General features: G+C 45.0%; 2 protein-coding genes across 3 annotated transcripts; both read right to left on the reverse strand.

Annotated features, from left to right (window-relative positions):
• Positions 1-12193: 12193 nt before the first annotated feature.
• Positions 12194-24249, reverse strand: LOC132385931 (E3 ubiquitin-protein ligase TRIM39-like). 2 transcript variants are annotated; one of them, XM_059958164.1, is made up of 6 exons: positions 23584-24249; positions 23056-23151; positions 22421-22654; positions 19707-19729; positions 19514-19632; positions 12194-12993 (listed from the first exon to the last, which is right to left on the reverse strand). In XM_059958164.1, exons 1-6 carry the CDS (start codon positions 23992-23994, stop codon positions 12440-12442), a joined length of 1437 nt encoding a protein of 478 aa, XP_059814147.1. In that variant the 5' UTR covers positions 23995-24249; the 3' UTR covers positions 12194-12439. The 2 variants fall into 2 exon arrangements, with proteins under 2 accessions (XP_059814147.1, XP_059814148.1); XM_059958165.1 differs by lacking the exon at positions 22421-22654.
• Positions 24250-35857: 11608 nt separating this feature from the next.
• Positions 35858-49193, reverse strand: LOC132385904 (zinc finger protein 420-like). Its single transcript, XM_059958143.1, has 2 exons — positions 49161-49193; positions 35858-41082 (listed from the first exon to the last, which is right to left on the reverse strand). Exon 2 carries the CDS (start codon positions 40611-40613, stop codon positions 38913-38915), a length of 1701 nt encoding a protein of 566 aa, XP_059814126.1. The 5' UTR covers positions 40614-41082; positions 49161-49193; the 3' UTR covers positions 35858-38912.
• Positions 49194-72089: the final 22896 nt, after the last annotated feature.

The following is a 72089-nucleotide window of genomic DNA, read 5'->3' on the forward strand; positions in this document are numbered from 1 at the left end:
AATCTCTGTGCACCCTCAAATGCCCAAAGCAGTGTGCATCCTCAAGTTCACCGACACTCCAAAATCCATATTCACCAATATACCCTGAAACCTTCGCTCATCCGCAAATCAATGTGCAGACCCATTTCCATGTGAACCCCCAAACCCGCTGACATCCCCACAAGCACACTAGATTATCCCAGAGAAAGAATCATTTCAAAATAGCTGCCTCCATCTTAAAACGCTCAAAATGCAAACTGCAGTCATTTTAAAATATCTCTGTATGCCTGAATCTCTGTGTGTTCATATGCATCCCTGTATATGTATGTGTCTGTCCGTCTCCTTGTGTGTCTGTGTGTGTTTGTTTCAGAGACCAGCTCGCAGACGGCGCTCGGTCTTTCTCGTGACGGCGTAGCTACTGAGAACGCACGGCTATCCCGTCTACTCCACATGCGTGTCAACCGTCATCACAGTGCGGGGTGGGGGATGTGGGGACGGGAGGGTGGCCGGGAAAGCGGGCGACAGACAAGGGGGAATTGGGGAGTAGGTGAGAGGCAGGCGAAGCGTTCGGCTGAACGGGAGGAAGAGACTATAAGGGAGAGATAAAAAGCATGGAGTGGGTCGGTTAGGGAGGAATGTGTGGAGGAAGGCGTGGGGCAGTGGGGATAAGAACTGATGAAGAGAGGAGGACAGAGAGAAAGAGATTGAGGCTATATATATTTCGCCCCTCTCTCTCTCTCTCTCTCTCCACATTCCCCTCCCCCGCCTATTCTGTAGCACATAAAAAGGGAACAAACTGGCCTCTCACGGAAAACACAAGCCTTCATTTCACGACAAAACATTGGCGATGCCCAAACAACGAAGAATTGTACAACATCAGACAATTCACTGTGCGAGTCAACCGTCAGCACAGTGCGTGTGGGGGATGTGGGGACCGGAGGGTGTCCGGGAAAACGAGCTGCAGTAAAGGAGGAATTGGGGTGAAGGAGAGAGGCAGGGGAAGTGTTGGGTAGAAAGGGAGAAAGAGACAATAAGGGAAAGAAGGGGAGGAGTGAGGGGGTAGGGTAGGGAGGAATGTGTGGAGGAAAGAGTGTGGCACTGGGTAAGGGAACGGATGAAGAGAGGAGAGGGAAAAAGAGAGTGTGGGAGAGAGGAAAATAGGTGAGGTGAGGAAGAGAAAAGATGAGGGAGTGGGAGGCAAGAGATGGAGAGAAAGAGACGCTGAGAGATCAGGGAAGAGGAGGTGCAGAGAGTGGGATGGGGAGAAAATGGGGGCAGGAGAGTGGGGAGAGTTTGAGGCAAAGAGGAGGAAAGAGCAATTTTTGGGAAGTGGGGTGAAGGGCAATGGGAATTTGAAGGGAGTGTGTGTGTGTGTGTGTGTGTTTCCTCCTCAACAACTTTACAATCCCTGACTCTGATCGCCACACTTTGACCATGGACGTCCAGTATCAATTCACTTCTGTCCCCAGCAGGAAAGCCTTAAAGCACATCGTTTGCTTCCCAACAACAAGCCCAACCAATTCCCCTTCATCGACAGTTTAATTGGAGTCAGAGGGCACTATAACAAGCAAACAAACCATTTTTTTCCCATTTAGTCCATACCGAAATGTTATTCTGCCGAGTCCCATAACCGCAGCTGGACCATGGCCCTCAATACCCCTCCCGTCCATGTACTGATCCAAACTTCTCTGCACTGAAATCCATAACTTCCACTGACAGCTCTTCCCACACCCTCACCACCCTCTGAGTGAAGGAAATCCCAGTCAGGTTCCTAATAAATATTTCACCTTTCACCCTTAAATTACAACCTCCAGTTCCCATCTCATCGAAACTCAGAGGAAAAAGCCTGCCTGCATTTACCCTGTCAAGCAACAACACTCATAATGTTGTATAAATCTGCAAAATCCCCTTCATTTTCCAACACTAAAGGCAATGAAATCCTTACCTTTTTGTAAAGCTCGCGTCCTCAAGTCCCAGCAAAGGTATTGTAAATTTTTTTCTGCAATTTTTCAATGTTGTTGATAATTTTCCTTCAGGCCGGTAAGGAAACTATACACAATACTCCAGATTAGGCCTCACCAACGTCTTATACAACTTCAAAGCAACATCGCATCTCCTGTACTCATTACTTTGATTTATGAAATCCAATGTGCCAAAAGTTCTTATTTCGACGCTATCTACCTGTGACGCCACTTGAAAACTGAAAGGGAATCTGAACAAATTACAATTTTACGTGGACAGATTTCCTCCACCCACTGTAAGCATGAAATAATGGCAAGTGATTCTGTTGTAAATGGATGGTAGATCGTTTCTTTATTGTTACCTATAATTCACGCATACCACAGCAACACCAACATTCCCAGTTAAATTATATTTTGGTCCTTCTGGAAAAATGGTTAAACTATCTCAATAGTTTCCAAAATATATCCTAAACCAACAAATTCTCGGGCATAACAGAATTATTAGACTTCATTAAATCCTATATCCTATAATCAAATAAAGGCATTGAAAGAAACAAGGTGGGGTTACTGAGAATGTGACTGCGGGACATTTGCACAACCCAACAAACACATATTTCAAGTGTGATAAGAACTCAGGCACCCAAAACTAAAAACACTCTTGTGAATTTCCCAACAGTTCTCCAATACACCTTTAACAGCATGAACATTTCTTCCCCCTTAAATTAATCCAGTATGTTAACATTAAATTCAAATTTCACAATTTCAACCAGTAAAGCTGAAACAGACATGACTGCACCACAACACAATCTCAAAGCCTGTGCTTGTATCACAACCAAACAAAATAAAGTTGAAGATGAAGCTGATCGATAAACCACAACCATAATCAAGACCAGATACAATTAAACAAATGAAATTGGTCAACAAATATTTTCATGTTATACCCTAGAATACCCACAGAGATAACTGGGAATATTTAATGTTCCTTCATATTTTATCAATTATTTTTGTCCGGTGCTTCCATGTCAGCTTATTATCCATCCACATGCCTGGAAATCTTACCACTGACACCTTTTAAGGAGTTTAACCGGATCATTTCAATTCAAGTCCAGGTCCATTAATCTTGTCTGTAAAACAGATAACTTGTCCCATCTGTTTGCCGACAGTTTGAACTCACTAATTGCTAATGCATCCTATATACAGTAAAATTGAAATTTCTACCTCTAATCCATAAACTTCTATCATCTGTATATAGTGATTTACACAATTCACCATCTACCGCAGAGAAAAATATTGCTAATTATAATATGAAATAATAAATACTGCCTTGTGGGATCCCAATCTCTATCACATAACAACCCGAATATAACTTGCCCACCCATACCTGTCATCAGACGTCCAATTAAAACAACTCAGAAAAAGTTATATAATCGCCTCTCCACTTGTATTTACACAATTTCATAAAGATTCTTTCCTTCCATAAATACCGTTTGCCTTTTGAATCATAAAAATACTGCTGTTACAACATTTATATTTAACTGTGCTTTCCTAATAGCATCTTACAAACATAAAAATAAATTATGTCTTACTTGCCCACCCATACCTTTACAAGACATCCAAATAAAAATAATCAGAAAAAAATTGTACAAGTCCCCTCAATTGCATTTCCAAAATTTAATCAGAAGTCCGTCCTGCAATAAATTTCATTTGCCTTTTCAATATCACAAAATATTGCTATTACAACATTTTTATTTAACTGTGCTTTCTTAATATGATCTGTCAAACCCAAAACTGATTCGAATGTTTTCTACCCTTCTGAATTCCCCTCTGATAAAACATGAAATCAGTTCTTTTATCAAAAATATAATTCAAACGCTCGATTACCATACATTCCACAAGTTTACATAAATGAGACGTTGATGGTATTGGCCTATAACAAGGAGGATCAGACGGGGAGCTCCAGGTTTTAGAATGGTTACTACTACAACCATTTTCCAGGAGAAAAGTGGATGGCTAAAGCTCCAAATACGATTCAAAAAGTTAATATTTTCACAAAAGAAAATTACATACTTATCTCTGGAATCAAGAATTTCTAGTGCAATTTCGTCATACATTTTATTCCCATTCACAACCTTATACCCTGCCCCTTTCCTTATAAAGCCAGCAACACCACCCCCCTACCAAATAACCTGTCAAGCCAAACGGCAATATAATCCTGCACAGGGAAAAAAAAACTTTAAATGTGCAGGCTTCCTGAACAGATATAACATCCGAAGAAACTGAAAATCAGAAATGAACTTCTTAAAGTCTTGACTATTATAAATCAGATTTCTCGCATATGATTGCAATATTTTAATCCTATTATGTATGTTCCCATGTGCACTGGGATACAGATATCCCACCCAACAAAACTTCATTTAAAGCTTCCCACAAATCACAAGTTACACCAAGATACCTTTTCTGCAGCTTTCACAATAATTTTAATTTCTTCAGTACGATGAGATGTCTGAGCAGTGCAATTCACCACTTTGTTTATAAACATCACAAACTTCATTTTATCCAGCAGTGAAGTATCTTTGGTGAGAGAATTGTGATGACGACATATATCCACTGACGTCACAGTCGGTTCTCTGAGTGGGATCACTTTATCCAGTTTACCTGCTCTGCTTGCTGTACTTGTCCTTGAACAGGCCCTTCTGCTCACTGTGTTGTTCTGAACCAATTGAACTGGTCAGTTCATGCCTTACAAAATAATCCCTTCTGCTTACACAAGGAACACATCCCTCCATTCGCCTCACATTCATGTGGGATCTAGTAGCCTTGATCACATCTACCTCCACCACAACCCGATAGTCACTCCAGACTCCCACCACTATGGGAATGAAAAACAAAACTGGAAACTCAAGTCTCCTTTAAACATCCCTAGTCAGGTTTTAACATCATTTTCTTTTTCTAATTGTTTTGTTTTTCAACAGCAGCTATGCAGAGAAAAGATATAAAATTACACTAAATTACAAAATATTCAAATACTGCAAAAAGGTCCAAAGAGGATGTGTTCCCCCTTTCTCCTGAAGTTCCTGGCATTGGACATTTCCTCCTTAGAGAAAAAATCCCGGCTGTCCACTCTGTCTGTGTCTCTCACATTCCTGTAAACGTCTGTCAGACCTCCCTCAGCTTCTGCCACTCCGGAGAAAATTCCCCGAGATTGTCCAGTCTCACTTTATCCAGGCAGCATCCTGTTAAGCCTCTTCCATTCACCATCCAAAACCTCCGCATTATTCCTGTCTTCGAATGCAATTCTCCAGTTGTGGTTAAACTAGAGAATTATACAACTGCAACATTACTGCCTGACAATGGAACCACTATCTGGGAGTTATGAACTCGGATTCCAGGAGTTCATAAACTAATCCCTCTGCCTGTCTTTGACACAGAACACAGAAATCTACAGCACATTCCAGTAGATCAACACAGTCCAATCTCGCCCCGTGAATATAACAGCAAAGAGATAATGCTGAGGCTTTATAAGACACTAGTCAGGCCACACTTGGAGTATTGTCAACAGTGTTGGGCCCCACTTCTCAGACAGGATGTGTTGTCATTGGAGAGAATCCAGAGGAGGTTCAGAAAGATGATTTCGGGAATGAACGGGTTAAAACATGAGGAGCACTTGGCAGCTTTGACCCTTTGCTCACTGGAACTCAGAAAAATGCGGGGGCATCTCATTGAAACCTACTGAATGCTGCAAGGACTGGATAAGGTGGATGTGGAGAAGGTGTTTCCTGTGGTGGGGCACAGCCACAAAGTTGAGGGGCCAACTTTTCAAACAGAGGTAAGCAGTTTATTTCTTTTTATTAGCCAAGGTGTATTGGATCTGTGGAATGCTCTGCCACAGACTGCGGTGGAGACCGAGTGTGTGGGTATATTCAAGGCGGAAGTTGATCGTTTCCTGATCGGTCAGGGCATCAAAGGATATGGCAGGAGGTTGGATATCTGGAATTAAGTGCGATCTGGGATCAGCCATGATGGAAAGGTGACTCTTCCAGGCACTCTTCCAGCACAAAACATCCTTTGTACGGAATGCTAAGCGGAACTGAATGCAACTTTTTCAAGAACGTTGTCAAGTCGGGCTGCATATATTGAGGGGAATAGAGTCGATGTTTGGGACAGAACCCCTCCCTTACGGCTCTAACACAGGCCCTTCGGCCCAACCTTTCCATGGTGTCCTCCTGTCCATTTAAATAATCCCTCTGCCTGTCTTTGACACAGAACACAGAAATCTACAGCACATTACAGGCTCTTCAGCCCACAATGTTGTACCGACCATGTAACCTACTCTAGAGACTGCCTAGGATTTCCTGATCGTATAACCCTCTTATGTTTCTAAGCTCCATGAACCTATCTAAGAGTCTCTTAAAATATCCTGTTGTATCCACCTCCACCATCGCTGCCGGCAGTGCATTCCACGCACCCACCACTCTGTGTGTAAGAAACTTACCCCTGACATTCCCTCAGTACCGACTTCCAAGCAGCTTAAAACTACGTTCCCTCGTGTTAGTACCTTCAAGCCTGGGAAAATGCCTCTGGCTATCCACACGGTCAAAGCCTCTCATCATCTTATACACCTCTGTCAGGTCAACTCTCATCCTCCGTCACTCCAAGAAGGAGAGGCCAAGTTCACTCAAACTATTCTCATAAGGCATGCTCTCCAATCCAAGAGCAACATCCTTGTAAATCTACTCCACACTCTCTATAGTATCCACATCCTTCCTGTAGTGAGGTAACCAGAACTGAACACAGGACCCCCAAGTGGGGTCCAACTAAGCCCACAGCCCTGCCGTGTTCGGGTACAATTACTTATGTACAGGTTAGGAGAAATATAGCTTCAACATCACCTCACAGCTCTTGAACTCAATCTCATGGTTGATGAAGGCCATCACACCAGACGCCTTCCTAACAACACTGCCAACCTCCACAGCAGCTTTGCATGTCGTATGGACATGGACCCCAAGATCTCTCTGACCTTCCACAATACCAAGAGTCTTAACATTAATATTATATTCTGTGTTCAAATTTGACCTGCAGAAATGAATCTCTTCATCTGTGTTGAACTCCATCTGCTACTTCCCAGTTCTGCATCCGAGGCGAGGAAATAGATTGCTGAGCCTCTGGCTAGGATCATTATGTCCTCATTGTCCACGGGAATGGTACCGGAGGATTGGAGGGAGGCGAATGTTGTCCCTTTGTTCAAAAAGCGAATTAGGGATAGTCCGGATATTGATAGACCATTGAGCCTTACATCTGTGGTGGGAAAGCTGTTGGAAAAGAGTCACGAAGATAGGATCTATTGGCATTTAAAGAATCATGGTCTGATCAGTGACAGTCAGCATGGCTTTCTGAAGGGCAGATCGTGTCTACCAAGCCTGATGGAGTTCTTTTAGGAGGTGACCAGGCATATAGATGAGGGTAGTGCAGTGGATGTGAACTACATGGATTTTAGTAATGCATTTGATAAGGTTACACACGGTAGGCTTATTCATAAATTCAGAAGGCATGGGAACCAGGGATGTTTGACCAGGTTGACTCAAAATTGGCTTGCCTGCAGAAAGCAGAGAGTTGTGGTACAGGGAGTACATTCAGATTTGAGGGTTGTGACTAGTGGTGTCCCACAAGGATCAATTCTGCGATCACTACTTTTTGTGATTTTTATTAATGACCTGGATGTGGGGGTAGAAGGATGGGTTGGCAAGTTTGCAGAACACACAAAGGTTGGTGGTGTTGTGGATAATGAAGAGGATTGTCAAAGATTGCAAAGATATATTGATAGGGTGCAGGAGTGGGCTGAGAAGTGGCAGATAGAGTTCAACCTGGAGAAGTGTGAGGTGGTACACTTTGGAAGGACAAACTCCAAGGCAGGGTACAATGTAAATGGAAGGATACTTGGAAGTGTGGAGGAGCAGAGGGATCTGGGGCTACAGATAGACAGAGTAGTTAAGAAAGCTTATGGGGTGTTAGCTTTCATAAGTCGAGGGATAGAGTTTAAGAGTCGCGATGTAATGATGCAGCTCTATAAAACTCTGGTTAGGCCACACGGAGTACTCTGTCCAGTTCTGGTCTCCTCGCTATAAGAAGGATGTGAAAGCATTGGAAAGGGTACAGAGATTTACCAGAATGCTGCCTGGTTTAGGGAGTATGGATTATGATCAGAGATTAAGGGAGCTAGGGCTTTACTCTCTGGAGAGAAGGAGGATGAGAGAAGAAATGATAGGGGTATAGTTGATATTAAGGGGAATAGGCAGAGCGGACAGCCAGCGCCTCTTCCCCAAGGCACCACTGCTCAATACAAGAGGCCATGGCTTTAAGGTAAGGGGAGGGAAGTTCAAGGGGGATATTAGAGGAAGATTTTATACTCAGAGAGTGGTTGGTGCGTGGAATGCGCTGCCCGAGTCAGTGGTGGAGGCAGATACACTAGTGAAGTTTAAGAGTCTACTAAACAGGTATATGGTGGAAATTAAGGTTAGGGAGGCAGAGTTTAAGGGTCGGCACTACATTGTGGGCCGAAGGGTCTGTACTGTGCTGTATTGTTCTATGTTCTATCTATTTCTCGCTGGAATCTCTCTTTTAGTTTAATTGTTTATTGAAGGCACGACACAGTACAGAAAACGTAATGCATTACATTTTCCTCCATTTTGCTTTTATCCCTTACCCCGAAACAACCGCACAACGTCATCAGTGGGGCCTTCTGGGAGTTGTAGTCATTGTCCTTGCTCGCTCCCTGTCGAAACATGTTTCGTCAGCCACCACAGACGTCACCGAAACAGACCCACCGAGGCGCGAAGGGGAATCACACCCGTCCTTGTGGGCGCCGAGGCCGGCGACACCGACAGAAGCGACTCGCTGAGCTCCGCCATGGCGACGGAGCGGAAGAGGAGGAGCTGGTCATGGGCCGATTTCCTCCAGCCTATCGTAGCTCAGACTGAACAGAGAACCTTGCTGTGATTGGCTATAGTGCCTGTCGCTCAAGTGGGAACTCGGAGGGTGATTAGTTGATGTTAACGTCAGTCAGCCTTCCTGTCTTCATGAGTTTGGATTCGGATTTATAACGGGACAGGAAGAAAATTTGGAGAAATGTGAGTTTTTATGTGATGGTGCATCAGTCTCCGAGTTACATTATTAACAATAAAAGGGCAAAGGCCGTGGTGAGGAAGTAGGTGATTTACTGGAGGTTATATGGAGATAATATTGGAAGGGATATCAAACTTGGAATTGTTTGGGATATGATTTAGAAAATGGGTGGATTTGTGGGGTCATAATATTCCAGTGTTGATTAATGAGGGCAAAATGATTGTTACTGAAACAGGGAAGGTTGTGTTATTGGCTGTGTCATTTGCTGAGATTCATAATCATGATAATTTAAGAAGTTAAGCTATGTAGGGATATGTTTTTCAGTGGATACCCTGATGTGCTGGAAGTCAGCTGCAGCAATGATAGTATCACTGATGGAGAGATTTCTTTGTATGAATTTAAGAAGTCTATTGATAATGCAGGTCAGGTGTCCCCAGGAAAGAGTGATATTTGAAATTGTAATTGTATATAATTCACTTTTGTGAAAATATTAAATGTTTGAATTGTGCATCTACTTTCCTCATGGAAAATGGAAATAGTAGTGCCTGTTCTAAAACCTGGCAGATCCCCATTTGATCCTTCTAGTTAAGGGCCTATATCGTGAATGTCTCATTTATGTGAACTTATGGAATGTATGGTAATCAAGCACTTGAGTTATATTTTGGAAAGAGTGGTGATAAAGTGTTTTATCAGAGTGGATTTTGGAAGGGTGAAATGACATTAGATTCAGTTTTAGGTTTGGAAGATGATATTCGGAAAGCACAATTAAATAACGATGTTGTAATAGCAGTATTTCTTGATACTGAAAGGGGAAATGAAATGGAAGAAAGGACTTTTGATTAAGTTAGGAGTGAGGGGGACATTGTATAATTTTTTTTAGTTTTTTTTGGATGGACTGTCCAAATACAGGGCATGTTATGTTTGTGTTTTTATGAGATAGCGAATGGGATCCCACAAGGCAGTATTTGTAGCCTTCATTATTTAATATTATGATTACTGATATTTTCTCTGAGATGGGAAAATGAGATACCCTGGGTAAATCACAATATACAGATTACGTAGCTTTATAGATTAGAGGTATTAATTGTAATTTACAATTAATAGATCAAACAGTGGACAGATTGATGAGGATTTTAAGCTTTTAGTCGTTAAAAAACACATTACGTGGTTTACAAACAGCATTAATAGACTTGCACTTGATTTAAAATTATATGATTAATGTCTTGAGGAAGTGTCAGTGGTAAGATTTCTCAGTATGTGGATGGATAATAAGCTGACGTGGAAGCACCTATCAGTAAAATAATTGATATATGTAAAGGAGCTTTAAATCTCCTCAGACATCTATGTGGGTATTCTTGGGTGCAACATGAAAATCTTTGTTGACCAATTATATTTGTTTAATTTCATCTGTTCTTGATTATATCAGTGTGGCTTATAGATCAGCATCATCTTCAAATTAAAAATGTTTGTATATGATACAATTACAGACTTTAAGATTGTGTTCTCGTGCAGTAATGTTGCCTGCTGTTTTGCCTTTACTGATTGCAAGGAAATGATCATCCTGTTAAAGGTGTGCTAGAGGACGGTTGGGGACATCACAAGAAGAGTGTTTTTTGTTTTGGGTGGCTGGGTTCTTATCACGCTGGGAATACGGGTGTATTTGATGATACCATATGTCCCACTGTCGCTTTCTCCGTAACCCCACCTTGTTTTTTCCAATGACTTCAGTTGATTTCAGGTTACACGATCGAATTCGGTTCTGCCTGAGAGTCTGTTGGTTCATCCGTATATTAATGAAAGTTATTATTATACAGTAGCCATTTTTGCAGATGCATCAAAAGATAAGTTAACTGGGGGTGTTGGTGTCGCTGTTTTTGTGTGCCTGAACTGCAGGTAATGATAAAGAAATGACTTATAGCCATTTATCAGCATAGGAAGCAGAATTCTTTCCCAAGTGGAGGAAATTTGTCCTTATAATTTGCTCAGAATACATTTCGGTTTTGATGAGTCTTAAACAGGTCATTCTGGCAGTAGGTCAGATTGACTGTTGGAAACTTGTCAAACGCTATTTCATATATAAAGTTTGATTTATATGTCTGCACATTATGGGTCCTGCATATCACACTGTTGAGGGAAATGATGATGTTGACTGTTTAGCTCCAAAAGCTGTTAAATGTTAAGCTGTGGATATAGACCTTCCACTTAGCAAATTAGAAGCTAAAGGGTTGGTAGTGTTAAGATAGGGGCTTATGGCAAGACGTAGGATAATGGACTTAAAGACAGACACCTTTCCAGAATACATAAACCTGTTGGGTTTATTGAAGAAGGGCTTAAAACAAGGGAAGGAATGATACTGACTCGACTGAGAAATGCCCATTCTATGCTTAATTATGCCTTGTAACTAATTGGAAAACTTCATTCTGTGCCGTGTACATTTTGTCATTATGAAACTGTCGAAACACCTACTATTTCAATGTGAAGCGTACAAGGCTGAAGAAAAATCAAATGCAGTCTTCAGTACAATCTTAGCGAAGGTACATAGTTTTCAGATATAAACTATCAAATTATGAGACTGACTTTAAATCAATTCACAGTTTGAGCTGGAAATGACATATAATAATTGTGTTAAACCTAAGGAAATTACATACAGGGTAGCAAAGGTGAGTGGGATGTTGGATTATTGGGATGCTCTTAAAATCCAACGAAAAAAGCCATAAGAATGGTCAAGACGAAATATGAGGGCAAACCGGCCAATAATATAAATCAGGATACTAAAAGTTTAGTTTTCAGTTACATGAAGAGTGAAATGGAGATTGACCTGCACCCAGTCCGTAACCCTCCAGACCTCTCCCATCCATGTACCTATCCAATTTATTCTTAAAACTTAAGAGTGAGCCTGCATTTACCACGTCAGACCACACTCCCACCACTCTCTGAGTGAAGAAGTTCCTTGGTCATGTTCTTCCTCAAAATCTTTTTGGAAATCTTTGTTTTCTACAATAAGTTCTGAAAATTAATTTACAACCTAATGTAAAACCTTTGATTTCTGTCTATACATGCAGTCCTCGCATGACCATTATCCTCCTCCACCTCACTATCTGCTCTAACACTCTGGTAACCCTCCCTCTACAAATCTCCCCCCCCCCCCCCAGCAGCACTGGCAAATCTACACGCAAGAATGTTATTCCCCCTCCAGTTCAGGGGCAAACCGACCCGTCGGAACAGGCCCCACCTTCCCGGGAACAAAGCCCAATTGTCCAGAAACATGAAGCCCTCCCTCCTGCACCATCTCCTTAGCCACGTATTTTGCTGCACTCTCCACATATTATTTATATTTACAGGGACTTTACTCCTGACGCCGATCCCGTGACCTGCCCCATTTACAGACCCGGAGCGGAACCGGAGCAGATTCTCAGCCACTGGTTTACATCCCCAGTCCGGAAGAATGGATAAAGTTTCCCCGTGAATTTATTCCCAGTGAAGGTGTGGAGATGGGACTTGGTCTCCGCGTTGTAAAATGAAACTGTCCCGGATTCGTAACTGAGATAAACTCCCACCATCCTGGGAATGGGACCGGTCGGGAGACGGGTCTCGGGGGAGGGGGGGACACAGAACACGTCACAATCCCGATGTAACACGTCATCAACCCGCCCGATGACCCAGAATCCGGTCTCCGGCCTCAGACTGACCGGTCCCTTCCTCTCCACAGACTCTGCGGCGACTCCCAGACACCAGCCCCGATTCCCCGTCACCTCCACCTCCCAGTAATGTCTCCCCGATGTGAATCCCTCCGATCCCAGCACACAAAACCAGTTTGTGAATCTCTTCCCGGTGTCAGGGAGATTCCTCCGGGTCCCGGTCAGTCTCACACTCTTCCGATCCTCAGACACCTCGAGATACGGACTCGCCGTTTCCACATCCAGGGTGACAGAGACTGGGGGGAGAAGCAGAGAATTAGAGAGGCCCGGGGATCGGGGGGAGAATCGGACAGCGCGGCCCTGGGGATGGGGGGGGGAGACTCGGGTAGCGTGGCCCCAGGGATCGGGGGGGGGGGGGGGACTCGTACAGCGCGGCCCCGGGACCGAGGGATAGGCCGCTCTGCCTCCGGCGCGGTCGGGTGGCCGACACAAACCTTTGACTCGACAAAAGCCCATTTTTCCTTCCAACCTTTCTTATTCCACCGCCCTGGCAAGATGTATTTTAAAACATTCTCCCTGTACCCATCTCGACAGTTGATCAACGGCCACACGTAAACAGAGATAATCCTCTTCCCTGTCCACTATACCATTAATTTTAGTGTCTCTCACAAACCTACTAACTATGTCACTTACAGTCTCATTCAAATCACTGATATTAATGACAAACAACCCGGCCCCAGTACCGACCTCTGCGGGTCACAGGCCTCCAGTCCTCTGTGTTTAGGAGACAGTCAGACAGACACTTCAACAGGCAAGACACAGAGGGAGACTGACCTAATGCCAGCCAATGAGATTAATGTGTATGGGAAATAGGTCAGCACAGAGGTGAAGGGTCGAAGGGCACATTTCTATGCCATTTCTATGTACGGCGATGGCTCAGTGAACTGAATGGCTAAGAACCCCAAACCCCCTCACCCCCCACGGGTGCTGAGAATTCCAAACACAGTGACCCCTGACCCTGAACTCCTCAGACAGGGGAAACATCCTCCCTGGCTCCAGCCTGTTGACCCCTGAAAGAATTTCATGTTTCCCTCAGATCTCCTCTCATTCTTCTAAACAGGGAACAGAGAACACAGAACAGTACAGCACAGGAACAGTCCCTTCATTCAATGTTCACAATCATTTGTCGGAGGCTGTGCTTCCCGTTCTCGACCCACCCACATCCTCCCAACATCAATTCTCTTCAGACAGGTGTCAAGAGAGATCTGGCGAGACCCTTCATCAGCACCTGTGTAGCTTGGATTACCAACATCTGCAGATTTTCTCCTGTTTGATTTTTAACTTTTTCATTGCCGGAATCATTCTTGTGAACCTCCTGGACCCTCTCCGATGCCAGCACATCTTTTCCAATATACGCAACCAGAAACTGCTCACAATACTGCAAGTGTTGTCTGACCAATGCCTTATAAAACCTCAGAATTACATCCTTCCACTTGTATTCTAATCTCCTCGAAATGAAAGCAAACATTGAGTTTGCCGATCTTACCACTGACACAAATTGCAAGTTAACCTTGCGGGAATCCTGCACAAGGACACTCGTCCCTTTGCACTTCAGATTTTTGAATGTTCTCCTGTTTACAGAATTGTCTATGCCGTTATTCTTTCTATCAAAGTGCATGCACGATTTCCCTACCCGATAATCCATCTATCATTTATTTGCCCATTTCCTGATCTGTCTCTGTCCTTCCCCAGATTCCGAGCTTCTGCAGCACTACTTGCCCTTCACCTATCTTCATATCATCTGCAAGCTTGGCCACAAAGGCAACAATTCTGTCATCCAAATCATTCTTTGTCTCTCTTGGCTTTGTGTTCCTCGAAGAATTCCAACGGATTTGTCAGGCAAGATTTCCCCCTCAGGGAAGGCATGCTGTCTTTGCCCTATTTTATCATGAGCCTCCATGTACCCAAAAGTTCGTCCTTAATACTGGACTCCAACATATTCCCAACCACACCACATCCAGATAACCCACCTATAAGTTTCTTCCCCCAACTGCTCTCCCTGCTGAAAGAGTGAAGTGACCGTTGCAATTTCCAGTCATCTTGAATGACCAAATATCTAGTGATTCTTGAAAGATCATCACTAATGTCCCCATATTCTCTTCAGCTAACTCTTTCCAAACACTGGGGTGTAGTCCATCTGATCCAGGACCTTCAGATCTTCAATCGTCCCACTTACTTTCTCCTCAGTAAGAGCAACAATACTCATTTCTGTCCCCTGACACTCTGCCATGGCTTTATCTCACATTTCTCCTCTCCGGTGTCATTTTCTAGGGGTCCAATATCCACTCTCACCTAGCTTTTACTCTTTACATTTTGTGTCCTCTTGAGTATTGTTGGCGAGCCTTCCCTCATATCTCATTTTCACTCCTTACTGCTTTGTAATTCCTTGAACAGAATCTTCTTGATACTCCAACATCCAGCTGATTTTTGCTCTGTTGTATGCCCTCTCTTCTGCTTTTATGCTGTCTTTGACTTCCCTTGTCAAACACGATTAGCTCATCCTCCCTGTATAATACTTCTTCATCTTTGGGTTTTATCTATCCAAATTGCCCCTGGAGTTCCAGTCCTTGTTGTTCTGCAATCGTCCCTGCTCGTGTCCCCTTCCAATCTACTTTGGTCAGCTCCTCCCTCGTGCCTCCAGAACTAACTTTACTCCACTCTGATACTGATATATCTGACGTTATCTCCCTCTCAAACTATGGGGTGAATTCTATCATTTTATCATCACTGGTTCCTAAAGGTTCTTTTACCATAATCTCCCAAATCATATCTGGTTCATTTTACAAATCCCACTCTGGAATTGCCTTTCTCCCATTGGGCTCAACCACAAGCAGTTCGAAAAAGCCATCATGGAGGCATTGTACAAATTATTTCTCTTGGAATGCAGCATCTTCATGAATTTCCCAATTTAACTCCTTGTCCTTTTCTCTATCTCCTGGTGTCATTTGTATCCCATTTCTATTCATGGCTACTGTTTGGAGGCCTGGACATCACTCTCATCAGGGTCTTTTTACCCTTGCAGTTTTTGAACTTTACCCATAATAATTCGACATCTTTCAATACTATCTCACCTCTCTCTAAAAACTTCATTTCATTCTTTACCAACAGAGCCTCCCCGGCCTCTCTGCCTACCTGCCTGTCCTTTCAATACAAGGTTTATCCTTGAGTGTTGAGCTTCAAGCCAGGATCTCCTTTCCACCACAACTCAGTGATGCCAACAACATTGTCCCTGCCAATCTCCACCTGTGCTACAACATCATCTACCTTATTCCATATACTGCTGCATTCAAACACAACACCTTCAGTCCTGTATTCATCACCCTATTCCACACTGTCCACATGAACTGAAGTAAGGTCTTTGATGTCGTTGATAGACCACACTTGGAGCATTGTCTGCATTTCCGGTTCCCGACTATGGGGGGATGTCATTACACTGGACAGGAGGCTTCAGGAGGATGTTACTAGGACTGGGGGCCTGGGTTAAAAGCAGAGCGTGTATAAGCTTGGGTTATTTAGCTGGAGTGTAGGTTGTTGAGCGATGACCCCTGAACACATTCATAAAGGACTTAGATAAAGTGAGTCTTTTTCCGAGAAATGGGAGTACAGAACCAGAGAGCTCAGATTCAAAGTGAGACAGAACATTTTTATGAAGGATCTATGGGATAACATTCCCAGAGAGAGAGGGTGGTATACGGATATACATCATAAAATGATGACCCCTGTAGAATACCATTAGTCACTGGCAGCCAACCTGAAATGGTTACCATTACTCTCATTTGCTGTTTCCTACCAGTCAGCCAATGCTCTAACTAAGCCAATAACATTCTGTAATACCATGAGCTCTTAACTTGGTAAGCAGCTTCATGTGTGGCACCTTGTCAGCGGCCTTCTGTGATTCCGAATATACAACATCCACTGCATCCCCTTTATCTATCCTACTTATAATCTCCTCAAAGAATTCCAACAGGTTTGTCAGGCAAGATATTCCCTTAAGAAATCCAGGCTGACTTGTCCTATCTTATCCAGTGTCAGCAAGTATTCCATAACCTCATACTTAACAATTGACACTAACTTCTTCCCAACCACAGAGGTGAGGCTAACTGGTCTATAACTTCCTTTCTGCTGCCTTCCTCCTTACTAAAGAGCAGAGTGACATTTGCAATTTTCCAGTCCTCTGGCACCAATGATTTATGAAAGATCATTTCATATGTTTCCACAATGTGGACCGCTACTTCTTTCAGAACACTAGGGTGCAGTTCATCTGGTCTGGGTGACTTATGTATCTTTAGGTCTTTCAGCTTTTTGAGCACCTTCTCCCTTGTAACAGTCACTCTCTTCCCTCGCACTCTTCAACACCAGGCATAGTGCTAGTGTCTTCCATGGTGAAGACAGGTGCAAAGTACTCATTTAGTTCATCTGCCATCTCTTTGTCCCCCGTTAGTATATATGCAGCCTCATTTCCAAGTGATCCTAGATCCAATCTCATCTCTATTTTTTACAATATGAAACACAATTTGATATTGTTTGCTAGCTTGTTTTACAAAGACAGGTGTGTGAAAAGGGCTTGAAGGATCATTGGAGACTCAAGTCACCCCAACCACAAACTGTACCAGTTGCTACCATCCGGGATACGGTACCGCAGCATAAAAGCCAGGAGCAACAGGCTCCGCGACAGCTTCTTCAACCAGGCCATCAGACTAATTAACTCGTGTGGACACAACTGTATTTCTATGTTATATTAACTAGCATGTTATACAGATTATTTATCATAAATTACTATAAAATGCACATTGCTCATTAAGACGGAGATGGAACAAAATGAAGGATGTAAGTAATAATGTTAATTCAATTCAATTCAATTTCATATTTCACTTTTCTGTTCCTCTCTGTAGATATTTCAAAGCTTCCCCATCCTCTGTCTTCCTACTAATTTTTGCTTTGTTGAATACCCTCTTTTTTGCTTTTACATCAGCTTGTCTTCCCTTGTCAGCCATGGTTGCACTATATTGCCATTTGAGTATTTATTTATTTTTGGAGTACATCTATCCTTCACCTTCCTCATTTTCCCAGAAACTGACACAATTTCTGCTCTGCTCTCATCCCTGTCAGCATCTCCTTCCAATTTCCTTTGGCCAACTCCTCTCTCAGACCAATGTAATTTCCTTTACTCCAGTGAAATACTACAACGTCAGACTTTACCTTCTCCTTATCAAATTTCAAGTTGAACTCAGTCATGTGAGCACTGCCTCCTAATGGCTATTTGACCCTGAGTTTCCTAATCACCTCTGGTTCAACACATAACACCCAATCCAGTAGAGCTGATTTCCCAGTCGGCTCAACGACAAACTGCTCTAAAAAGCCATCACATAGCATTCAACAAACTCACTCTTGAGATCCATTACCAATCTGATTTTCCCAATTCACCTGCATGTTCAAATCTCCCATGACTAACATAACATTTGTCCTGTTGACATGCCTTTCCTATTTCCAGTTGTAATCTGTGCTCCACATCCCAGCTACTGGTGGGGTGACTGTATATAACTGCCATCAAGGTCCTTTGACATTTGTAGTTTCATAATTCAACACACAAGGATTCAACATCTTCGTATCTTATGTCACAACTTTCGACTGATTTACCAGCAGAGCCATGTCACCCCCTCTGCCTACTTTTCTATACCACTGATACATTGTGTAACCTTGGTCATTCAGCTCCCAACTGCAACCATCCTTCAGTCACGATTCAGCGATGGCTACAACATCACACCCGGCAATCTATAACCTTATTTTGATACTCCATGCATTCAGATCTAACACTTTGAGTAATGTATTTGCTACCCTTTTTGATTCTGTGTCCCTAAAGCACTGATAGTCACCCTGCTGGCTACAATTCTGTACTTGCATCTGTCTGCCCTATCTGACAGTCTAACTGCACGCTATCTTTGTATTTTTAACATCAGTTTTATCCAGAGTCCCTTCATTCTAGTTCCAACCCCAGTGCCAAATTAGTTGAAACCCTCCCTAACAGCTCTATCGAACCTCTCTGAGAGAATATTGTTCCCGCTCGGGTTCAGGTGCAACCCGTCACTTTTGAACAGGTCCCTGTTCCTGTTCCTACCCACACCGGCACGTGGCACAGACAACATTCCAGAAATTACAACCCAGGAGGTACTGCTTCTCAGCTTTCTACTGAGCTCTCTAAATTCTATCTTCACGACCAATTTGCTTTTACATCCTGTGTTATTGGTACCAACATGTACCAAGATATCTGGCTGTTTTCTCTTCCTCTCTGAAATGCTACGGACACGGTCCGAGTCGTCCCTAACCCTGGCACCTGGGAGGCAACATACCATTCGGGTGTCCCGTTCACGTCCACAGATTATACTGTCTGCTCCCCTGACGATTGAGTCCCCTGTCACTCCAGCTCTCCACTTCTCCATCTAACATCAGTGAGAGGTGCGGGTTCAGGAGGGGATGGGGTGAGGAACTGTGTCAGTCAGAGTCTGCACTCACAGCGCACGAAGGACGTGTTTTTTCCTGACAATCCCAGTCACCACACTGATTCCCGCTTTTATTCCCTACAATAACATCAAGTCAGTATTAAATTCCCAGCTCCTGTGGTAGGATTAGTGTTAGTGCCAGTCGGTGGGGTTGATGTGAAATAAACTTCAGTTCCCCTTCAGTCCATTATCACAGCCAATCCTTGCTTCAACCTGGAACTTAATTGAACAAGGAGAAATGAATCTTTGTAAGTTTTACCTCGATTAATGGCATCAAGTGTTTCTCTCAGCAATGTGTTCAACAAATAGAGGTGATCAAATTTTTCAACCGGTAGGGCCTCATCTGTCACTGACAATTCCTGGACATCGTCATTAATCCTGTAAATATAAAACTGCTGGTTATAAACTGCAATTTTTAGCTATACAGGTTTTCAATAAAGAGTATGTCCTACCTCTTGTTACGATGAGCTTCCTCCTGAAATAAATCAAAGATAAATCTGATTAGACTTGGACTTGCTGTCCACATCCTGAAATTCATCCAAATCATTACAGGTTGTTGAAAATTCCCACTCCTGCAGTCACACTCGCACTCACGGACAATCCAGAACCATGGGGTAAATTACAGGGAATGTTTCTGAATGTCAGACCATTGCTGAGAGTATGAAACTTACAAGGAAGACAGGACAAGTTGTGCATTTTCATCTGGATATGACATCAGGGTGATAAGATAGAGGAATTTAAGATCAGTGATGGATTTAATTGTGTGAGGTGGGGGTGGTGTACCTCTATTTATGGGAAGAATTGTGGGCGAAGAAATTCCAGATGGATTTTAATAAATCCCATGAGAAATTTAGTGAAGAGGAACTCGGTGCCACAGGAGTGGTTGAAGCGGAACAGCAGAGATTGAATATAATGGGAAAACTGGATAAACACATGAGTGACCATCGAGCTCGGGGCTCTGTTACTGGGTGTGGTGAGTAGTTGGGAGGAGAATTCTGGATATTGATAGAAGATGATGGACCGAATGGCCTGTTTCTGATGGAGACCAGACGATTTGCACCCCAGGCCACTGTGGGAGGTGAGGGAGGAGATTGCTGAGCGTCTGGCTATGATCTTTGCATCATCGATGGGGACAGGAGAGGTTCCAGAGGATTGGAGGGATGCAGATGTCATTCGCTTTTTCAAGAAAGGGAGTAGAGATAGCCCAGGATATTATAGACCAGTGAGTGTTACTTCAGTGGTTTGGAAGCTGATGGAGAAGATCCTGAGAGGCAGGAGTTATGAACATTTGGAGAGGCATAATATGATCAGGTATAGTCAGCATGGCTTTGTCAAAGGCAGTTCGTGCCTTCCGACCCTGATTGAATTTTTTTGAGTATGGGACAAAGCATATTGATGAAGGTAGAGTAGTAGATGTAGTGTATATGGAATTCAGCAAGGGATCCAAGGGGACATTGATTTGTTCAACCAGAATTTGCTTCCCCACAGAAGACAAAGTGTGGTTGTAGACGGGTCATATTCTACATGGAGGTCTGTGACCAGTGGTGTGCCTCAGGGATCTGTTGTGGGACCTCTTCTCTTTGTGATTATTGTAAATGAGCTGGATGAGGAAATGGAAGGATAGGTTAATAAACTTGCTGATGACACAAATGTTGGGGGTATTGTGGATAGTGTGGAGAGTATACAGCAGGGCATTGATCTGAGAAGACTGAGAAGTATCTGATGGAGTTTAACACAGATTAGTGTGAAGTGGTTCACTTTGGCAGGTGAAATATGATGGCAGACTATGGTATTAATGGTAAGACTTGGCGTCACTACAGGAAGGATGTGGAGACCATAGAAGGGGTGCAGAGGAGATTTATAATGATGTTAACTGGATTGAGGAGCATTCCTTATGAGAGTAGGTTGAGTGAACTCGGCCGTCTCTCCATGGAGCGACAGAGAATGAGAGGTGACTTGATAGAGATGTACAAGATGGTGAGAGGATTGATCAGAGTCAGAGGCTTTTTCCCAGGGCTGAAATGGGTAACATGACAGGACACAATTTTAATGTGCATGGAAACAGGTACAGAGAATATGTCAGGGGTAATAATTTTACGCAGAAAGTGCTGAGTGAGTGAGTGGAATGGGCTGCCGGCGACAGTAAAGGATGCAGATATGATAGGGTCTTTTAAGACACTCCTGGATAGGTACATTGTGTTCAGAGAGATAGAGGACGATGGGGAACCTTGTGTAATTCCAAAAGTAAGGACATGTTCGGCACAGAATTGTGCACTGAAGGGCCTGTATTGTGCTCTAGGTTTTCCATGTTTATATTTCTAAGTTTCTAATGTGAAACTTATCTGAAAATTTCAAGAAACATTGAAAGTTTCCCTAATCTGACAAAAACTTGATATACAGGATATTTGATGTGTGGGTCACATTCTTTGTTCTCACAGATTGACAGAGAGACCCCCACACTCACAGCCTGACTGGAACTGGGTGTTAATGGGATTTTTAGAGGATATTGAATGTGATAATTAAGGGTACAATTAGTAGCTCTGTGTTATAATCAGAGTAAATCATTTCAAAAAGATTTCATTATATCCTGGGATGAACAGAAGTTGTGGAAGTCCAGTTTTGGGACAACATCAATACTGAATAGTTGCATCAATTGTCTGGTGAGAAACAGTTGACTGCCATTTGTAAATGCTGTGTGTAGGATCAATGCATCTGTTTTCTATCTTTGATAGTCTTGTCTCAATTGTATTCCGTGTCACGTGATTGTAATGGTAACTAGTCACGTGTTGGGGGGTGTGTGGTAATAGTGAAGGGAATAAGTTACATATTCATGCTTTGTTCTGGGCAGTTTTGATCTGAGGACAGATGGATATCATATCTTTTGTTAACCGCTTTGTTGCTGATTAACTTACAAATAATTACGCTGAAGGTTCATTGCTTCATGATAGTATGTTGCAGATAAAGGATCGAATACAAATCTTTGACATTTTGGAAGGTCATTATTCGTGTGATTGGAGGCTCGTCATACAAGACTCACAATCTGTGTGAGGACACCAGCAGCGGCGATTGATTTGTTAGAATTGGCTGCTCTGCTGTGTTTCTTTCAAATATACCACTGTTCATTTAATGCCCTTTGACAGAAATAAATTGAAATATAATCCCTCACCTTGAGAAATACCACACTGTCTTTTTGATCTGTCTGTTCCCTTAGCTTAGTGATTTCCTCCTGAATAACCCTTATGTTCTTTTGAAGAGCTAGAAGATTTTCCTCCATTGTGTCGAGAATCCTCTTCTCTTCTTCCCTAAGATCCCTGAGTAAGCTCTGCTCTTTCTCAGTGATAATCTGGCGCAGTTCAGCAAACTGGGATGTGATGTGGGACTGAAGGCTGTGTGACTGTTCCTGTCGAATGAAAGGTGAAGATTAATTTACTCTGTTGCTGTGTGTATTTCCTGATGACATTAAGGGGACCATTTGATCCAACAATGTCCATGCTCGCTCTGAAACATTCCCATCACGTTTTCCTGAAACCTATTCTCCCCATTGACACATTTAGTCCCACCTGATTCACATGCACCCTCCCCCATCTTCACAGGGTTAATTGTAATTAACCATTCATCCAGCATGTCCCTGGAATGTGTCTGAAACTGTCGTGGTCACAGGGAGAGCATGCAAACTCCACACAGACAGCAGCAGAGGTCAGGATCGAACCCAGGTCACTGGAGCTGCGATACTCGGCTATTCTGCATTAAATGGAGCAAAACTCGACAGTAAAATCAGAAATTCCGCTCAGGAAGCCTCACCTGAACTCCGGAAATCTTCTCTTTCTGTTGTTGCTCCTTTTCCTGGAAGTCTGATTTCTTTTTTGTGAGAGAGTCTAAGGAAGATTTTAGCTGATCCTGGAAGTCAGAGAGTGAAGGAAATAGAAACAAAGATGCTTCAAAAAAACAGGTGATCAAACCCGATTATCACACAAAATGCCGGAGGAACTCAGTGAGTCAGGCAGCATCTGAAATAAACAGTCGGTGTTTCGGGATGAGACCCTTCATCAGGACTGGGAAGGAATGGGAAACTGACACCGCTTGCAGGTGTCGGTGCCAGGAGGGAGATCAGTGGGGAGGAGCGTGTGGATCAGGACGATACAGTACGGGGAGCGATCCGTACAGAGAGCGGAGAGTTCGGGGTGCGTCGGTGGGCCGTGGGACGGAGATGCTAGAATCCCGTTGGAGATGATGTAAGTTGCAAAGAATGATGTGTTGGTTATGAAGGCTCGTGTGATGGTTTGTAGGACAAAGGAAATGTGTTAAGTTTTAAACTAACGTTAGTTTTACCTTGTAGTTTTTAACAGCTTCTTCAATCAGCACAAATCGATGCTCTCTGTGTTCCTGCGCAGCTGCACAGATCACACAGATCAGTGTCTTGTCCGTTTCACAAAACAGCTTCAGTTCCTCCTCATGTTCCTCGCAGTGACGTTTACTTTCCTTCCCTTTCGGATTTAGGTTTAGATTCCGAACTTCTTGTGTCAGATTTCCTAAGGTCCGATTCACCCTGAGGGTGCGGTCAGCAAACACCTCTCTGCATTCCGGGCAGGAGTTTCTCTTCTCCCTTTCCCAATACTTTGTGATACAAGAGTGACAGAAGTTGTGTCCGCACTCCAGTGTAACCGGATCGGTGAAGAAATCCAGACAGATGGGACAAATAACCTCCTCGCTCAAACTCTCGACCGGTCCTTTCGAAGCCATATTAACTCCCAGCACTTCCTGATTCAGAATGCTTTTACAGCAGGCCAGGCAGCATCTATAGTGAGAAGCACTGCCGACGTTTCGGGCCGAGACCCTTCGTCAGGACTAACCGAAAGGAAAGATAGTAAGAGATTTGAAAGTAGTGGGGGGAGGGGGAAATGCGAAATGATAGGAGAAGACCGGAGGGGGTGGGGGGAAACAAAGAGCTGGAAAGGTGATTGGCGAAAATGATACAGAGCTGGAGAAGGGAAAGGATCATGGGACGGGAGTCCTCAGGAGAAAGAAAGGAGTTGATGGGGAGGGGAGCACCAGAGTTCCACCAGCGTTTTGTGTGTATTGTTTGAATTTCCAGCATCTGCAGATATCCTCGTGTTTGCAATTCCTGATTCAGCCAGATTTGCTAAGGCCCGATTCACCCTGAGGGTGCGGTCAGCAAACTCCTCTCTACATTCCGGGCAGGAGTTTCTCTCTTCCGTTTCCCAACACCGTGTGATACAAGAGCGACAGAAGTTGTGTCCGCACTCCAGTGACACCGGATCGGTGAAGAAATCCAGACAGACGGAGCAAATTAGCTCCTCGCTCAAACTCTCGGCCGGTCCTTTCGAAGCCATGTTATCTCCCAGCACTTCCTGATTCAGAATGCTTTCACTTTCTGTTACACTTCTGCGTTAAATGAACGCCGTAGGTTCGGCACAGCCCTTTATCCTGCGCCACAGACGGACAGGCACCTCTCCAATAACGTAACTGCGCCTCGCGGCAACGCAGACCGCTCCAGCTCCCAGCAGCAGCCCGTTCTCACACATACACAGCCAATCAGCGACCACCGCTGGGAGAGGGATGCTCCCATTGGCTGAGGGGTGTCAGTGGGCGGGACGCTGTTTGGACCGGGACCGACTGAGGCCGGAGACCGGGAGCTGCGCCTCGGGTTTCGGCTGCACCACCGGCGGGTCGTGAATCCTTTCGAAGGCAGAGCTGAAGAGACCGGCGGAGATTCCGTGAGATGTTTCAGCTACACGAAGGGCGCCCGGCCTTTCCCCGCCGAGGATCGGGGCCTGTTGTCTGGAGTTGTCTCCCAGACCCGTCCCTTCCTGCTGGGAGACGGGAGCTGCCCCGCAGCGGCTGCCGGTGGATCTCCGGAGCTCTCACCGCTCCCCTGTGCAATCCGAACGGCTGAAAACCAAGGGAGAAGCAGGCGCAAAGGTAAGCTCGTGCTTCAGAAAATAACAAACAGGAGCATGTCTGGCCATTCGGCCCGTTGCGCCTGTTCCACCCTTTCCTCAGAATAGTCCTATTTAAATCTTTTTATTGATTTTGAACAAACATAAATGAAACATGAATACAAAGAGCTTGAGAGTAAATAATTGATACAAATAGATGATTAAAAACCTCCCATCTCATAGTGGTTGCAAGAAATGGTGAAAATAACCCCCCCCCCAATGAAAAAAACCTAGCCAACATGGGCCATTGCATTATATCAATTATACACAGTAGCGTCAATAACTCCGCACCTCCATCCAAATAATTAAGGACAATAAAAGTCAGGTTCAGGAAAAGTCAGTTTAGCTCATATGAAAATGTTGAATAAATGGTCTTCAAGTTTCTTCATATTTAACTGAAGGGTCAAAGACAACACTTCTAATTTTTTTCATCTCGAACAAGAAATAGTTTGAGAAAACCACTGAAATGTAGTTGGAGGATTAATTTCTTTCCAATTCAATAGGATAGATCTTCTAGCCATTAATTTAACAAATGCAATCATCCGCCGGGTTGGGCGGGGGGGATAAATGACTATTATCCACCATTGGTAAACCGAAAATTGCAGTAATAGGATGAAGTTGCAATCTGATATTCAGAACTGTTGATATAATACCAAAAATATCTTTCCAATAATTTTGCAAACAGGGGCAAGACCAGAACATTGGGGCAATGAAGCGACTTCAGAATGACATCAGTCACTGTTCAACTGAAATTGTTCAACCTGCTCAGTCGAGGAAAAAACACCAGAGACACGAAATTACCTCTGAAGTGGTATTTATTAGAGAGGAGTTCGCAGCCACACGCACTTGGGGCGTAAGGTAGCCAGCTCCCAATCTGTCAGGTCACAGAGGTCATATTTATACCCCAAAATGGGGCACTACATTCTTAAATATGGTTACCGAATCAAATTCATCGATTGATTGGCTAAGCACACAAAATACTCGGGAGTAAGTATAGACACAAGCAAAATACTTGGAATAATTATGGACGCAAGCAAAACACTTGACATAGTTATATAGCTCAGATACTTTGCCAGACACATTGTCTTGCAGTGACAATGTTCCCCTTTCTTTGTGGTTGCCATTTCCGTTTGGTACACTAATTTAGTTACACGTTCCCTGTCCTCCTACGCTTCCTTCAGTACATACCGGCTCCAGTCCTCTATGCATATTTTACTACACTTACCCCTCGTTCCCCCCTGCACGTAGCCCTTACCCTCTCCACATTCTCATCACAGGTTGGATTAACATGAGAATAAAATCGAGCGAGTTTATCCTCTCACATGTGACCCCTATGAACAACCTGAAATTGTATTAAGCATGTTTAGCACAAAGAGAGGAAGAATTGACTATTTTTAAAATTTTCTCCCACTGCTCTGTGGGTATAAGACAGTGAAGTTCTTTTTCGCATTCCTTCTTAATTTTTTCTGATACTCCTGGCTGTATTTTCATGATATTACTATAAGTGATGGCTACCTAACCCTTCTGGCAAGGATTCAGAGCCAGAATTTTTTTATGTAATGTCCATTCGACATAATTTCGGAAAAGACTGTAACATTCAAGAAATTTCTAACTTGCAAGTATCTAAAAAATGAGTTTTAGGCTGGATAGCTGTTCAAAGGACATAAAACTGTTATCTAAAAATAGATCACAAAAACATGTTATACCTTTTGTTTTCCATAACACAAAGGCTTGGCTCATAAAAGAGGGCATGACAAAAAAGTTAGATATAATAGGGGTTGATAAGATAAACTTATTCAAGCTGAAGAATTTACGAAATTCAAACCATGTTCTTAATGTATGTTTAACTATAGGATTAGTTATTTGTTTATTCAGTTTAGATAAAGCAAAAGCAGGCAAAGATCCTAAAATAGAAAACAATGAGAAGTCTTGTACAGATTTACACTCCAAATTTACCCATTGTTGGCAAGGTACTATGACCGATTCTTGTGTCCATAATATTAACTATCTGATGTTAACTGCCCAGTGGTAAAATCTTGGGTTTGGCAAAGCCAAACCACCTCCCTTCTTAGGCTTCTGTAAATATTTCTTACTTAATCTAGGATTTTTATTCTACTACACATACGAGGATATTTTGGAATCAATAATATCAAAGAAAAATTTAGGAATAAAAATTGGTAATGCTTGAAATAAATATAAAAATTTGGGTAATACTATTATCTTGATAGTATTAATTCGACCAACCAATGACAGAGATAATGGGGACCACCTGGTAACGAGTTGCTTGATTTGTTCAATTAAAGGTAAAAAATTAACTTTAAATAAACCCTTATGTTTCTTGGTAATTTTAATACCCAAATAAATACAATGATCTGTGACAACTTTAAATGGTATGTGTTTATAGATTGAAACTTGCATATTTAATGGAAATAATTCACTCTTATTAAAATTCAGTTTGTAGCCAGCAAAGCTACTAAACTGAGCAAGGAAGGATAAAATAGCAGGAATAGATCTCTCTGGGTCAGATATGTCTAGTAACAAATCATCAGCATAAAATGATAACATGTCCCTTCCCTACAGGTAATTCCAAAAATGTTAGGTGATTCACGAATGGCAATGGCTAAAGGTTCCAAAGCAATATCAAATAATAGAGGACTTAAAGGGCTGCCTTGCCTCATACCATGTGACAAATGAAGAAAAGGAGATCTTTGGTTATTGGTGAGAACCGAAGTAAAAGGTTTATAATACATTAATTTAATCCACGATATAAATTTCAAGCTAATATTAAAATTCTGCAATGTATTTAATAAATATGGCCATTCAACTCTCTCGAATGCTTTTTCTGGTATTTTTGATGAAGAAGTATAAATTATATTAATTAATTTTCTAATGTTGAAAATGAATAACTTTTTTAAATAAAACCAGTCTGATACTCAGAGATAATTTGAGATAATATATTTTCTAAACTAATGGCCAGAATTTTGGTAAAAATCTTAGAATCCGTATTCAGCAAGGATATTGGCTGATAGGATGCACATTCAGTGGGGTCTTTATCTTTTTTTAAGAATTGGAGAAATGGAGGCATCATTAAAAAGATTGTGGTAATTTACCTACAATTAACACATCTTTAAAAATTTTACAAAGCCACGGAGCAAGTATAGAAGAAAAGGAGTTAAAAATTCAGCAGTATAACCGTCCGGACCAGGGGCTTTACCTGAATTCATTGAAAAATAGCCTCTTTTATTTTGGTTTCCGTAATAAGTGAGTCTAGAAATACACAATCTTCTGCTGTTCATTTTGGGATATTCAATTTTCTTAAAAAATCATCCATTATGGAAGAATCCTCAACAAATTCTGATTGAAATAAAAAATTATAAAAATCATGAAAGGCTTTATTTATCTCTTTATGATCAATCGTCAAAGTGCCATGTTGTTTATGAATGTTAATGATTTGTCGTTTAACCGAAGCAGTTTTCAATTGATTAGCCAATAATTTGCCAGATTTATCTCTATTTACATAAAACATGGATTTTGGATTTAATTACCTGATTTTCATTCGAGAAGGATAATGACAAACTGTGCTCCATTTGAAGTTCAATCCTCTTTTTATGAATTTCTTTACTGGTGGTCACTGAATAAAGAGATGGGTTTCAATCAGTAATTAATCCTTGTGTCGCCATATGAAGCTTTGACCCATCGTGAATCGGAGAGATCAGAAGCTTGAGAGGACGTAATTCACTCAGGTTCGCCAATGGTGGTTCAGGGCAGGTTATTTTTGAGCTTTCAGTTGTGGCCACTCCACAGTCCGGATGGATTATCAAGAAAACCTTCATTAGCAGGAGCAAGTGGAGCGGTCATTGTTGGAGTGGACAGAGATGGAGCAGAGACTTTGAGGCTTTAATTCTTTGAGGTTTCAGTGGGGAGAGCAGTCAGTCGGAGAAGGCAAAATCATGATGGCGGTAGAATTTTTTTTGCCCCTTCTTTACATTTTCTCAGTTGGAACAGTGGAGATGACAGGCGGGATGGTGGAAAGCTGCTTTGCAGGATGTGGGAAGACAGGGGGCCCTCCTGAGTCCCTGATAACTACACCTGTGAGTAGGGCATCCAGCTTCAGCTCCGAACAATCCACATTAAGGAGTTGGAGCTAGAACTGGATGAACTCCAGATCATTCAGGAGGCTGAAGGGGTGGTAGGTAGGACATTTGAGAGGTAGTTGCACTTAGGCTTTGGGTTCTCGTCATGTCCATTGTGCCTCGCCCAGTACAGGAGTACCTTGTCCTACCCGGTGCTGAAATTCCCTCGTTCTGTGCTGAGGTTCCCTTGTCCCGTTCAGGAGTCTCTTGTTCCATCCTGTGCCTCTCCTCGTCCTGTAGCCTCGTCTTGCCCTCACCTTGGTCTGGAATCCGACCTCGAGTCAAAACCAAGATTCTGGGTCCTTGTGCAGTCTCTGTCTCGGAGTCCAAGTCCAGGCTTCTAGTTCCCAGTTCCATGTTCTGGTTCCGCTGTCCTGGTCAAGTACTAGCCCAGGCCCAGAATCCTTGTCCCGGGCCAGTGTCATGTCCAGTGTCCTTTCTTCCCCATTTTCCTTGCTTCCTTCTCATGCCTAGTTCTGTTCCTGGTAGTTCGGTGTCTGTGTCTTGATTTTGGGACCTCTCCCAATGCTCCTCTTATGACACCGAATGGTGGGATGACCTGGCAAAGGAAAGTCACAGCAACAGGGTCTCTGGCACTTAGTCTGGCTCTGAGACTAAGAGGGGAAGGGAGGAGACGAGTTGAGCTGTGGTCAGAGGTGATTCAGCAGCTCAGGGACCTGACTGGATGTTCTGTGGGTGAGAATGAGATTCCAGGATGATATGTTGCCTCCTGTGTGCTCAGGTCTGTGACATCTCAGGTCGAGTGCTCAGCATTCCTCAGGAGGGTGGACAGTGAAGGTCGTGGTCCATGTGGGTAACAATGATATGGGCTGGTAGAGTAACAAGGTTCTGCAAAGGGAGTTCAGGGAGTGAGGTGCTAATTTAAAGGGCAGCTCCTCCAGGCCTGTGATCTCAGGACTGTCATCTGTGCCAATTGCCAGTATTAGGAAGATTATACAGTTTAACACGTGGCTAAGGAGTTGGTGCAGAAGATTTTTGGATCATTTGATCTGGTGAGGATTGCTGTGTACGGAGGAGTGCGACTGGGCATGCAGGTCTCTATCTCTCTCACACACAAACACATGCAGTGGAGTGAGAAGGGGAAGGGGAATGAGGAGGATGGAGTTAGGGCTCCTTCACAAAGTCCCAGACTCACCCAACCCTCCCCTCTGGAATTGGTCCCATTCCCTTCCCCAGGCTGGGGGTGAGCATTGAGTTGCCTTGTCAAGAAGACAAGGAATTGTTCGATAGCACCTGGTTAACACACTTTGATAATAAATTTACGCTGAAGTTTTATTGTTTGTAAAACACTGCTCTGTGTCACTGCCCCACTGCTCTGTGTCAGTGTCTGAGTCTGTCCCATCTGTCTGAGCTTGACACGTCTCACTCTAAAGTTTCCTCCTCTTGTCCCTGTCCCAGTGTCATTTATCTTCCTTCTCAACCCCGTTCCCCGCCTTCTGCCCATGACCTTTGACACCTTTGCTGATCAGCCTCTGTTTTAAATAAACCCGATGACTTGGCCTCCGAGCCGTCCGTGGCAATGAACTCCACAGGTCCCTCACCTCTCCAAATGCATGCTGTCTGGGATTAGACATTCTGACGCAGAAGGTTAAAAATGGCAGCTGTCTACTCTCTCCATCCCTCTTGTAATCTGATCAAGCTCTTTCCGGTCACACTGAGCCTCCTCCACTCCAGGGAAAACAGCCCAAGTTTGTCCGAACTCTTCTTACACAGTAGCTCAGACAACATCCCGGTGAACCTCTTCGTTGCTGCCCTGAACACCAGCGGCGTAACGGGCTTTGAGTAGTACCGGGTGGGTTGTTGATCAATAAAGGTGTCGGAGCTGACGTGGGGAAAGCAGCAGTATGGAGTTTAGAGGGAAATTCCAATGGTGGAGAAGACTCGATGGACGGAATGAGTATTTCAGTTCCTACGCCGAGCGGTACAGAGGTGGGATGGCGAAGCGATGCGGAGGAAGCTGCGGGTGCAGGTAAGAGTGAGTGTCCAGGTAGGAGATGGTGTTCAGCAGCTTTTCACTGCTTCTTCCAACCAACAACAATTAACTCCGAGTGGATCGATCATAACTGCTTTTATATTTACTTGCAGAAGGGACGATGAGCAATGCACAAGAGCTGGTAATAGCTTTGTCCAAAAAAATACACAGACAGTACGGTCATTCCTTCAGACACAAGTTCAAGGACAGGGTGCACTCTGTTGTTTGTGGAATTAGTGTGTTTGGCATTAAACATCTGCAAAAAGTTGCACGAAGATTATTAGCAAAGCACTCTGACACAATACAGGTTCCAGCTCGTTACAGTCAAAAATACCATTTTGGTACTGAAGTACATTTCCACAGAGGTGGAGTAGCATTCCTACACCCCTTGCCAACTGTGAAAACTATTCCAACCCAGATACCACTCCCCATTTCTGTTAACATCTCCGATCTTTGCAGCCCCCACCATCTGTGAAAACCGTTCTAACCATGCACTCATCACCATTATGTAAACCCACCTGAACCCTACACAACTCGACATCCCCGTAAAACCCTCCGCCATCCACCCTGGTGCATTCAGGTGACAGCTGACCCGAGAAAGACACCGACCGTGGCAGGTGGCAGAGCTCACAAAACACATTCACACTGGCTGATTCAGTAAACCTATCGATTTGCATGGTAATCTTCACTAAACCTCTTCCTACCTTCCCATCTTTACTTCTCCCCTCCACTTTCTGCTTTCCACAATGATTCCATTCGTCTCTTCCCACTAATCTCCCTCCTGGAACATATCCTTGCAAGCGAGGGAAGTTCTACACGCTCCCATTTTCTTTCCCTCTCAGCTCCATTCGTCCTTCCAGGTGAGGCAACACTTCACCTGCGAGTCTGTCAGGTTGATCTACTCTACCTGATGCTGCTGGTTCAGCCTCCGCTACGTCCGTGAGGCCCAATGTAGATCGGGAGTCCACTTTGTCAAGTACCTTTGCTCTGTCCACAACAAACGGAATTTCCCGGTCACAAACAGGCGAAACTCTGCAGACGCTGGAAATCCAAGCAACACAGGAGAAATTTTTTCAACCATTTCAAGTTCCCTTGCCACGATCATCTTACTATCACTGTGGATGATCATTTTCATTCATGTACACCTCCCCCTCCCACCAGGAAAGTCACAGAGCTCTCCGTTTCCTTCTGGACACCAGACCCAACGAGTTCCCCTCCACCACCACTCTCCTGCTCTTTGTTTCACTTGTATTATTTGTTTGAGCTGAGCTCTACTCTCACTTCTTTCTGTCACCTTGCAGTGAACTGGTGCTGGTCACGGGTGTGAATGATTTGGAAGGGAATGCAGATCGAACAATTAGTGAGATTGTGGATGGCACCAGAACTGGTGTGTGGGGAAGTGAGGGTTGTCTGAGGTTACAGTGGGATGGAGACCAGCTGGGGAGGTGGGCACAGGAGAGCAGCGGAACATGACTGTTACTCAAGTACAGGTCTTCAGGAGGTCAAAAAGACCATCATTCAGATGGAGAGACAGCTTCCCTTGGGGCTCTGTATTCACCAGACAAGACCGGTGCTATGGTTCAGCTCATCAGGTTGGAGGGAACCAGGAATATCAGGTGTTGCTCCTCCCTCCTGAGCATCAGCTCATCAATTAGGGGAACAATTCGTGGGGCAGCTTTGCACCATCCGTCCCGAGCAGAACCTCCCAGTGCCAAACATTTCAATACTGATTCCCATCCCTGTTCTGACATGTTGATCGATGGCCTCCTCTTGTGCCGGGATGAATTCCCCCGTCAGGGTGGAGGTGCAACATCTTATATTCGGTCTGAGAACTCCAACCTGATGCGTGAATATTGATCTCACCTTCTGATAGACCAAACCCACCACCACCCCTGTCTTCCTCTATTCCACACTCTTACTTCTCACCTGCCTATTACATCCGCCGGCCCCCTCCTCTCTCCCCTCATGTGCACTCTCCTCACCGACCAGATTATTTCTTCTCCAACCCTTGACCATTCCCACCCACCTGCCACCTTCCAGCAAGCCTCTTTCCCCTCCCCATATTTTTATTCTGGCTTCTTCTGGGTACATCCTGCACCCAGGGCATGTCCTTTTCTTACTGTTCCTGTCAGGTAGGAGGTACAGGAGCCTGAAGTCACTCACTAGGCGATTCAGCAACAGCTTCTTCCCTTCTGCCATCCGATTCCTGAATGGACGTTGTACCCTTGGACAATACCTCACTTTTTTAACATAATGTATTTCTGTTTTTGCATGTTTTTAAAATCTATTCAATACAAGAATATTGTAATTGGTTTATTTATTTATTACTATTATTTTTATTTCATTTATTATTACTACATTAACAAAAGGAACTTTACTCCTCATGTATGAGAGTACATACATGTATTTACTTCTCATGTATGAGAAGGATGTAAGAAATAAAGTGAATTCATTCATCCGGATCGTGGGGCCGAGAGAGAGGGAAAGGACCCGGACTGTCCCGGGATGCGGATCCATGGTGTGTCGGCATCTCACAGTAATTGCCCTCAGTCGCGGGAAATCTCCGCCCGTAGCGCCGCTCCGACATGCTGCCAGGTCATGGTACCGAGCGCAGGCGTGATTTTCGGGAAGGTTTCGACCCTTACACTTGCCTATGTGATCTCCTGGTCACGGTGAATCCTGGAGCGAACACGAGAGAGTCTGTGACTGTTGGAAATTCAAAGCCACTCGCTCAAAACGCAGAAGGAACTCAGCAGCTCAGGCAGCATCTATGCAAAAGAATAAACTGCCAGCGGTTCGGGACGAGTCCCTTCTTCAGCACTGAGAAGGACGGGGGAAATGCCAGAATCAAATGGTGTGCAGTATAATCAGAGGGGAAAGGGATTATCTAGAATGTGATAGTTGAAGCCAGGCGGGTGGGAAAGGTCAAGGGCTGGAGAAGAAAAATCTGATAGCAGCGGAGAGTGACCATAGAACATAGTAATCCACAGCTCATTGCAGGCACTTCTGCCCACAATGTTGTGCCGACCATGTATCCTAATTCAGAATTTCCCTACCGTATAGTCCTCTATTTTTAAGCTTCGTGTCCGGTACCTATATGAGAGTCTTTTAACAGACCCTATTGTATCCGCCTCTACCACCTTCACTGGAAATGCGTCCCATGCTCCCTTCTGTGTGTAAAACGTACCTCTGACTTCTCCCCTTGTACCTATTTCCAAGCACTTTAAAATGATGCCCCCTCATGTTAGCCAGTTCAACACTGGGAAAAAGCCTCTGGCTATCCACACTATCAAACCCCTCATCATCTTATACACCTCTGTCAAGTCACCTCTCGTCCGCCGTCGCTCCAAGAAGGAAGGGCCAAGTTCACTCAGTCTACTCTCATTAGGCATGCTCTCCAATGCAGGCAAGATCTTTGCTACGGTGCTCTGCCCTCTCTCTATAGTATCCACATCCTTCCTGCAGTGAGGTGTCCAGAAATGAACAGAGTGCTCCAAGTGGTGTGGAACTAAGGTTTCATATACCTGGAACATTGCCTCATGGCTCTGGAATTCAATCCCACAGTTGATGAAGTCCAGCACACTATACACCTTTCTAACAACACGGTCAAACTGCGGAGCAGCTTTGAGCACCTATTGGACACAGATCCTCGACACTGCCAAGGGTTTCACCATTAATATTTGGTTGGAAAAAATTTGAAGAGAGAATTTGCTAACTTGCAGTCCTCTGGTACTTCTCAAGTCCTGGTTGATAATGCAAAGATCATCGCCGGAGGCTCTGCAATTTTCTCCCTCTCTTCCCACAGTAGCTTGGGGTATATCTCACCTGGCCCCAGCGACTTGTCTAATTTATATCTTTCCAGTGCTCCAGCACGTCCTCCTTCTTAATGTCTATATGCTCAAGCATTTCAATCCGCTGTAAGTCATCCCCACAATTGTGAAGGTCCCCTTCCCTGGTGAATACTGAAGCAAACTATTCATTCAGTTCCAACGCTACCTGATCTAACTCGGGTATCGCATCCTTTTGGTCCTGTGATCACATTGCTCATCCTCTTGCTCTTCACAAACTTGGAGAATGCCTTCGTGTTTTCCTTAATCCTGCTCACCAAGGGTTTCTCATGGCCCCTTCTGGCTCTAATTCACACTTACACTCCTTCCAGGTAACCTTGTAATTCTCTAGAAATCCATCTGTACTCAGATTATAGGAGCTTCCATAAGCTTTTCTGTTCTTCTTAACTGAATTTTCTACATCCTTTGTACACTGTGGTTCTTCTACCCCACCGTGTGCTCCCTGCCTCAATGGAACATACCTGTGCAGAACGGCATGCCAGTGTTCCCTGAACATTTGCGACATTTCTGCCGTGCATTTCCCTGAAAACACCTGCCCACAATGATTTGCAGGCAGTGATCCTGTGAAATTCATTGTCATGGCCGGCTCGGAGGCCAAGTCATCGGTTTGTCACGTACCCCGTGACCGGATTACCGAACCAGCGGAAATGAAAAACACTTTGGAGTCTGGTATTACTGTAGCTAATAGTGTTTATTAGTAAACTAAGCAATACAGTACTATAAAATGCAAATATGTGAAACAGGTTAGCAATGATATGTACAGAAGTGTGGAAATAGGAATCAAAACCTAGCTCTTTCAAAGTCTAGATGTAAATGGTTAGTTTTACGATGGTGAAGAGTTCAGTTCAGTTCAGGTGGAGGGAGGAGGGGGGAGAGAGACACACACACGTTACCATCGAACTGTCCGTTGGCTTCCTGTCCTGTTGTAGTCATCGACCATGACCATGTACGACCGTTCATCAGTGGTGGACCTGTCACGCAGGCAAGGGTGGACACACAAGCAAGCCCCCACCGGTCGCACCTTTCACACACTGTGAGCCCCTGATCGATCCTACAAACCCCCACCTTCACATGGGTGCACAACGCTCTTTCAGTGTCCCGTGGTGTGTCTGCCTGTGTCTCAGCAGAGCTGCTTTTTATCATCACTTGCTAGACACCAGCTGGAATCTGGAGACTAGACTGGACAGGGCCCCGGAACCTGGGTCTTGACTTGGGCTCGGACTCCGGATCCAGACGAGGACTGGACGTGGCAAGGTAATAGGACTGGGAAACTCCTCGGAGCCTTGAACATGGAGTGGAAACCTCCTCGGAGACTTTGACCCGGACTGGACTTGACTCGAAGCCTGAGACTTGGACACGGAACGACAAACAACGACAGTCCACTCGAGTAGCGGCAAACAGTCTTCCTACTGAGCATTGGACTCGAGCACAGGAACACAGAACACAGAGCCAGGACCCCTCCTTGGGGACAGGACGTAGGGCCAGGGCTTTACATAGAGGACCCCTCCTTGGGGACAGGACGTAGGGCCGGGGCTTTACATAGAGTCAGGACCCCTCCTTGGTGACAGGACGTAGGGCCGGGGCTTTACATAGAGGACCCCTCCTTGGGGACAGGACGTAGGGCCGGGGATCTACACAGAGTCAGGACCCCTCCTTGGGGACAGGACGTAGGGCCGGGGCTTTACATAGAGGACCCCTCCTTGGGGACAGGACGTAGGGCCGGGGATTTACACAGAGTCAGGACCCCTCCTTGGGGACAGGAAGTAGGGCCGGGGCTTTACATAGAGTCAGGACCCCTCCTTGGGGACAGGACGTAGGGCCGGGGATTTACACAGAGTCAGGACCCCTCCTTGGGGACAGGACGTAGGGCCGGGGCTTTACATAGTGTCAGGACCCCTCCTTGGGGACAGGACATAGGGCCGGGGCTTTACATAGTGTCAGGACCCCTCCTTGGGGACAGGACGTAGGGTCGGGGCTTTACTCAGAGTCAGGACCCCTCCTTGGGGACAGGACGTAGGGCCGGGGCTTTACACAGAGTCAGGACCCCTCCTTGGGGACAGGACGTAGGGCCGGGGCTTTACAGAGAGTCAGGATCCCTCCTTGGGGACAGGACGTAGGGCCGGTACTCATACACGGACACTAAACACGGGGACACAAAGAGACAGTTCCAAGCTCATCGATAAACAGTTCCTTCTGTTGGCATGACAAGGCTCCAGTCTCACTCTAGCGGTTAAACTTGATGGTGATTCAGGCGATGACACAGGCGAGGTTGCAGGCAAGGCTTCAGGCGTGGGTTGCTGAAAGATGGGGAAGGGATGGAAGGGAAGGGAAGGGAACAGTCCAGGGAAGGGTAATGGCAAAGCCGGCCTGTCTTACCCAACGGAGGCGAGGACAGGGAGGGACAGAATCAACCGCAGGGCAATGGCAAAGACGGCCTGACCTACCCCACAGTGGCAAGGACAGGATACTGACAAGACCAACCCTCACCTACACTCGAACCCAGGGCCACTGATATTCCAGCCCCTATTTGAGAATCAGGTGCCTGTGATTCAGCCCAAATGAAACAATGGACAGCCCGAAGACCCGAAGCCTAGAGTCCACGGACCGGACCATGACAAGCTAAATGGTAGGAGGCAAAGACTGGGAATAAAGGGAGCCAACTCTGGTTGGCTGCCAGTCACTAGTGGTGTTCCTCAGGGCTCTGTGTTCGGACTGGTGATTTTTGTAATATTCCAATAGTTTGGAAGACAGAATTGCTGGCTTTGTTACAAGGTTTGCAGATGATATGAAGACATGAGGAGGGGCAGGTAGTTTTCGGTAGAGAGGGTGCAGAAGGACTGAGATAGATTTAGAGAATGGGAAAAAAAAAACAGCAGATGGGATACAGTGCCGGGAAGTGTATGTTCATGCATTTTGGTAGAAGAAATGAAAGTGTTAACTTCTTCGAAATGGACAGAAAATACCGAACAACTGAGGTGCAAAGGGTCACGGGGAGTCCATGTTCAGGATTCCCTGAAGGTTAATTTGCAGGTCGAGTCTGTGGTGTGGAAGGCAAACGCAACGTCAGCATTCATTTCGAGAGATCTACAATATATCAGCGAGGATGTAATTTGGGAATTTGGTCATCACTGGTGAGGCCTCACTCGGAGGACAGGTCTGGGCCCCTGATCTTGGAAAGGACGTGCCGAAACTGGAGAAGGTTCAGAGTATGTTCACGAAAACAGATTCCAGGATTGAATGGATTGTCATATGAAGAGCGTTCAATGGGCCTGAGCCTGGATCAGCAGAGGAATTAGGGCTGACCTCATGGAAACTTATCAAACTGTGGAAGGGCTTGATAGAGTGGATGTGGAAAGGATGTTTCCTGTGGTGGAAGAGTCTGCGACCAGGGAACAGAGCTTCAGAATAGAGGGGTGTCCTTTTAGAACGGAGATGACAGAGAACGGACAGAGAGTGGTGAATCTGGGGAATTCCGTGCCACAGGCAGCTGTAGAGGCCAATTCTTTATGTACATTTAGGGCAGAGGTGGACAGAACCTTGATTGATCCGGGCATGAAGGGATACAGGGACAAGACAGGAGATTGGAGCAGAGAGCAAATTTGGATCAGCCATGATTAAATGACAGAACAAACTCAATGGGGTAAACAGCCCCCTTCTGGTCTTAAGTCTTATAGTCTGACGGTCTGTCCCCAGTGTGAACTCGCTGATGTAGCTTCAAGTCAGATGACTAAGTGAATCCCTTCCCACAATCTGAGAAAGTGAATGGTTTCTCCCCAGTATGAACTAACTGGTGTCTCTGTAGCTTGGATGACCGAGTGAATCCCTTCCCACATTCAGGGCAGGTGAATGGCCTCTCCCCAGTGTGGATTCGCTGGTGTGACAAAAGGGTGGATGAGTGAGCGAATGCCTTCCCACAATCTGAGCAGGTGAACGGCCTCTCCCCAGTGTGGATTCGCTGGTGTGACAAAAGGTTGGATGACTGAGTGAATCCCTTCCCACATTCAGAACAAGTGAATGGCCTCTCCCCAGTGTGAACCAGCTGGTGTCTCTGTAGGGTGGATGAGTGAGTGAATCCCTTCCCACACACAGAGCAGGTGAACGGCCTCTCCCCAATGTGAACTCGCAGATGTATTTTCAAATCCGATGACCCAGCAAACTCCTTTCCACAGTCTGAGCAGGTGAATGGCCTCTCCCCAGTGTGAACTCGCTGATGTATTTTCAAGCCAGATGATCGAGCGAACTCCTTTCCACAGTCTGAGCAGATGAACGGTTTCTCCCCAGTGTGAACTAACTGGTGCCTCAGTAGACGAAATGACAGAGTGAATCTTTTCCCACAGTCTGAGCAAATGAACGGTTTCTCCCCAGTGTGAAAGCACTGATGTGTGTTCAGTTGAGATGACCGAATGAATCGCTTCCTACAGTCCGAGCAGGTGAATGGCCTCTCCCCAGTGTGAACTCGCTGATGTACTTTCAAGTCAGATGACAGAGTGAATCTCTTCCCACATTCAGAGCAGCTGAACGGTTTCTCCCCGGTGTGAAATCGTTGATGGACGCTCAGCTGAGCTGCACGAGCGAACTCCTTCCCACAGTCTGAGCAGGTGAACGGTTTCTCCCCAGTGTGAACTCGCTGATGTTCCTTCAGTTGAGATGACCGTGTGAATCCTTTCTCACATACTGAGCAGGCAAACGGTTTCTCCCCAGTGTGAACCAGCCAGTGTGTCTGTAGTTTGGATGACTGAGTGAATCCCTTCCCACACTCAGAGCAAGTGAATGGCCTCTCCCCAGTGTGAACCAGCAAGTGTCTCCGTAGTTTGGATGAGTGCATGAAACCTTTCCCACATTCAGAGCAGGTGAACGGACTCACCCCAGAATGAACTTGCTGATGTACCTTCAGGTCAGATGACCGAGTGAATCCCTTCCCACATTCTGAGCAGCTGAACGGTTTCTCCCCAGTGTGAGTTTGCTGATGTTCCTGTAGTTGAGATGACCGAGTGAATGCCTTCCCACATTCTGAGCAGCTGAACGGTTTCTCCCCAGTGTGAACCAGCTGGTGTCTCAGTAGGTGAGATGACCGAGTGAATCGCTTCCCACAGTCTGAGCAGGTGAACGGTTTCTCCCCAGTGTGAACCAGCTGGTGTCTCAGTAGGTGAGATGACCGAGTGAATGCCTCTCCACATTCTGAGCAGGTGAACGGCCTCTCCCCAGTGTGAACTCGCCGATGTACCTTCAATTGAGATGATGAAGTGAACTCCTTCCCACATTCTGAGCAGGTGAACGGCCTCTCCCCAGTGTGAACTCGCCGATGTACCTTCAGTTGAGATAATGAAGTGAACTCCTTCCCACAGTCTGAGCAGGTGAGCGGCATCTTCTCAGTGTGAACTGGTGACGTTCGTTCATTTGAGATGACTAAATGAATCTGTTTCGACATTCAGAGGTGGGGAAAGGCCATGGCACCATGTGAATTTGCTGGTGTCTCTGTAGTGTGGTTGATTGTGTCAGTGCCTTCCTGCACTCTGAGAAACGTCTCCTCACTGGTGAATTTTTGGATATATCTTCAGCATCAATGACAGAATGAATTGCTTCCCGCTGTCAGAACAGGTGGAGCATCTCACTGTGGTGTGAACTTGCTGATGTATCTTCAGGCTGGTTGACTGAGTAGTTCCCCTCCCTCACACAGAGCAGGTGAATGGCCTCTCCCCACTGTGAACTCACTGGCGTGTCTGCGGGTAGGCTGTGAGTGAATCCCTTCCCACACTGAGAGAAGGAGAATGATATCTCACTGCGATCAATTATCTGGCAATTCAGACAGTCAAATGTTTGAATCCCTTGTACAATCAATGAGTTGAAGAACTGATCTCCAGTGAACAAATGCTGGTGTGTTCTCAGCACCCCGGTTCCTGTGGATAACACGGAGTTACAAAAGAAAATTTCCCTTCAGACACAGATACAACTCCAACTGGATCAACAACAATGCAAAATACATCAATGGGAGAAGGACAATATCCATCCGACCTTATCTCAAACACATTTACTGAGGTCGCCTTCACTGCTTCATTAGGCAGAGAAATCCACAGGTTCACCACCCTCAGGGAAAAGCAGTTCCTCCTCATCTCCGTCCCACATCCCCCAATCTTGAGGCAATGTCCTCTCGTACTAAGCCTCACCTACCAGTGGAAGCAACTTTCCTGCCTCTGGCTTATCTACCCCTTTCATAACTTTACATGTTTCTGTAAGATCTCCTCTGAATGTGAGCGCTGGAATCACAATTTTACCCAATTCAACTCAAGCTGGAGCAACACAACCTGAGATATACAGTGGGAAGCGAGGGAGGAGATTGCTGAGCCTCTGGCGATGACCTTTGTATTACCACTCAGGAAGGGAGATGTGCCAGAGGATTGGAAGACCTTGTCCCCTTGTTAGGGAATGGAGTAGAGGGAACCCAGGAATTATAGACCAGTGAGTGGAGAGTGCCCCAGTGGCCATCTCCCTCAGTAATTGTTACCTCACTTTGGATGCGGTTGAGGGGATGACCTGACAGAGGACGACCACGACGATCGGGTCTCTGGCACTGACCCTGGTTCCGTGGTGCAGAAGGGAAAGAGGAAGTTGAGGAATGCAGTAGTCATAGGATTCAATAGTGAGGGGAATGGACAGGAGGTTCTGCACGCCTGATAGAGATACGTGTGTGGTGTGTTGCCTCCCAGGTGCCAGGGTACGGGATCTCTCAGATCAGGTGCAAGGTGTTCTGAAGGGAGCGGGTGACCAGCCAGAAGTCTTGGTACACATTGGTATATATGACACAGTTAGACAAAGAGAGGAGGGCGTGAGGAGAGAATTCAGGGAGTTCGGTAGGAAGCTGAAAGGCAGGACATCTAGGGTAGTAACCTTGGGATTGCTGCCTGTGCCACGTGCTGGTGAGAGCAATACTAGCATGATTAGGTATATTAATGTGTGGCTGAGGGACTGGTGTAGGGGGCAGGGCTTTAGATTCCTGGATCATTGGGATCTCCTCTGGGGGAGGTATGACCTGTACAAAAAGGACGGGTTACACCTGAACCCAAAGGGGTCCAATATCCTAGCCAGCACATTTAATAGAGCTGTTAGGGAGGGTTTAAACTGATTTGGCGTGGGGATGGGAATCAGAGTGATGGGGCTGAGGAAACGGGAAACAGAAATAAATCGAAGATAGTGTGCAACAGGGCAACAGAGATGTGGGGCAGTGAAAATAGAAAGCAACAAATCCTGGGCTGAGAGAGTTATTTGAATGTTCAGAGCATGAGGATTAAAATGGACGATCTTGAAATTCAGCTGCAAATTGGCAAATTGGTCAATCTCTGAAACTTGGATAAAAGGTGGCTGCCGATGGGAGTTGAATGTCCAAGAATACACGGTGTATCAGAATGATAGGTGACTGGGCAGAGAGGGTGGTGTGGCTGTCTGGATAAAAAAATATTAAATCATTGGAAAGAGATGACATAGGATTGTAAGGTGTGACCGTCTAACCATATAACAATTACAGCATGGAAACAGGCCATCTTGGCACTTCTAGTCCATGCGAACGCTTACACTCACCTAGTCCGACTGGCCCGCACTCAGCCCATAACCCTCCATTCCTTTCCTGTCCATATACCTATCCAATTTTACCTTAAATGACAATACCGAACCTACCTCTACCACTTCTACTGGAAGCTCATTCCATACAGCTACCACTCTCTGAGTAAAGAATTTCCCTCCTTAAGCTTTTGCCCCCAACTCTCAAATCATGTCCACTTGTTTGAATCTCCCCTATTCACAATGGAAAAAGCCTATCCACGTCAACTCAATATATCCCCCTCATTATTTTAAATACCTCTATCAAATCCCCCCTCAACCTTCAATGCTCCAAAGAATAAAGACCTAACTTGTTCAGCCTTTCCCTATGACTTAGGTGCTGAAACCCAGGTAACACTCTAGTAAATCTTCTCTGTACGCTCTCTATTTTGTTGATATCGTTCCTATAAATCAGTGACCGGAACTGTACACAATACTCCAAATTCAGCCTTACGAATGCCATGTACAGTTTTACCATTACATCCCAACTCCTATACTCAATGCTCTGATTTATAAAGGCCAGCATAACAAAAGCTTTCTTCACCACCCTATCCACATGATGGGGTCATGAGTCTCTACGGGTTGAGTTACGAAATGGGGAGGGGAGTGGCAGTTGTATACAGATCTCCATACAGCAGTCGGGATGTGGATTACAAATTACAGCAGGAGATAGAAAAGGCCTGTCAGAAAGGCAATGATAACATTGATAATCATTGGCAATTTTAACATGAAAGTGAATTGGGAGGACCTCGAGAGAAAGAATTTGTAGAATATCTAAGGGATTGCTTTTTAGAACAGCTGGTTATTGAGCCCACGAGGGGATCGGCTATGCTGGACTGGGTGATCCCAATATGATCAAATTCACATTGAAATTTGAGAGGGAAAAAATAAAACCAATGTGTCAGCATTTCAGTGGAATAAAGGAAATTGCAATGGATGAGAGGGGAACTGGCTGAAGTCGACTGAAAAGGGACATTTGCAGGAAGGACAGCAGAGCAGAATGGGTGGATTTTCTGCAAATAATGAGGGAAATACAAGACAGATATATTCCAAATAAGAAGAGATGTTCAAAGGGAAGAAGGACACTACTGTGGCTGACAAGTGAAGTCAGAGCCAAAGTAAAAGCAAAAGAGAGGGCAAACAAGGAAGTTCGAGCTAGTGGGAAGACAGCTTCACCAGCTTTTTAAAACTTGCAAAAGAAAACTCAGAAGGTCATTCGGAAGGAAAAGATGAATTATGAGAGGAAGCTGGTGACTAATATCAAAGAAGATACTGAAAGCTTTTTTAAATATATATATATATATAAAGGGTAAAAAGAGTCGAGGGTAGATTTAGGACCAATACAATATATCGCTGGACTTATTGTAATGAGAGTTGCTGAGAAGTAAGAGGAACTGAATGCGTACCAGACATTCAAGGGTATCAGGGAAGTGAAGTTTGTGCACTGACAATTACGACTCAGAAGGTGCTCTGGAAGTTTAATGGTCTGAGGGTGGATAAATCTCCAGGACCTGATGCAACGCACCCTCCGGTTCTGAAGAAAATAGCTGGAAAGATTGAGGAGGCATAAACAATGATCTTTCAAGAATCGATAAATTCTGGCATTGTACCAGATGACTGGAAAATAGCAAAGGTTATTCCGCTATTTAAGAAGGGTCAGAGGCAACAGAAAGGGAACTATAGACCTGTTAGCATGACATCAATGGTTGGCGGGTGATGGAATTGATTGTTAGGGATGAGATTATGGAGTACCTGGAGGCGCATGACAAGATAGGCCAAAGCCAGCATGGTTTCTTGAAAGGAAAATCCTGCCTGACAAAACTACTGCAATTCTTTGAGGAAATTACAAGCAGGGTAGACAAAGGAGATGCAGTTGATGTGGTGTACTTGGATGTTCAGAAGGCCTTTGACAATGTGCTGCACATGAGGCTGCTTAGCAAGATAAAAGCCCATGGTATGACAGGGAAGTTATTAAAGTGGGTGGAGCATTGGCTGGTCGGCAGAAAACAGAGAGTGGGAATAATGGGATCCTATTCTGGCTGGCTTCCTGTTACCAGTGGAGTTCCACAGGGGTCAGAGTTGGGACCACTGCTTTTTACAATACATTTCAATGATTTTGACTATGATATGAAAGGATTTATGGCTAAATTTGCCGATGATAAAAAGATAGGTGGCGGAGCGGGCAGTGTTGAGGAAACAGAGAGCCTGCAAAGAGACATAGATAGTTTAGGGGAATAGCAAAGAAGTGGTAAATGTAATACAATGTTGGAAAGTGTGTGGTCATGCACTTTGGTAGAAGAAATAAATGGGCAGACTATGATTTAGATGGGGAGAGAATTCAAACTGCAGAAATGCAAATAGACTTAGATAGTTTAGGGGAATAGCAAAGAAGTGGTAAATGAAATGGTAAATGAAATACAATGTTGGAAAGTGTGTGGTGATGCAATTTGGTAGAAGAAATAAATGGGCAGCCTATGATTTCAATGGGGAGAAAATTCAAAATGCAGAAATACAAAGAGACTTGGGAATCCTTGTGCTAGATGCACTAAAGGTGAATCTCCAGGTTGAGCCGGTTGTGAATAAGGCAAAATTCTAGAGGTATAGAATATAAGAGCAGTGATGTGATGTTGTGGCTTTATAAGGCACTCGGGAGACCACACTTGGAGTATTGTGTACAGGATTGGGCTCCTCACTTTGGTGAATGTTCAGCGAAGATTCACGAGAATTATCCCAGGTATGAAATGGTTATTGCGATGAAATCTTAAGTTTTATTCATTATGGACTGTGCATTTAAGAATCATGCCTGTAAGAGAGAGAGAGAGAAGTACAGTGCAAGTAGAGGGAGAGGGAGGGAGGGGGGAGAGAGAGGGGGAAAGGGGAGAGAGAGGGAGAGCGGAGAGAGTGGGAAAGAACGAGAACGCTACATGATACACAGCTGTTGTTCAGTACACCAGCATTTAAACAAGCGTAACTGTCTCTTTCGTGGTAGCCGCAGATGCACAAAGGCTGGTGGCGTAATTGCCACTGAATTTTTAAGTGCCCACTAGGGTGGGGCTGAGGATCGATTAGAAGAATCGACCCATGACTATTAGTGCATTTGAGGGCAACCCTGTGGAATCTAACCCTTGTCTAACCCTTGCCTGGGTTGGTAGATTATCAGTTGAAGATGGCGCTCTTAAGCTGGTCACGTTTGGCTAACTTGGAAGATTTGGAGGACATCGAGGAGGATTGACAACATCTGTTTACTTGGATTACACATTTCTCTCTCTCTCTCTCACGTCAATCCCTTGGACCAAATTGAATTTCCTTACCACACCATCGTAAGACTGTATCATTTACTACCTAAGCTTGAAGAAGTTCGGGATTTTATACATTTACACCTATATATGCATAACAACATTAACTCTTGATTTACCTGGATTAAGTTACTAAATGATGTAGTTACTAATAAAATAGTTTTTTTTAACAGCAAAACCAGACTCCAGGCGTTCCATTGCTGCTGAGACTTTTGTGTTCGTAACAGTTACCCCATGAGGAATGTCCGGCAGCTCTTGAGCTGTATTCCCTGGAGTTCAGGAGAATGACGGAGTTCTCTTGGAAACATTCTCAACATTAAAAGGCCTGAACAGATTAGATATGGAAAAGTTATTTCCCATGGTAGGGGAGTCTAAGACAAGAGGGCACGACTTCAGGATTGAAGGACGACCTTTCAGAACTGAGATGCGGAGAAATTACTTTAGTCTGAGGGTTGTAAATCTGTGGAATTTGTTGCCACAAGTGACTGTGGATGCCTAGTCATTGGGTGTATTTAAGACAGAGATAGATAGTTTCTTGATTTGCCAGGGCATCGAAGGGTATTGAGTGAAAGCAGGGGAATGCGGATGACTGGAAGAATTGGATCAGCCCATGATTGAATGGCAGTGCAGTATTGATGGGCCAAATGGCCTACTTCTGCTCCTGTATCTTATGGTCTTATGAAGTCTTGCTTCAGTGGTGGGCAAGTGGTTGGAGAAGATCCTGGGAGGCAGGACTTCAAACATTTGGAGAGACACAATCCGATCAGGGATAGTCAGCATGGCTTTGTTAAGGGCAGGTCATGCCTTACGAACCGGATTGAATTCTTTGAAGATGCAACAAAGCACAGTGATGAAGGTAGAGCATTGGATGTATTGTACGAGGCTTTCAGTAAGACTTTTGATAGGGTTCCTCAAGCAAAGCTCATTGAGAAATTAATGAGGCAAGGATCCAAGGTGACCTTGCTTTGTGGATCCAGAATTGGCTTGCCCACAGAAGGCAAAGGGTGGATGTAGATGCTGTATGAAGGACGGTGACCAGTGCTGTTCAGCAGGGATCTTTTCCGGGACCCCTCCTCTTTGTAACTTTTACAAATGTCCTTGATGAGGAAGTAGTGTATAAGATGATGAGAGGCATGTCCAAAGCTATTTCCCAGGTCAGAAATGGTTGCCACAAGAGGACACAGGTCTAAGGTGCTGGGGAGTAGGTACAGAGGAGATGTCAGTCGTAGGTCTTTTACTCAGAGAGTGGTGAGTGGGTGGAATGGGCTGCTGACAACGGTGGTGAAGGTAGATATGATAGTGTCTTTTAAGAGACTTTTGGATAGGTACATGGAGCTTAGTAAAATAGAGGGCTAAGTGGGCCGAAAGGCCTGTATTGTGCTGTAGGTTTCCTATGTTTCTAGAAGGGTGGGTTTGTAAGTTTGTCGATGACACAAATGTTGGGGTTGTTGCGGATAGTCTGGAGGTTACAGCCGGACATCAATAGGATGCAGAACTGGGCTGAGAAGTGACAGATGGGAGTTCAACCCAGGGGTTCCTCTCACTAGGTCAAATTTGAAGACAGAATACAACTTTAATGTTAGGACTTTTGGCAGGGTGGAGGATCAGTGAGATCTTGGGGTCCGTGTCAATCGTGCACACAAAGCTGCTGGGCAGGTTGACAGTGTTGTTAAGAAGGCCTTCATCAACAATGGGACCGAGTTCAAATGCCAGAGGTAACTTTACAGATATAAGGCCTTAGTTAGACCTCACTTTTGGTATTGTGTTCAGTTCTGGTTCCCTCAATACAGGACACTATAGACAGAGTGCAGAGGAGATTTATAAGGATGTTGCATGGATTGGAGAACATGCCTCATAAGAATAGGTTGAGTGACTTAGGAGCGACGGAAGATGAGAGTTTACCTGATAGAGGCGAATAAGATGATGAGGGGCATTGATCGTGTGGATAGCAAGAGGCTTTTTCCCAAGATTGAAGTGGCTGACATGGAGGGGGGGGGCATAGTTTTATGGTGCTTGGAAGTAGGTACAAGGGTGATGTCAGAGGTATGTTTTCCACACAAAGGGTGGGTACAATAAGACCGTTTCAGAGACTTTTAGATAGGTACATGGAGCTTAGAAAAATAGAGGGCTATGTGGTAGGGAAATGCTAGGCAGTTTTTCAAATAGGTTACACATACGGTGCAACAATGTGGGCCGAAGGGCCTGTAATTACACTGTGGATTTCTGTCTCTATATGAACTCCTCATCTTCTAACAAGGCACGGATCAGTTATCCTGGCTGACCATTAAATTCTCTGTATTCCTGTCTGTACGAGGATGTTTCTGCGTTCAATCAACCTATGACTTGGCTCAATTTGTTTCTGTCCTTTGGGATTATTTCAAGTTCTGGCCATGCTCCACAACACTACAAAGAGCAATTGTCTCAACATCTAGAATCCCGGAGATTTTCTATTTACTCGGATCCCCATACCCAGCTGATTGACAGTGATGAATCCATTAATGTCAATGTCAGCAATCCTGAAATGGGAGGGCAACAGTTATTCTCATTGGAGTGTGGCAGTTTTGTGATGTGAAAGCCACAAGTCACTTTTCCTGGAGGACAAAGGAGTTATTTACCCAGCGGAAACTAAACCTGACGGAAGGATTTTTTTTGCCATAAAGCACTAATTGACAATTTAATTGATTGGAAGGTAGACTTTTCATCCAAGATTAACTCGGAACTATAATCCAGCTGGACCCCGGCAGTGTTTGAGAGAGACATTCGCTCTCATTTCCTCCGACTGTACCGGGACAACGCTGGCAGAGTGACGCATGGTTGCCTCTTTACCCAGAAGGCCGCAGGAACGAGAAACCTGTCTGTCAGCCACCGAACAATCTAGCGATGCGCATGCGCCGCAGAGATGGCGGCGGCTCCAGCGTTCATCAGCTGAAAGCTCCCCGGGGCCCGGGTACGGATCGTGGGGCTGAGAAAGAGGGACCGGACCGGGGCTGTCCTGGGATGCAGGACCGGTGCGGCAGGAGCTCACAGTAAGAGCCCTTCAATCGCGTTTCAGACACCGGATATCAACTCCCCTCCGGAGACCCTCCTACCTGCGGCCGGTCCTTGTGAGTCTCTCGTCTGCTGAGCGCATGCGCGATAGTTCGGACCGCCTCAGACCTCTGCGCATGCGCATATGTTCAAACAGGAGAAAATCTGCAGATGTGGAAATCCAAAGCTGAAGGAAATTCAGAGGGGCCGGCAAGAACTTTGGAGAGGAGAGAACAGTCAGCGTTTCAGACCGAGACCCTTCTTCAGGACTGGAAAGGAAGGGAGGGAGTAAGAATCTGGGGGGAGGTGAGGTGATAGGGTAAACAGGGAGACGGGGAGAAGTGAAAAGCTGAGAGGTTGATTGGTGAGAGTGATAAAGGGGTGGAGAATTATTATTATTAAATACTATTAATCCCGAGTGGGGAAATCTTTCGTTACAGCAGCGACATTTAAAAACATACTTAGCACTGTGCAGACTTTACTAAAAATAAAGATTAACTATATATACAATAATTATATATTAAATAATAACGCAGAGACTATCGAACTACGATGTGTGTTCTCCTGTTGCAGCAAATGAACGGTTGTATTCTGATCACATTTGGTGGGAAAGAGTTTCTGTAACAATCCTTGTGACAGCGGAGCTGAGTGAGTCCGTTCGAAATGGGAGGGGGGCTCCGCTGCCTACTCAGTCGGTCATGGAGAGGATGTGACAGACTGACAATAACGGATAACAGTTTGTTGAGCGACCTCCTCTCCATCACTGATTCAAAAGGCTCCGGGTTGTTGCCAAGGATGGACCCAGCCCTTCTGATGAATTTATTTTGCATCACCAGCACCGACGCTGCTCCCCCAACACGAAGCAGCAAAGAAGACTGCAGTCTCCACAACAGACTGGAAAAAGACCTGCAACATCCCGCCTCACACATTTCCGGATCTCGGCTTCCTTAGAAAATAGAGTCCGCGCATCCCCTTCCTGTGAACAGCCTTGGTGTTGGTTTATCAGTCACGTCTACTGCCGAGGAGAACCCCGAGTATTTGTACTCCTCTACCACCGCGACGTCTTCTCCCAGAGGGTATACAGGACTCGTCACTGTCCTCTTCCTCCTAAAATCAATCAACATCGCCCCGGTTTTGGCCACATTCAGGAGCAGGTGATTCCTCCACACCATTCCAGAAACCTGCCCACCAGTCGTCTGGTTTTCGTTACAGTTGCACCAACCAAGAATAATGTAGAAATATAGCAAAATAAAACCAGAAGTAATGAAATAATACTAAGAAAATTATGCCAAGTGGAAATAAGTCCAGGACCAGCCTATTGGCTCAGGGTGTCTGACACTCCGATGGAGGAGTTGTAAAGTTTGATGGCTACAAGCATGAATGACTTCCCGTCCATCTCGGTGGAATGAGTCTCTGGCTGAATGTACTCCTGTGCCTAACCAGTACATTATGGAGTGGATGGGAGATATTGTCCAAGATGGCATGCAACTTGGACAGCATCCTCTTTTCAGACACCACCGTCAGAGAGTCCAGTTCCACCCCCACAACATCACCAGCCTTACGAATGAGTTTGCTGATTCTGTTGGTGTCTGATACACTCAGCCTGCTGCCCCAGCACACAACAGCAAACATAATAGCACTGGCCACCACAGACTCGTAGACATCTTCAGCATCGTCCGGCAGATGTTAAAGGACCTCAGTCTCCTCAGGAAATAGCGACAGCTCTGACCCTTCTTGTAGACAGCCTCAGTGTTCTTTAACCAGTCCAGTTTATTGTCAATTCGTATCCCCAGGTACTTGTAATCCTCCACCATGTCCATACTGACCCTTTTGATGGAAACAGGGGTCACGGGTATCTTTTTCACATTAAGCTGCAGATGATTCTGTTCGCCCCATGTGACAAAGGTTCCCACCGTAGCCCTGTACTCAGCCTCATCTCCCTTGCTGATGCATCCAACTATAGCAGAGTCATCTGAAATCTTCTGAAGGTGGCAAGACTCTGTGCAGTAGTTGGTCTTAGGTGTAGATGGCGAAGAGAAAGGGAGGCAGGACAGTACCCTGTGGAGCCCCAGTGCTGCTGACCACTCGGTCTGGCACGTACTGTGGTCTGCCAGTCAGGTAATCAATAATCCATGACACCAGGGAAGCATCCACCTGCATCACTGTCAGCTTCTCACCCCGCAGAGCAGGGCGGATGGTGTTGAATGCACTGGAGAAGTCAAAAACATGACCCTCACAGTGCTCGCCGGCTTGTCCAGGTGGGCGTAGACACGGTTCAGCAGGTAGATGATGGCATCCTCAACTCTTAGTCGAGGCTGATAGGCGTACTGGAGGGGGGTCTAAGTGTGGCCTAAACATCGGCCGGAGCTGCTCTAGAACAAGTCTCTCTAGGGTCTTCATGATGTGGGAGGTCAATACAACCGGTCTTAGTCATTGGAGCCACTGGCGCGCGATGTCTTCGATAAAGCAACGAGGCAGGACGTCTTCCACAGAACAGGAACCCTCTGGAGACTCAGGCTGAGGTTAAAGACACGGTGAAGAACCCCACATACCTGGGGGGCACACGCTTTGAGCATGCTGGGGCTGACGCCATCCGGGCCTGCAGCCTTGCTTGTGTGGAGACGTTTCAGCTGTCTTCTCACCTGTTCAGCTGTGAAGCCCACCGTGGTGGTTTCAGGTGGGGGAGGGGTGTAGTCACGAGAGAAGGTTGGGGGGCTGTGAGGAGGGGTAGGAGGGGAGTGTGGAGTATGTGTTGGTTAGGGGCTGACAACAGATGAACCATGTGGGTGATGGGCAGGGGCCACAGTGCCAAATCTGTTGAAGAACAGATTAAGTTCCTTGGCCCTGTCCACACTGCCATCAGCTCCTCAATTGCTGGTTTGCCGGAACCCAGTGATGGTCCTCATCCCACTCCAGACCTCTCTCATGTTGTTCTGCTGGAGCTTCCACTCAGGCTTCTTCCTATACCTGTCTTTAGCCTCCCTGATCATGGCTTTCATGTCCCTCTGCATTGTCCTCAACTCCTCCCTATTTCCATCTCCAAATGCCCTCTTTTTAGCGTTCAGGATGTCCATAATGTCCTTTGTTACCCATGGCTTGTTATTTGAGTGACAAAGGACAGGTGTCGCCAGAACATTGCAGTCCACACAGAAGTTGATGCAACGAGTCTTCTCCATGTGGCTCACAGAGGGCCTGCCAGTCTGTCGCCTCAGAACAATCCCATAACCGTACGTAACCATATAACAAATACCGCACGGAAACAGGCCATCTCGGCCCTTCTAGTCCATGCCGATGCTTACACTCACCTAGTCCCAGTGGCCTGCACTCTGCCAATAACCCTCCATTCCTTTCCTGTCCATATACCTATCCGATTTTACTTTAAATGACAATACCGAACCTGCATCTACCACTTGCACTGGAAGCTCATTCCACACAGCTACCACTCACTGAGTAAAGAAATTCCCTCTCATGTTACCCTTAAACTTAACTCTTAAATCGTGTCCTCTTGTTTGAATCTCCCCAACTCGCAATGGAAAAAGCCTATCCACGTCAACTCGATCTATCCCCCTCATTATTTTAAATACCTCTATCAAATCCCCGCACAAACTTCTACGCTCCAAAGAATAAAGACCTAACTTGTTCAGCTTTTCCCTGTAACTAAGGTGTTGAATCCCAGGTAACATTCTAGAAAATGTTCTCTGTACTCTCCCTATTTTGTTGACATCTTCCCTATAATTCGGTGACCAGAACTGTACACAATACTCCAAGTTCGGCCTTACCAATGCCTTGTAAAATTTCAACATTACATCCCAACTCCTGTACTCAATGCTCTGATTTATAAAGGCCAGTATACCAAAGGCTTTCTTCACCACCCTATCCGCATGAGTTTCCACCTTCAGGGAACTATGCACCATTATTCCTAGATCACTCTGTTCTATTGCATTCTTCAACGCCCTACCATTTACGATGTAGGTCCTTTTTGGATTATTATTACCAAAATGTAGCACCTCACATTTATCAGCATTAAACTCCATCTGCCATCGTTCAGCCCACTGTTCTAACAGGCCTAAATCTCTCTGCAAGCTTTGAAAACCTACTTCATTATCCACAACGCAACCTACCTTAGTATCATCTGCATAATTACTAATCAAATTTACCACCCCATCATCCAGATCATTAATGTATATAACAAACAACATTGGACCCAATACAGATCTCTGAGGCACACCACTAGTCACCGGCCTCCAACCTGACATACAGTTACCCACCACTACTCTCTGGCATCTCCCATCCAGCCACTGTTGAATCCATTTTACTACTTCAATATTAATACCTAACGATTGCACCTTTCTTACTAACCTTCCGTGCTGAACCTTGTCAAAGGCCTTACTGAAGTCCATATAGACAACATCAACTGCTCTGCCCTCGTTCACTTTCCTCGTAACCTCTTCAAAAATTTCAATAAGATTTGTCACACATGACCTTCCACGCACAAATCCATGCAGACTATTCCGAATCAGACCCTGTCTATCCAGATAATTATATATACCGTCTCTAAGAATACTTTCCATTAATTTACCCACCACTGACGTCAAACTGACAGGCCAGTAATTGTTATGTTTACTCTTAGAACCCTTTTTAAACAATGGAACCACATGAGCAATACGTCAATCTTCCGGCACCATCCCCGTTTCTAATGCCATTTGAAATATTTCTGTCATAGCCCCTGCTGTTCCTACACCAACTTCCCTCAAGGTCCTAGGGGATATCCTGTCAGGACCCGGAGATTTATCAATTTTTATTTTCCTTAAAAGTGCCAGTACTTCCTCCTCTTTAATCGTCATAACTTCCCTGCTTGTTTCCCTTACCTTACACAATTCAATATCCTTCTCTTTACTGAATACCAAAGAAAAGAAATTTTTCAAGATGTCACGCATCTCTTTCGGCTCCACACATAGCAGTCCAGTCTGATTCTCTAAGGGACCAATTTTATCCCTCACTATCCTTTTGATATTACTATAACTGTAGAAACCCTTCGGATTAATTTTAAACTTACTTGCCAAGGCAAGCTCGTATCTTCTTTCAGCTTTTCTAATTTCTTTCTTAAGATTCTTCTTACATTCTTTATATTCCTCGAGCACCTCATTTACTCCCTGCTGCCTATATTTATTTTAGATCTCCCTCTTTTTCCGAACCAAGTTTCCAATATCCCTTGAAAACCATGGCGCTCTCAAACTTTTGACCTTTCCTTTCAACCTAAAAGGAACATAAAGATTCTGTACCTCAAAATTTCACCTTTAAATGACCTCCATTTCTCCATTACATCCTCCCCATAGAACAAAATTTCCCAATCCACTCCTTCTAAGTCCTTTCGCATCCCCTCAAATTTAGCCTTTCTCCAATCAAAAATCTCAACCGTGGATCCAGTCCTATCCTTCTCCATAATTGTATTGAACTTAATGGTATTGTGATTACTGGGCCCGAAGTGCTCGTCAACTCATACGTTCGTCACCTGACCTATCTCATTCCCTGACAGAAAATCCAAATCTGCCCCTTCTCTAGTCGGTACCTCCATGTATTGCTTCAAAAAACTATCCTGCTCACATTTTACAAACTCCAAACCATCCAGCCCTTTTACAGAATGGGCTTCTCAGTCTATGTGTGGAAAATTAAAATTTCCCACAATCACAACCTTGTGCTTACTACAAATATCTGCTATCTCCTTACTAATTTGCTCCTCCAATTCTCGCTCCCCATTAGCTGAGACCATCAGATGGTCTCAATGGACGTTTCCCCAGGAATGTCATCTCTAAATACTGATGTTACACTCCTTCTCGCTTACCCGTACCTTTGTCCTACTGTCACACCTATAGAATCTTTATCCCAGAATGTTGAGGTGTCTGTCCCATCCTTCGCTCAGTCCTGTGTCTGTTATGACTGCAATATTCCAGTCCTCACAGCTAACCTAAATTCTGAGGTCATCCGCCTAACTCGTTAAATCTCGAGCACTGGATTGTGTAGTTCAATTTATTTAGTTTAAGCATTTCTGTGCGAGGATATTGTTATTTTTCTGGTTCAAGGGCCATTCAGGAGTTGATTCGGCAGGCATTCTTTCTAGCTATGTCCAATCTCTCAAAGCACGTATACAAGTTGCTTCTGGACGAGAAGAGGTCCTAATCGACCAAGAACATGAGTTGTTTATTCCAGCACCATATAGTCAACTGGCTTTTCCTCGTATGGTGTTTCGAAACTTGCTAGTTTGTGGCACCGGGCCTAAGCTAGAGAACACAACCCTCAAGGTAATTTCCAACATAACGCCATGAGCTTATTATGCAGGACCACATACCACTTTCTATCTGCGTCGATAGTACCAGCATGTACACACTATCCCTCTGACCGTTCACACTATCCCTCGAGAATTTTCTGTAGCTGTCAGAGAAATTAAAGACCCGAGAACCCGGAAGGTAATGCACCATCTCGACAGCTCGTCTGTGTCCACGGAATTTCCCATCTGCCCCGTCACTATCGAATGAGACCGACGAATCCTGAACAAATATTCCCAAGTTTCTCTGCAGCTGGAATTTCTGAATCCACTCTCTAATTAGAAAGACTACGTTTTTATATTTCCTAAGAGAGTGCATACCCGACGCTTTATTTCATCCCTCTGCACGATGCACTGAGGAATAATATTCCTAGCATCCTCTACGTTCTCCCAGTACAATCAGATCCCCAATGCCCTTTACCTTCTATTCAATACAATCAGTTCCAATAACCTCTTCTTTCCCTCCAGTACCAGCACATTCCCAATCCCCTCTGCAGCCACTCTCGCAGAGTTAATCCCCACATCCTCTCTAAAAATATTATACCCAATCCACCCTCCAATACAGTCACACCCCGAATACCATCCGCACCCTTGTCAATGCATCAGACCCACAATTCCATCTCCACCCTCTCCAATACAATCACTCCCCCAGTCCCTTCCTCCCTGGTATAATCAACATCCAATCTTTCTGCATCCACTTCAATGCGATCACGCCTCCAGTACTCTCTGCAACCTCCCCAATGCAATCACACTTTTATCCATCTCTGCATTGTCTCCAATAGAATATTATGCCTCTTTACACTCTACATTCTCTCAAATGCATCTACAACCCCAATCCGCTTTACGTCCTCTCCAATATAATCACACGCAATTCCCTCTGCATTATCTCCAATATGATCGCACCCTCAAACTCACCCCCAGTCTCTCCAATACAATCACTCATCCAACCCTCCCTGCACCCTCTAAGTACAATAATATTCCCAAATCCTCTCGGTACCCTCTCAGTACAATAACATTCCCAACTCATATCTGCACTGTCTCCAAAACGGCAACATACGGAAAATCACTCTGCATCCTGTCCGAATATCAGCAGCATCACCACAATCCATAACGCCTTAGTTCTTCGAGACTTCCGTGATGAGGGGCATCAGGCATCAATCAGTCCTAGTTTGCTTTCTTTTTATCTCCTTCCATTCTTTATATCTACTCAGCCAGGACAGTAGAGATGCAGGACAGCAGGTTAATGGAATGCACCTGTTGCGGATGTGGGAAGGCAGGGAGACCTTTAGTATCCCTGATGGCTATACCTACGAGAAATGCATACAGCTGCTGCTTCTAACCAACCGCGTTAAGTAGTTGGAGCTGGAACTGGATGAACATTGGATCATTCAGAGGGCTGAGTGGGAGATAGATCGGATATATACGGCCGTAGCTACACTCAAGGTCAAGGGCACAAGGAAGAGCGTGACAGCTAGGATGGCGAAAGGGGTTAAGGAGTCACTGCAGAGAAGCCCCAAGACTATCTTCCTCGAAACAAATATATCACGTTGTATACGTTGGGGGCATGGGAGATGTTTGACCTTAAAGACGAAAGTCATAGTGGTAGGGTCTGTGGCACTCAGTCGGTTTCCGTCCCTCAGAAGAGATGGAAGGAGAAATGGCAAGTTGTGCTAACAGGGGATTCCTTAGTTAGAGGAACGGACAGGAGTTTATACGGGCGAGAAAGGGATTCCAGGTCTTAGTACATCTCGGAGCAATGCTTCAGATTTACATAAGTGGGAGAGGGCATAGTCAGAGACCGTGGTCCATGTAGGTACCAATAACATGGGTAGAAGGAGTAACGTGGTTCTGCACAGGCAGTTCAGGGAGTTAGGTGCTCAGTTGAAGAGTCACACCGCGAGGAGTCAGCATGGATTCCTGAAGAAAAAATCTTGCCTGACATATCTGGTGGAATTGTTTTTAAAGAAATAGCAAGCAAGATAGACAAAGGAGAATCGTTTGATATTGTCTACCTGGAGCTTCAGAAGGCCTAAGACAAATTGTCACATATGAAGCTGCTTAACAAGTTCTGAGACATAGGAAGCATACTCGCACGGATAGAACATTGGCGGATTGGCAGGAGACAAACAGTGGGAATAAAGAGACCCAGACCCTTTCCTGTTTGGTCGCCGATGAATAGTGTTGTTCCATAGTGTTGATTCATAGTGGTCTGAGGCGGTACCGCTTGCATCTACATTACATGTGAATGATTCCGATTGTGAATGCTTTGTTACAAAGTTTGCAGTCAATACGAAGGTATGTGGAGGCTCTGGTAGTTTTGAGGAAGTAGAGATGTTACAGAAGGATCAAGACAGATTTCGAGAATGGGCAAAGAAGTGGCAGATGGAATTACCGGGTCAAGAAGTCTGTGGTCATGCACATTGGTAGAGGAAATAAAAGGGTGGACTATTTTATAAATGGAGAGAAAATTTAAAAAAAAATCTGAGCTGCAAAGAGACTGAACTTCTCTTGTAGGATTCACTAGAGATTAATTTGCAGTCTGAGTCGGTGGTGAGGAAGTTAAGTGCGATGTTAGCATTCGTTTCCGGAAGACGAGAGTATAAAGGCAAATATCCAATGTTTATACTTTGGAAGGCACTAGTGAGCCCTCACTTAGTGTACTCTGATCATTTATTGGCCGTTTGTCCAATAAAGCAATTTCTGACATGGCAGTGCGTTTGAAAAAGGTTCAGGTCCATTATTCCAGGTTTGAAAGGCTTATTAATGGTCGCAGGCCTGTATTAGTTATAATTTAGAAGCAGAATGAGGATGTGTGCAGAAGCTCGTCATCGCGCAAGGTCGCTGAGAAGATTTAGAAAGCGAGGCGATTCAGCGTGATGTTTGTTTGGGAGAAGTGCGCAGACGCAGTAGCTCGTCATCGCACAATACCGCTGTAAAGGTTCCGGGTTAAAAGGGAGCCACTGCCTGGTGGAACGGTCTTCGGAGCAGTATGAGGTAGAGAAGGGTCATCGGGGATTCGGCGAGGATGCCCTATGGCTCAGAAGGACAGGAAACTGAAGAGGATGGCAGCAGTAATAGCGGATTCTGTAGCTTGGAGAACACACAGGCAATTCCGCAGCGGCGAAAAAGAAACAGGAATGGTAGTTTCCTGCCAGGCGCCATGGTTCGTGATGCTGCTGAACAGATCTACAATTTCCTGAAATGGGAGGGCGTGCAGCCAGATTTCGTGGTATATATTGCTACTTACGACATAAGTAGAAAAAATAACGAGAAGATATTGAAAGTCGTATACAGGGAGTTTAGGAATCAAGCTGAGAAGCAGGACCTCAAGTTTAGTAATCCCGGGATCACCGCCTGTGCCACGTGACAGTGGGTATACGAATCGAATGAGGTTGTGGTTAAACACTTGGCTGAAGGTTTGGAAAAAGGGGCAGGGATTCAAATTTCCCGAACATCACGGCTATTTCAGGGGCAGGTGTTACTGTGCAAGAAGTATGGCTTCATTTTATCAGAGGAGAATTAATATCGTGGAACAGTGAAATAATACAGAGTGGCTGTGATGGGAGATTTTTAACTTTCCTAATACTACATAGAACATAGAACATTGTGGGCCGAAGAGCCTGTACTATACTCTGCTGTACAGAATGGTACACGTATCTGTCTAGTATATCTTACATTTCGCTAGTGTATCTGCCTCCACCACTGACTCAGGCAGTGCATTCTACGCACCAGCCACTCTCTGAGTAAAAAAACTTCCTCTAATATCCCCCTTGAAGTTTTCACCCCTTAACTTAAAGCCATGTCCTCTTGTATTGTGCAGTGGTGTCCTGGGGAAGAGGCGCTGGCTGTTCACTCTATCTATTCCTCTTAATAATTTGTATACGTCTATCATGTCTCCTCTCATCCTCCTTCTCCAAAGAGTAAAGCCTTAGCTCCATTAATCTCTGAACAGAATGCACACTCTGTAAAACAGGCAGCATCCTGGTAGATCTCCTCTGTACCCTTTCCAATGCTTCCACATCCTTCCTACAGTAAGGCAAGAAGAACTGCACACAGTATTCCAAATGTGGCCTACCCAAAGTTTTATAGAGCTGCACCATTACCTCGCGAGTTAAACTCTATCCCTCGACTTATGAAGGGAAACTTTTAAGCTTTCTTAGTTAAGCACCCCATAAGCTGATATGAGGCTATACGGCGAGAATAGAGTTAAGATTTCAAAGGTTACATCGGAAAAGCGAGAGATTAAAGGCGGACAATAAGCAACTAAGTCTGACAGGTCCGTTGCGGGAGGCGGAGTCCGGAAGGACTTTGGATTGAATTATGGAAAGGATGTTTCCCATGGTGGGAGACTTTAGGATAAGAGGGCATAGCCTCAGGAGAGAGGGGCGCCGTTTCAAGACAGAGGTGCGGGGAATCTTTCAGACAAAGGGTGGTGAATTTGTGGAATTTCTTGCCACATGCAGCTGCAGAGCCCACGGCGTTGGGTGCATTTAAGACAGACATTGATAGCTTCTTGATTGGACATGGCATCAAAGGTTCAGGGGAGAAGGCCGGTAGCTGGGGTTGAGGAGGACGGAAAGAAACGATCAACCATGAGTGAATGGTGGAGCAGACTCGATGGGCCGGATGGCCTGCCTCTGCTTCCATGTCTTATGGCTTTATGGAAATGAGGATTGAGCTGGAGACGGCAAGACTTTGTCTGAGTTTTATATTTGGACGGTCGGTGCTGGTACGGGTGGGAACCCACAACACCGTATTAGAAAACCTTTATTATCTAATGTTATGATTAATGATATTCTCTCTGAGACAGGCACCGAGCTGTGTAAATCACTATATGCAGATGATGGAGGTCTATGGCGTAGAGGCATAACTTGTAATTATACTGTATATTGGATCCAATTAGCAGCTAATAATTTTGAACAGTCGTCAAATATACGAGAATTTAAGCTTTCAGTCACTCCTGAACAAGTTCTGTGTTTTATAAATGTGATGAATAGGCATGCAGTTGATTTGAAATGATATGGTCAAACTCTTCAATACGTGACAGCGGGAAAATTTCCAGGCATGTGGATGGATAATCAGCTGGCATGGAAGCGCCATATCAGAAAACAATAACATTAAATATTCTCAGTTGTCTATATGGGTATTCTGGGGAGCTACATGAATATCATTGTGGACCATGTTCATTTGGTTAATTGGATCTGTTCTTGATTATGGCTGTGTGACTTGCAGGTCAGCGTCATCTTCAATTTTAAAGTGTTCGGAAGTGTTCTGGCGCAATAAGGTGGTCCCCTGTTTCAGCTTTACTGGTTGAAATGAGCCAAGTATAATTGCGGAGATTGCAATTGATATTAACAAACTGGATTCATCAGACAAATAAATTACCATCCTGTTGAAGTTGTGTTCGAGGACGGTTGGCAACATCACACGAAGAGTGTTTTCAAGTTTAGGTGGCTGGGATCTTATCGCGCTGGGAAGATGGGATTGTGGGATTACACAATGTTTCCCAATGTCACGTTCTCTAAAACCCCATCTTATTCTGCCTCTGACTAGCTGGTTTTAGGTCACAGAGCTTAATAAGTCTAAGAATTCTGCAATGTCCGAGAGTCTGTTGGTTCATCAGTATATTTCGGAAAACTGTTATATATATAAGTGTTAAGTGTTAAGTGTTGCAGAAGAATCAAAAGTTCACAACTGAGATGTTCCTCTGGCTGTTGCTGTGCCTTAATTACAGGTAACGACAAAGAAACAACTCACTAACCATTATATCAGTACATAGAAAATAATTTGTTGCCATCATTTTAAGCTTATACTGGGCGGAGGAAATTTGTCCGTGTAAAGCTCTAATTTATTCGCATGCCTTTTCGGTTTTGATGATTCTGAAAACAATTTATTCTAGCGGTCGGTCAGATTTCCTGTTCGAAACTCATTGGCCCACTTCGTATGAGTTTTATGGGTCTTCTTATGTGTCTCAACCTGCACGGAGAGGTTGAGTTACAAAAGCTGATACAATTCCAGCGTTGGATAAGGACCTTCCCGCCGGCAAATCAGAAGCTAAGGAGTTGGTGGGATTGAGAACTATTGAGATTGGAATTGTCCTGACGAAGGGTCTCGGCCCGAAACGTCGGCTGTGCTTCTCCCAATATTTGCTGCCTGGCCGGCTGCGCTCCACAAGCATTACTTATAGCAAGACTGTTTGGGTAATGAGCATAAAGGAAACACCACTGCAGAATGCATAATTGTTAGCTTTGTGGGGGAACGGAGTAAAACAAGAAGGGAAAGAATTTTATTCAAAAAAGGAGCAGTGAAGGTTTTACTTTCTAATTCTCTGCACCAGTCCAGTTTGTGGCGGGATTCCGACTTTAATTTGATCTGTCAAAGGCCTTTTAACCAAACCCCGCCCCATTTCGTTACATTCGCAAATCATTCAAGGGGAAGGCGGAGAGTACTGTGATTGACATTGGATTAGGCAGCCAGTAATCGACCAGATTCCCGCCGTTTTGTGGGCTGTAAGGTTGATGGGCCGCAAAGGGAATAGATGGACATTTGCACAGACCAATGGCTGGACAGCGTTTCGGTGCAGGTCTTTGACTGTCATCTGGCAGGTCCAATGCGGTACTGAGTCTCCAGGACGGTGCCTTGCCCCTCACAAAACACATACTATCCTAACGTTCCAGACCTGCCGGTCGATGCGACAACCTGGCGGGAATAACAGCTGGGTGATCAGGGGGTGAATGTGAGCAGTTGGAACCCTCACTGCAACTGCCTTGGCTTGTGCTCAGGTCGCGGCTTTATTAATGAACTGAAGCACCGAAGTGACCGGATATTTCACCGCGCTGATCACCTGCTCCCTGAATTTCGACTGAGTCACCGCGTAAATAAATGTGTTCGTGCAGCAGCTGAAATTCCTCAGTAAAAACCCGACGTAGAAGAAGATCCATTCAGAATAATTGAATTTGAATCCTCTTCCTGATACCTGATAATATATGACATTTACAACGTTCGTCATCCACAGGAGGATGAAGCTGCCGGAGAGGGTGAAGAGTAAAACCACAGACCTCCTCCTGCTCTCCATCTCCGGGTCACTGCGGTTCTCCCCCTTGCTCTGACCCTTCAGCCCCTTACGGACCCGACTGGTCACTAAAATGTGCCTGACTGTCAGAGCGTTGAGCAGCAGGATCACAGCGAAAGGGAGTAACGGAGTTAAAACAGTATCGAACCAGTCATATCCCACCCACCAGGGGTCAGTGAAATTATTGTCCTTGAGAATACAGAGCCACGGTACATTGTCGATGATCATCCGGGATTCCCATGTGAAGATTCGGGGAATGTTTCTCAGACAGGACAGTACGCCGGTTGTTGTTAGAACCACAGCCGCAGTTTTCCCGGTGCAATATTTTGTTTTCAGTTTCTGGCAGCAAATGGCGACAAACCGGTCAAAGGTGAAAGTGACGGTGAACCAGACAGAACAGTGTACGGCTGTGAAGCTCAGTACATCGATAACACTGCACACAGAGGTGATGTCCAGAAAACTCCACGGGAAGTAAAATATTCTGATTTGAGTCAAAATGACCTCGGTGACAATCGTCAGTAGATCGGCCGCTGCCATGGCCACCAGGTAGCGAGTGGTGCAGGTAGAGAGGCCGCACCTTCCCCGGGACAGGATCATAATCGCCACTACATTCACTGGAGAGAGAAAGGGAGAGAAACAGACATTGGGCTTTACCTGACACATTCTCCGGGAATTAACACCGGATCGAGTTGCAACTAAAGATGTCTGTGAACGGCTGCTAATCTAGCACCAGACGGGTCACACTATCTCTGAACTGTTTTCTTCAGTGTGGAGATAAAGCAATGTGCGGGCAATCGTCGGCGATATAAACGAGCTGAATGAACAACAAGGATCGCTGCTGATCCCGATTCCAGTCTCTGATGGGGCCGGTTTCACTGACTTAACCGTGACTGACCAGGGCTCTGGAAAATCAGCATCTGGTGTTTCCAAGATGAGATACAGAGGGGAGAAACACACTGAAAACACTGGAAACAGTATTAGCAAACAGAGACTGAGTGGCTCAGTTAACGGATTAATTCTACACCGCAGTTCAATTCGGTAACACTCGTGAGCAGATCCCTGGACACCGGATCGGGTGATCAGATCAAATTATTGACCAAAAGGCAGCGGGATACGATTGTGACAGACTCCACTGGGAGACGCGAAACACAGCACCAGGGGCTCTCTTTGATCACTAACTCAGAAAAAGTAAATATGGCAATGAAAACCCCTGCCCGTCACACCTTCTCGGAGAGCTACCTGTCCTCAGCACTGGGACAAATCTGGACAAGGTATCATTAAAGGCAAGAACAGCGTTTGAGTCGATCCCGTGAGTTAGAGGAGAGACAGAGGTTTAGTTCCCTTTGTTATTGAATATGAAAAATCGGAAAGTCGAATTGAAAGGATCGATATCTCTGACGGATATTTGTACAATGATCATCAAGTTGGAAGATTGTAAAATGATCATGAATAGATTCACACTGGTAACAATCAGAAATTCCAAACATGAACCCTCTGCTCACTCACCAGGAACTCCAACAACGACAATGAACACGTACAATATTTTCTGCACTCTTATGTACACATCCAAAAATGCAGACATTTTCTCTGTCCAGTGATTTGGCCCTCCTGTGTTACACACGATCTCTCGGAATTAAAAGCTGAGGCAGCACATGCCTCGGGTTTTTAATACAATTCAGTGACTCCACAGGGACAGATTTCAACAGATTTAAAAATAAAGATCTTAAATTATTTACAAATCGATTACATCAGACACGTGAAATTCCCGTGGTGACGGATTGCGATCTAACTATTCAATTAATTTGAAGACCATTGGGAGCTAATTTGTCCCAACGCAAGTGACTGACCCGTCCGAGTTATCTTATCAATTAAATGTGCATCCAGTGTAAATATGCACTTCAAAGTAACCACTTATCAGACACAAAATATTGAAGTAAATTATGCCATTGTAGCTTGTGAAATTGAATCGAATCACGAATACTACGCCGGCTGGTGTTGTCGTGACTTCGGAGCGAAGGTTCCCGAGTTCAAATCCAGCTGGCTTCAAAAAAACCTTTGTGTGGGTAGACCGACTGTTTCTGCCTGAACCTGCCAGACTATGCACGTGTCCATCTCCAATTCACTTTATCCCCTTGTGTAAGTCTTTTCTCATCCGTCTCCGCAAACTGCACAGTTCCAACCCTTCACAAAATGGTTGCCTGAACAATAAAAAAGGCAAGAACAGAGGGCATAATTCAAATTGCATTTATTAGTAGTGTATGTACAAATGAAATAACTTCAAGACCTGTCGCAGCTCCAAATCAGGAGGCACCACAACTAGCACATTAGATTGTGCCAGAGCAAGAATCATTTCAGACGGTTCACAAAAAATTTGTCTCCATTTAAAACATATGAAAAACAAAGGTCAAAGTTGACATTGCATTTTTATTAAAGTATGGATAAAGAGAAAAACCTTGAAATCCGACACACCTCCAGATGCCCCGCCTCACCCAGGTTGGTGTTCACCTCCAAATCTGCCAACACATTCAACTTTGTGCAAATCAGTCTGCATCAACAGATCTGTGCTCTCCAGAAAACCCTCAATGAACCTTCAAGTCAGTGTCCACCCCAAAGCATCCGACACCACGAAATCCTTGTGCACTCACAAATTCGCTGACATACCCCGAAGGCGGATGCTCCGCATAACCCGTCCACTCCACTAGATTCACCGGCAAACCCCGAAATATGCCTGCATCCCCATTTATCTGACCAAACAATAACATGTATCATCCTGTCCTGGTGACGTCTGACCTACCAATCCCCTGCAATATTATCACAGTATGTCCCCGGAAAATCTTTTTCGCAATCTTCACCACTTTCTGCACCACAGCTTCTGCCCCTTTATAATTAATAAGGTTACTGGGACACTGATACTTCTTCTCTTTCCTAAACGCCTGTCCCACTCCCGAATCGCCACTGCACCCTCCTCAGTCCACAGTGATACAGCCTTTCTCCTATTAATTCCGTTTGTAATGGGATTCACTTCCCTCTCAGTTTGCTGAATAACGTGACATAACCTTTCATTCTAAAAATACACATCTTCGTCAACATTCTGCAGCAGTTCTAGAACTTTTGTGAATATTAAATCTCGTACCCATTCAGACACACAAGTTGAAAAACTGTTCTTTAATCAAACCATTATCATCATTCCGCAAACAAACCCTCAGTGAACTGCGTTAAAATCTTAGCAGCAGACATCTCTTCGTGAGCGAGAACAAAATATACTTTCTCACAACTCAGTAGAACGTTTTCCACAGGCGTTGTAAACCATAATGAGTTTTATACAACTACCTGCTGAATCAAATATTTCTGCAGCAAATCCCATATACGGTTCATTCACATTCCTAGTCTATTCTCTGACTCGGAACACTTTATTAAGTTTAGCAGTCAGAGTCAGGTTTAACTTTTTGCAAGGTCTCTGCATAAGACACACCCAACTGTATTTTAACCTGTTGAACTGATCCGCCTCTATTTGCCAAAGGCAACATAATTGCTGCTTTCACATTCCCAGCTCTCTCCATGACTGAGATTCACATTAACTAATCATCTCATTTGACCGACAGGTTCCTCTGTCAGTGACAGCAGGGGACAGTGAAGGGTATGAACTACGATAGGCCTGGTGGAAATCTGCCCCAAACTCAGACCCTACTTGTCTGCTCTATCGCTATGGTTCAGCGATACTGCTGTCGGTGGTCGTCGGCAGCGGCAGCTACAGGTACGGGCGTGGCTCTCCGTCCACTCCTCCGAGGTGGTCCGGGCGATGGTTGCCAGACCTCCCTCAGTCTCTGCTGATGCAGAGAAAATTGCGCCACCAGCCGGCAGCAGGCACTCTGGGGGGTGATGAACTACGATCCCCCACACTCCTGGTGAATCTCCTATGGAGACCTCCTGCAAAAAATATACTTTGTATAGAATGCAACAGTTTAAGAATCTTACCAGGTCAGGCACAATCTCCTGAGAGGAATACTGTCGAAGTTTCGGATGAAACCCTCCAGTTTCAGCATTGAGAGTGGCCCTTACAGGCTGCACTGGTGCCCACCAAAATGGTCCCATCTGCCTGCGTGTGAGACATTTCCTCTGGGCGTGAGTTCGTTTGAATAGTCACATGGGCACAGGTGCTGAAAGGTTATTTTCCCTGCTGCAGGAGTCTTTAACTAAACCTTTCCTATCCTATACTTAATCACAATGCCTTTTAAATTTGTATCAGTACAGGACCACAAAGAAGGTAGTGTTTAGTCTCTTATCGGGCAGTAAGGTGGATTATTTACTCAGAGGCTGGTAGGATATACTGCAGATTATTGAGAGAGGCAGGAAATTACATCACTAGTGACTTGACCAACATATTTGTGTTCTCTGTAGCCACGAGTAAGATCTCAGAAAAGCGCTGATCGATCTTATTCTGTTATTTAAGAAAAGGGATGGATAATACTGGAAAATATAGAGTCACGTTTGGGGTAGAGACCTTTCTGGAGAAGATTCTTAGGGATTGGAATCCCTTCCGTCCATGTACCTGTCCAAGTGGCTCAATGGAACCTCATTTCTCCACTTCCACTGGAGTCTCATTCCACACTCACACTGTCCTCTCAGTAAAGAAGTACCTTCACATTTTACCCTTAAACTCTTTTCCTTTTACCCCAAACTTATGACCTCTTATTCAGGCCTCACCCAACCTGAGGGGGAAAAGCCTCAGCTTCGGTGCTGCAAAACCCTTTGAATCTTTCTCTCCAACTCAGGTCCTCACCTCCTGGAAACATCATTATAAATGTTCGCTCTAATCGTTCAAGGTTCTTGATGTTTTTTTCGTGTAAATTGGTGACCCTGGATATATACAACGGTGCTGAAGAAAATAGACGGCTTTGGGTAAGTCTGGGTAGTCTACGGTAAGGTCAGGTTCAGCACACCTATGTGGGCCGAAGGACCTGTATTATGACGTAGGTTTTCTATAATCCTAACTAAGCACATTACTCCAGGATTGCCCTCAGTAACGTCCTTTACAACTTCAATATAACATTGCAATTCGTGTCCTCAGTACTTTGATTCATGAAAGCCAATGTGCCAAAGGCTCTCTTCATGACCCTGCCGTGAACTATGGAACTGTATTCCCGGATCCCTCTGCTCCCCGCAGACCACAATCCCCGACCAGTCACTGCCTGAGTCCGACCCTGTTATTCCCGGCAAAGCGCAACACCTCACATCGGTCCTCATTACATTCCAACTGCAAAACCGTCAGCCCATTTATCCTGCTGCTAAACTCATCTCCAAGTTTCGATTATCTGCCTCACTGACACTCATGCTCTGTATCCAGGTGTCAGCTGCAAATACAGTTTACCATATTCCCATTGAAATTCACAGTTACGTGCAGCTGAGGAGGACGATGGCGCCTGACGGCCCCGACCTGGAATTACAAACCGACTTATGTTCTTTGCGGGAATGGGACCCGTTCTCGGAGTCTGACGACTGGCCGTCATTCGATATACCAAGGACGAGGGCTAATTCCGGGATTTCGTGGCTCTGGAGGCGGGTGGAGGAGGTCGGTGCCGTTGCAGGAAATCGGTGCGTCGTGGGAGACGGAAGATCGAAAACAGCGAGCTGGCTGCTGGCCCTGTGCCCGGGCCCAGACCTCGAATAAAGCGACACAACAGACATTGAACATCTTATACATTACATTGAGCTGTTTGTTATGTCTGTAAAACGGGGAACTCAATTTTTTTCTTTATTAGAGAGAGAGAGAGAGAGAGAGAGAGAGAGAGAGAGAGAGAGAGAGAGAGAGAGAGAGAGAGAGAGAGAGAGAGAGAGAGAGAGAGAGAGAGAGAGAGAGAACGAGGCTGTGGTGTGTTGAATTACCGAGTGAACGTGTAGCCTTTGGGGTTCTGCAAGTCAGTGTCTCTATTGACGCTTTGCTGCACGTTTCAGAGCTCGGTGGAGGGCGCCGATGCTTTCTTTAACTTGGGGATGGGGGAGGGGAGATGGTTGCATTACTATGCTTATGCTTATGGGTGGGGTGAACGGGGGAATTTGGGGCGCTAGCATTTAACTGTCATTCATTCTTTGGGGTTCTCATCTGTTTTCATGGATGGTTGCGAAGAAAAGAATTTCAGGTCGTATATTGTTTCAATTTCTCTTACATTAACTACACATTTGAAACATTTGATACTTTTGAAATACCTTATATCCTGACCCTTAGAATGTCTGACAATAAGTTAACCGCTGGTGTCAGCCTCATCCGCCTCCACTTTCCCGGCTCATTGTCAGAGCCTTTCTGGAGCAATGGAAGCTAATCTACAGCACCTCACAGGTGTCTAAAGACATTTTAAATACTCCTGGAGACAGGCTAAGGCCCCTGCAGTTTCCGTACTCGACTTCCACAAGGGTCGATGCGATGTCTTGTCACTAATTGGAAATTGATCTGCCTTGACTGAGACCATTAAACTGCAAGACATAGTAGCACAATTAGGCCATATGTCCCATCGCGTCCGCTCCGCCATTTCATCATGGCTGATCCATTTACTGTACGCCTCTGGCCCCCATCTCCATCCTTCTCTCCATATCCGTTCATGCCCTGAGCAGCCGAGAATCTGTCAACCTCTCCCTTAAATATACATAAGGACTGTACACACTGCTGCCTGTGACAACGAGCGAATTCCACAGATTCGCCATTCTCTAGCTAAGGACATTCCTCTTGCTCTGATTCTCCAGTTTCAGCACATTCTTCTGAAGATAAGCTGTCTAAACCTGTTCACAATACTCCGTTTGAGACCACGCCAGCAGTTTCTAAAGCCGCGACTTTATATCCTTGCTCTTGCATTGTAGGTACCTTCAAATAAATGCTAATATCGCCTTTTCTTTCCTCATCACACACTCGAACTCTGAAATAACCTTGAGGGAATCCCGCACAACGAGTCCCAGTTCTCTATGCTTGTCCGTGTTTTGCATGTTCTCTCCACTTAGAAAGTACTCAACCCTTTCATTTCCTCTACAAGTGTGAATGACCATACACTTCCTGGCACTGCGTTCCATCTGCCACTTCTTTGTCCATTTTCCTCATCTGTCAGTCTTTCTGCAGCCTCGCTCCGTCGCTCCACTCATCTCCGTATTGTCTGCAAACGTTGCAAGAATGCCAGCAATTAGATCATCCAAATCACTGACATATAAAGTGAAAGAATTATCACAACACCGTCGTCTGTCGAACAACACTTTTCACTGGCAGCCAGCCGGAAAAGGCCCCTCTCTCCCCATCCTTCGTCACCTGCTAGTCAGCTAATGCCGGAATTATTTTTGTTGTATTTTATTCCCTCTCTGATGCTGGCTTCGACTTCTCTTGTCAGCCACGGTTGTCAATCTGTGCTATTCTTTGCCAGAGACGTCATTGCCAGTGAAATCAGAAGTATGAAGATTATACTGTTTAACGTGTGACGATAGAGCTGGTGCAGGAGGGAGAGCTTCAGATTTTTGGATCATTGGGCTCTCTTTTAAAGTGCATCACCATACACGTCCAGGCATTGTATTCCATCTGCCATTTCCTTCCTCTTTTTCCTCATGTGGCTGAGTCCCTTTGCAGCCTCTCTGCTTCCTCAAAACTACCTGCCCCTTCACCGACCTTCATATCGTCGGCAAACCCTCCGACAAAGCTACCTGCCCCTTCACCTACCTTCATATCGTCGGCAAACCCTGCGACAAAGCTACCTGCCCCTTCACCGACCTTCATATCGTCCGCAAACCCTGCGACAAAGCTACCTGCCCCTTCACCTACCTTCATATCGTCCACAAACCCTCCGACAAAGCTACCTGCCCCTTCACTTACCTTCATATCGTCCGCAAACCCTGCGACAAAGATACCTGCCCCTTCACCGACCTTCATATCGTCCGCAAACCCTGCGACAATGCTACCTGCCCCTTCACCTACCTTCATATCGTCCACAAACCCTCCGACAAAGCTACCTGCCACTTCACCTACCTTCATATCGTCCACAAACCCTCCGACAAAGCTACCTGCCCCTTCACCTACCTTCATACCGTCTGCAAACCCTGCGACAAAGCTATCATCCAATTCACTGACATAGATTGTAACAATGATCGGTCCCAACACAGACGTCTGTGGAACAACACAGGTCACGGCAGTCAAACGAGAAAAAGCTCCCTTACTTCAATCACTTTGCATTCTGCTAGTCAGATGATGCTGGAATCTTCCCCGTTTGTTAAGCAGCATCATGTCCGGCACCTTGTCACCCTCGGGATCTGAACCAAGTAGCTGAGAGATTGCGGAGGCGTTATTAATGATCTTTCCAGAATCGACAGGTTCTGGCGAAGTAATAGATGACTGGAAAATTGCAAATGTTACTCCGCTGTTTAACAAAGGTGGGAGGCGGCATAAATGAAAGTATAGACCAGTTAGCCTGACATCAGTGTTTAGAAACTTGTTGGGAACGATTGTTTGGGATGAGATCATGGAGTGCCTGAAGGCACATGACGAGATAGGCCAAAGGTAGCATGGGTTCCTGAAAGGAAAATCCAGCCTGATAAAGACCTACTACATTTTTTGAGGTAAGTGCAAGCTCATAGACAAGCGAGATGCAGTAGATATGGTGTATTTGGAAATTCCTAGAAAGATAGGAGCCCATAGATATGCAGGGAAGTTAATAGCGCAGGTGGGGCACTGGCTGATCGGCAGAAAACAGAGAGTGGAAATATGGGGTCCCATTCTGTCTGGCTGTCAGTGGAAACTCACAGGTGTCGCTTTTGGGAATTCTGCTTTTTGCGATGTACTGTACTGTACATGAACGTCTGGAAGTATGATATTGTAGCCATTAGAGAGACTTGGGTGCAGGAGGGGCAGTACTGGCCGCTCCATATTTTGAGTTTCCGTTGCTTTAGACGCGACAGATCGCAGCGGATTAAAGCAAGAGGGGTAGTGCTGTTATTCAGAGAAAAATATTACAGTTGTGCTCAGTCAGGTCAGACTAAAAAAATCGTCCCATGATTCGTTTTGCGTGGAACTGATGAATAAAAGAAGCTATTACCTCGTTCATGGGGCTGTATTACAGACAACTCAACACCCCGACGGATTTAGAGCAACAGATTTACAGAGAGATCGTAGATCGCAAGAAAAATAAGGCTGGTGTTATAGTGGGATATTAGTTCCATTGCATTTCGGGTGCAAGTCGTCCCTTCTGTGCAGGTCCCAAAATGTTCCCTTACACACATCTGTCAGCTGCTATCTGTCACAGAGACTGGGAACAAAGTAAAACCTTTCTGGTGGACTTCCAGTAACTCGTGGTTTTCCAGAAGTGACTGTGCTTGGACCATTTCTTTTTAACCTCTTTCTCAGTGACTTGGATGACGCATTTGATGGGTTTGTATCCAGAATCGTCAGACTGTGAGGTCACTGTGCGTGAATGGGAATAGATGGACATACCCAGAGACCAATTCGGTAGCATTCCGAAATAGTTCTTTGACTGACATTTGGCAGGCCATTGAAGAACTGAGTTAGATTCAATGTTGTTATGAAAATAGAAATAACTGCAACTGGAGAGAGTGCGATACTTGATCTACGATTAGAGA

Source organism: Hypanus sabinus, assembly GCF_030144855.1.
Source record: "Hypanus sabinus isolate sHypSab1 chromosome X2 unlocalized genomic scaffold, sHypSab1.hap1 SUPER_X2_unloc_5, whole genome shotgun sequence".
Lineage (NCBI taxonomy): Eukaryota > Metazoa > Chordata > Chondrichthyes > Myliobatiformes > Dasyatidae > Hypanus > Hypanus sabinus.

Coding starts and splice junctions, on each gene's coding strand:
- LOC132385904 (XM_059958143.1), bottom strand. CDS start 40,613: ATGTCGAAACAGATTCATTTAGTCATCTCAAATGAACGAACGTCACCA.
- LOC132385931 (XM_059958164.1), bottom strand. CDS start 23,994: ATGGCTTCGAAAGGACCGGTCGAGAGTTTGAGCGAGGAGGTTATTTGT. Junction 23,152..23,583: donor AAGCTGTTAAAAACTACAAG/GTAAAACTAACG, acceptor TCTGACTTCCAG/GATCAGCTAAAATCTTCCTT. Junction 19,633..19,706: donor GAAGCTCATCGTAACAAGAG/GTAGGACATACT, acceptor TTATATTTACAG/GATTAATGACGATGTCCAGG.